General features: G+C 43.3%; 1 protein-coding gene across 4 annotated transcripts; it reads right to left on the reverse strand.

Annotated features, from left to right (window-relative positions):
- Positions 1 to 19816: 19816 nt before the first annotated feature.
- Positions 19817 to 51598, reverse strand: LOC110505636 (protein jagged-2). 4 transcript variants are annotated; one of them, XM_036962825.1, is made up of 25 exons: positions 51250 to 51598; positions 50333 to 50653; positions 41707 to 41767; positions 35478 to 35732; positions 35279 to 35339; positions 32574 to 32704; positions 32072 to 32191; positions 31249 to 31362; positions 31044 to 31157; positions 29824 to 29937; positions 29359 to 29405; positions 29052 to 29225; positions 28787 to 28937; positions 28401 to 28565; positions 28115 to 28228; positions 27794 to 28021; positions 27523 to 27639; positions 27404 to 27431; positions 26608 to 26693; positions 26136 to 26249; positions 25861 to 25976; positions 25514 to 25771; positions 25227 to 25358; positions 20953 to 21112; positions 19818 to 20836 (listed from the first exon to the last, which is right to left on the reverse strand). In XM_036962825.1, exons 1-25 carry the CDS (start codon positions 51313 to 51315, stop codon positions 20346 to 20348), a joined length of 3738 nt encoding a protein of 1245 aa, XP_036818720.1. In that variant the 5' UTR covers positions 51316 to 51598; the 3' UTR covers positions 19818 to 20345. The 4 variants fall into 4 exon arrangements, with proteins under 4 accessions (XP_036818723.1, XP_036818722.1, XP_036818720.1 ...); XM_036962826.1 differs by lacking the exon at positions 29824 to 29937; XM_036962828.1 differs by lacking the exons at positions 41707 to 41767; positions 51250 to 51598 and having other exon boundaries at positions 19817 to 20836; positions 50333 to 50459.
- Between the last annotated feature and the right edge of the window lie 20491 nt (positions 51599 to 72089).

A 72089-nucleotide genomic window follows, 5' to 3' on the forward strand; every position in this document is an offset into this window, starting at 1 on the left:
GCGTACCAAAGTATGTTCATCTCTAGGAGACAGAGAACATCTCCTTCCTGAGCGGTATGACGGCTGCGTGGTCCCATGGTATTTATACTTGCGTACTATTGTTTGTACAGATGATCGTGGTACCTTCAGGCGTTTGGAAATATATTTAAAAAAATATATTTATGTTTTTTTTTGCTAGAAATGTGGGGCCCAAAACAGGTGCCCCACCTCCCCTGAATGAGGGTGTCACGGATTCCCCCGGTACTGCTCATTTCGTTCACCAGCTCCAGGTCTACGTCACCGGCCTAGAGGTCTACGTCTACGTCACTGAAATGGATCATTACCATCAACCCCGAACTGTCTTGTCTCATTACGCACACCAGGTTCCCATTCTCACTGTTTAGTATGTTTATATATGTGCCCTCTGTTCCATGCCCGTTGGTCATGTGAGTACATGTGCTCTGTTGTGTCGGCTTGCGTGTTATACCGTGTTAGTGTGCACTTGTTTTTACGCATCTCGTATTATCACAGGTCTCATCCAGTGTATTTATTAGAGGTTAACATCTCACACTTTGTTTGGGTTACAGCCCTGTGTTATATATACTGCTCAAAAAAATAAAGGGAACACTAAAATAACACATCCTAGATCTGAATGAACTCTTTACATAGTTGAATGTGCTGACAACAAAATCACACAAAAATGATCAATAGAAATCAAATTTATCAACCCATGGAGGTCTGGATTTGGAGTCACACTCAAAATTAAAGTGGAAAACCACACTACAGGCTGATCCAACTTTGATGTAATGTCCTTAAAACAAGTCAAAATGAGGCTGAGTAGTGTGTGTGGCCTCCTCGTGCCTGTATGACCTCCCTACAATGCCTGGGCATGCTCCTGATGAGGTGGCTGATGGTCTCCTGAGGGATCTCCTCCCAGACCTGGACTAAATCATCCGCCAACTCCTGGACAGTCTGTGGTGCAACGTGGCGTTGGTGGATGGAGCGAGACATGATGTCCCAGATGTGCTCAATTGGATTAAGGTCTGGGGAACAGGCGGGCCAGTCCATAGCATCAATACCTTCCTCTTGCAGGAACTGCTGACACACTCCAGTCACATGATGTCTAATATTGTCTTGCATTAGGAGGAACCCAGGGCCATCCGCACCAGCATATGGTCTCACAAGGGGTCTGAGGATCTCATCTCGGTACCTAATGGCAGTCAGGCTACCTCTGGCGAGCACATGGAAGGCTGTGCGGCCCCCCCAAAGAAATGCCACCCCACACCATGACTGACCCACCGCCAAACCGGTCATGCTGGAGGATGTTGCAGGCAGCAGAACGTTCTCCACGGCGTCTCCACACTCTGTCATGTCTGTCACGTGCTCAGTGTGAACCTGCTTTCATCTGTGAAGAGCACAGGGTGCCAGTGGCGAATTTGCCAATCTTGATGTTCTCTGGCAAATGCCAAACGTCCTGCACGGTGTTGGGCTGTAAGCACAACCCCCACCTGTGGACGTCGGGCCCTCATACCACCCTCATGGAGTCTGTTTCTGACCGTTTGAGCAGACACATGCACATTTGTGACCTGCTAAAGGTCATTTTGCAGGGCTCTGGCAGTGCTCCTCCTGCTCCTCCTTGCACAAAGGCGGAGGTAGCGGTCCTGCTGCTGGGTTGTTGCCCTCCTACGGCCTCCTCCACGTCTCCTGATGTACTGGCCTGTCTCCTGGTAGCGCCTCCATGCTCTGGACACTACGCTGACAGACACAGCAAACCTTCTTGCCACAGCTCGCATTGATGTACCATCTTGGATGAGCTGCACTACCTGAGCCACTTGTGTGGATTGTAGACTCCGTCTTATGCTACCACTAGAGTGAAAGCACCGCCAGCATTCAAAAGTGACCAAAACATCAGCCAGGAAGCATAGGAACTGAGAAGTGGTCTGGTCACCACCTGCAGAACCACTCCTTTATTGGGGGTGTCTTGCTAATTGCCTATAATTTCCACCTGTTGTCTATTCCATTTGCACAACAGCATGTGCAATTTATTGTCAATCAGTGTTGCTTCCTAAGTGGACAGTTTGATTTCACAGAAGTGTGATTGACTTGGAGTTACATTGTGTTGTTTAAGTGCTCCCTTTATTTTTTTGAGCAGTGTATATACACGTGTTTGTTTTGGGCTTCATCCCCGTCATGTTCATGACATACGCTGTTTTGGGTAGTGAAATTTAAAAAACTATTTCGTATTCCTGTGGCTGTCTCCTATACAACGTGACAGATGTGTCGCCACTGGGTGGGGTTGTGGGGTTGACTCACTCCATACTGTTGCGGTGCTGACAAAGAATCAGGGACACACTGCATTTATTGTATTAGCCTGTTGGTTCAGTGCTGGAGTGTGTTGGTAATAAGAGGGATGAAAGGGAGTGTGTGAGTGTGCGCTAATGACAATGAAATGTGTGTGTGGTTTATTTAAGGCCTTGCTGAGGAGACTGGCTCCTTTGCTAAGGCTGGGAGTCTGAGTGGGGGAGAGAGTCTGGCCCTGGCCTCCTTGCCTGCCACTCCCACAGACAATCTGGAGCTATACCCCCACTCCCCCTCTACAAAACCCACACCCCCTACAATGCCACACCCAAAGCTTTCCCAAGCTGCTACTGCTTTACAATCAACTGAAACACACAAAGGTATGCACACACAAAAACACACCTCCCACCCATCCTACACTCAAAAAGCTCAACATGTAAGTACTGAGTCCCTTGTGGGGTACAGTAAAGTCACAGTCTGAGAGGTGAGTACCTCAGATGTCCACCATTGTTTCTGTACCCTAGACAGCGAAGGAAACTGAACTAAATTACTATCACCCCATAGCACTCACTTCTGTCATCATCAAGTGATTTGATAGGCTAGTTAAGAATCATATCACCTCCATCTTACCCAAAACCCTAGACCCACTGCAATTTGCATACCGCCCCAAATTTTCCCCATCTGGGAAAGAGGATATAAGAATGCTGTTGATTGACTACAACTCAGCCTTCAGCCATAGTACTCTCCAAGTTCATCATTAAGCTTGGGGCCCTGGGTCTGAATCCCACCCTGTGCAACTGGGTCTTGAACTTCCTGATGGGCTGCCCCCAGGCGGTGAAGGTAGACAACAACACCTCCACTACACTGATCCACAAAAAAGGGGCCCCACTAGGGTGCGTGCTCAGCCCCCTCCTGTACTCCCGGTTTGCCTTCTAGATGGTAGCGCGGTGAACTCGGGTGGCTCGGGTGGCTGAGGTCCTTGATAATTTTTTGGGCCTTCCTGTGACACCGGGTACTGTAGATGTCCTGGAGAGCAGGCACTGTGCCCCGGGTGATGCGTTGGGTTAACCGCACCACCCACTGGAGAGCCCTGCGTTTGAGGATGTTTTTTAAAATGTATTTTATTTAACCTTTATTTAACCAGGTAGGCCAGTTGAGAACAAGTTCTCATTTACAACTACGACCTGGCCAAGATAAAGCAAAGCAGTGCGACAAAAATAACACAGAGTTACACATGGGATAAACAAATGTACAGTTAATAACACAATACAAAAATCTTTATACAGTGTGTGCAAATGGAGTAAGGAGGTATGGCAATAAATAGGCCAGAGTAGTGAAGTAATTACAATTTAGCAAATTAACACGAGTGTAGATGTGCAGATGATGATGTGCAAGTAGAAATACGGGTGTGCAAAAAAAGTAAATTAAACAATGTGGGGATGCGGTAGGTAGTTGAATGGGCTACTTACAGATGGGCTATGTACAGCTGCAGCGATCGGTAAACTGCTCCGATAGCTGATGCTTAAAGTTAGTGAGGGAGATATAAGTCTCCAACTTCAGGGATTTTTGCAATTCGTTCCAGTCATTGGCAGCAGAGAACTGGAAGGAAAGGTGGCCAAATTAGGTGTTGGCTTTGGGGATATTGTGAGTGAGATATTTCTGCTGGAGCGCGTACTACGGGTGGGTATTGTTATGGTGACCAGTGAGCTGAGATAAGGCAGAGGTTCAGTTGCTGTGCAAGGCGGTGATACAGCCCAACAGAATGCTCTCAATGGTGCATCTGTACACGTTTGTGAGTGTGTGTGTGTGAGATCCACAGTGTCTCATTATTTCCACTGTTGAAGGCCCCTGATACAACGACTTTGATTCCATGACACACCACAGAATTGTAGTACACAATGCAAAAGTATTTCATCCATCAACGCAAACTATCTATCTATATACGATTGACCCGGGCTCTCCTGTTTGCCTAAACAAGCACAGGTAGGTACATACTGTAGACGAATGTTTAGGCAGAAAGCGGCTTAGCATTGACAGTAATGTGTGAGAGGGAAACAAAGGAGAATTTACCCCTCCATGTATTAATGGTTCAATAGCATCTTATAGTTTCTCAAATGATGTCCTCCTCTCTTTTAAGTAATGGCAAATTCTTTAGGCCCAGGCTGGAGATGAGAAGAGATGTGTTTGTGTTGGCAGGGACAAGCTGAGCTGGGTAATCACCAAGAGTGGAGAGACCCGGATGTACAGTAGAGACAGGCACTCAATACCAACCAGCTCCAATCTCCTGTCTGCATATCCTGACACCATCAGCTCATGTTTCACAGCATGATAATACATGGCCCCATGTCGCAAGGATCTGTTCACAATTCCTGGAAGCTGAAAAGGTCAGAGTTCTTCCATGGTCTGCATACTCACCAAACAATTCACCCGTTGAGCTTGTTAGGAATGCTCTGGATCGACATCTACAATAGCGTGTTCCAGTTCCCGCAATTATCCAGCAACTCAAATCAAATCACATTTTATTAGTCACATGCGCCGAATACAACAGGTGTATTCACCTTACAGTGAAATGCTTACTTACAAGCCCCGAACCAACAATGCAGTTTAGAAAATAAGAATAAGAAATAAAAGGAACAAGTAATTAAAGAGCAGCAGTAAAATAACCATTGTGAGACTATATGCAAGGAGTACCTGTACAGAGTTGATGTTTGGGGGCACCAGTTAGTCAAGGTAATTGAGGTAATATGTACATGTAGGTAGAGTTATTAAAGTGACTATGTATAGATAATAACAGACAGTAATGGCGTAAAAGAGGGGGTGGGCAATGCAAATAGTCTGGGTAGCCATTTGATTAGATGTTCAGTAGTCTTAAGGCTTGGGGGTAGAAGCTGTTCAGAAGCCTCTTGGACCTAGACTTGGAGCTCCGGTCCTGCTTGCAGTGCGGCAGCAGAGAAAAAAGTATATGATTATTGTGACTGGAGTCTTTTACAATTTGTAGGGCCTTCCTCTGACACCACATGGTATAGAGGTCCTGGATGGCAGGAAGCTTGGCCCCAGTGATGTACTGGGCCATACGCACTACCCTCTGTAGTGCCTTGTGGTCGGAGGCCGAGTAGTTACCATACTAGGCAGTGATGCAACCGGTCAGGATGCTCTCAATGGTGCAGCTGTAGAACCTTCTGAGGATCTGAGGACCCATGCCAAATCTTTTCAGTCTCCTGAGTGGGAATAGGTTTTGTTGTGCCCTCTTCACGATTGTCTTGGTGAGCTTGGACCATGTTAGTTTGTTGGTGATGTGGACACCAAGGAACTTGAAGCTCTCAACCTGCTCTACTACAGCCCCGTCGATGAGAATGGGGGCTTCCTCAGTCCTCCTTTTCGTGTAGTCCACAATCATCTCCTTTGTCTTGATGATGTTGCAGGAGAGGTTGTTGTCCTAACATCACACGGCCAGGTCTCTGACCTCCTTCCCATAGGCTGTCACCCATAGGCTCTCGATCATTGTCTGTGATCAGGCCTACCACTGTTGTGTCATCGGCAAACTTAATGATGGTGTTGGAGTCGTGCCTGACTGTGTAGTCATGAGTGAATAGGGAGTACAGGAGGGGACTGAGCATGCACCCCTGAGGGGGCCCCGTGTTGAGTATCAGTGTGGCGGATGTGTTGTTACCTACACTTACCACCTGGGGTGGCCTGTCAGGAAGTCCAGGATCCAGTTGCAGAGGGAGGTGTTAGGTCCCAGGGTCCTTAGATTATTGAGCTTATCAATTATGTTGTTACGTCCGTCGTCGGAATGAGACCAAAGCGCAGCATGGAAAGTGTACATCTTCTTTATTTAAAATGAACAACAAAAAAACAACAAAAGATAAACGAACGTAAAGTTCTGCAGAGCAAAACAGCTACTGTGCAAAAACAAGATCCCACAAACTCAGGTGGAAAACAGGCTGCCTAAGTATGATTCCCAATCAGAGACAACGATAGACAGCTGCCTCTGATTGGGAACCATACCCGGCCAACAAAGAAATAGAAAACTAGAATGCCCACCCAAATCATACCCTGACCTATAAAATAAACAGGTTCTCTAAGGTCAGGGCGTGACATATGTCATACCCTGATACCGCAGCAGCTATATACACTGTGTTTGACTTAATAATCATAATGCATTGTTCCTTCTTAATGGCCCACTCCTTAATTTAAATTATACAAAACTTCTGTAAGTATCACAGTGGGCCTAATGTAAAAAAAATGCCTGTATGAACTGTATGAGCATGAGTCTTTTTCTGAACCACCTAAAACATGTCATAATGACTGTGAATATACTGTGTCGTCTATATGGATCTTCTGGCTATGTTCACTTTTTGATTTAGTAGATGTTAATGCTGTCATGGTGTTGGAATTCTCTGACTTTTCTGGGTTATAGAAACAAATGGGCAGATCAGAACACCATTGATTAAAATACCAAACCAGATGCTCAACATGTGGGGGTGGATTTTAATAATTGACTCAGAGAAAAAACAGATTTGTATCATCCCTTTAGTAAATATCTTCTTCCTTTGATGCTGTCAGTTATGACCTTTCAGCTGCTACCTGTGGTTGTGGGTTTGGATTAAATTCCTTCTCTAACATAGTCCAGAATGTACAGAAATGTACTCTGACAGTAGCAATATGGATTCCACACCTTACTGCAGTGAAAGTAATGTGTTGAAAGAGAGAGAGACAGAGCAGTGAGATAAAGAGAGGCACAGCGAGAGAAGCCCAGAGAAAAAGACACAAGATGAGCTGTAGAGCAGAGTGCAGTTTGTAAGAGCCTCACCATTCTCATGCTTGACTAGCTCTCCCATAATGACAAGCAATATGGGACTTAATCACGCATTAAACCTTATTGTTGCACCTCCGGCCAACTGGTGACACAGAGCTCAGTCAATCCGGTGGTCCTGAGCCAACCTCTCAGGCACTGGCCACTCCGGCCATCGTGCATGCAATTAGCATGATGTAAGGCCATCCTATCTCTGTGAGAGAGAGAGGAGGGTGAGCGAGAGAGGCAGATACAGACAATGAGAAGGAGAGAGAGAGAGAGGTCAGAAAGTCAACACGTTCGTGCGACTGGGTGGCTGTCTGTGCAGCGTTCACTGAACTGGCGCTGACTAAAAGCTTGCTATGTCTGGACTGAAGCAGTTTAGTGCCATGACACATTGCTGGGCTTTTTAGGAAATGGATACAATATTGTTACCCTAATTCTTACTAAAATGTTAACAGCTAAATGTATAAATGTACTGACAAAACACTGTAAAACATATATGAGTATGTCATTTACATAATTAATGCTCAAACACTTGTATCACTTTGTGTCACATCTGCATCAGTATATTATACATTCACATATGTCGTGACGTTGTATTAGTTAATGTGACGACTGTTGCTCATCGAATGATTACAAGTTTCTAATTGTGTGATTAACTGAATCAAGCAATTATTAACTCATTAACCTGGGGCACCATGGGAAAACTAGTTTTTATTGAGTTTCTATTTCCCAAATTAACTCAAAGAATATCAGAATATCGATTTTACAACAGCCGCTAATTAACCAGTTACCTCTTACAATCTCGTTCTGAACAATCTCGTTCTGAACGTATAACCCGTGAATCTGCACGAACCCGGGTCTCACCAATGAGTTCGTACCACACCAATCTTAGTTGAATATTTATTTTCTAAAAAGCTAAAATTATGATAAAAGATACATATAGACAAAACACATTATAGGCTATTGATTAGAACGGACCAACACACTATGGCGCGTTACCCAAGATGTGGATTTCAAAGAGAGAGAGAAAAAAGAAAGTACACAAGAGAAATATACATTTGGGTGAATTTGTCAGCTATGCTTATTCTAACCCTAGCCTTGCCCCAAACTGCCGCACTTATGGGTCAGAATAAAATGATGTAATTACGTGGGGATGATCTCCGAGGATTCTCTGCGTGGACCATTCAGAGTAACGTTCAGGCTGCTCGATGACGCACTACTCCGGCGCACCTCTCTGATCGTCCTCCCGATGTCAGTGTCTTTTTGGCTTAGGAGTCTGTTCCCTCACCCTTGCTATGGAAAGGGTCTTCTGAGGACAGACAGCTCTGTATCTCAGAGCTCACAGCATAGGAATGAAACCTTTTAGATACCACGATTCACTGGGATTGGATGCTAAGGGGGTCCGGCTTGAATTCACCCGCTGAGACACAGCTACTCATCCGTAGCTTGGGTAGAAAAGGATTTCTTTGTCTTCAAACTTGTGCTGCGTTCTTGGTTCGTTTACTTTTTAGACCTTGGCTGCAGCTTGGGTCACGTAGTCTTCTCTGTAAATTCTATACTCACAGGTTTTATACCCTTGGGTCAGAAGTGAGCATAACTGCCTTTAGGGCAGTTCTCTGGGCGTACCAAGTTAATGAGGCAAGGTCTAGATTTTACTCAAACCCCATTTTAGACTAACTTAACATTTCATCTTTCCCAAAGCCTTCTCTTTGATTTGGATATTTTCCATACAACGTAGAATGAATAAACATCAAACATATACTAGGAAAACTCTTCACGTTACAATGTTTTCGTAATAATGTCATCTATTAACCTTTAATAACGAAACAAAAATGACATACATTTTCATATTCCATCTATTGTTGTGACCACCATTGTGGCTGACGGAAACCATTGTTCCAAAGCCCCTTTATTTCATGTTTAATGTTCTGAGGCTGGTTCTTCATAGTAATAGGACAAAGGAATTTGTCTGTGGCCTGAGATTTACCAGGGGCGTGAGGGGTCATAAAACCCCCACATCTTCCCCTAATCTGTAGGGTTGTGGTCTCCTGTAACCTGACCTGATCAGGACAGTCATGACAGTCATGGCACATAATAGCTATACTTTCCCCCTTGGTAAAATACCCTAATATATCTTCTCCCAGTCGCAGTAAAACGTTTACATAAAGAAGATCCAGTCCATTTGTAATGAGGGATGAAGAAAGATATTGAGTTATGGCATTCCTCTATTGGTTGGGGCTTGTCTGTAATGATGTAGCCCAGGGCATAATGTGCATGTATGAGTGGTAGGCCACATTATATACACTTAGATCATGATTTTATAAAGTTAACAAGTGGCTGGAACCGTCTGCTGAACCAGGACCAGCAGGATTTTTTGAAAACATACTTTTTTATTTAACTTTTTTTTACTGTTTACTGTGCTTGAAGTAAACTAGCCAGTTGATCACTTATAGTAGTCAGTGAGAGCTGCATGTTTTCCAATGAAGAAATTCTAAACCCTAGCACTGCTCTCAGACTGGGCTTTGTTATAGAGAAGTGACTGGCTGCTTCACCAGGTAGATGTTGTGTTGTTTAATACAGATGTTTTTCTAACAGGACGGGGGACTGACTGACATCTCTGACATAGATAATTACATTATTAGGAGGGGGATGCCTTATGTACCGTAATGTACTGTTACTTTTCCTCCTGCCTAAAACTGCATACTCACAGGACAAATTAATCAACGTCAACTATTCTGATGTAGGACCCTACCCTCTTATTACTGTACTAAATCACCGAGGTTTTTCTCAGCATGAAAAGCCTGGAGCTGCAGGAGGACGGTGCTCATCGTTTTGAGTCCTCCTCCCCAGACTTTGATGTGAAAGGTCTGGCAGAAGCTCCCTCGTTGCATTTCACGGGAGAATATTCAGTGTCAGGAACATCTGGGATTGCACTAAGTAGGGCTTACTTGGCAGGCGGTCATATTGACACCATCCTAACAACGCCTTTCATCTCTGTTTGAACCTGTGGATTCAACTCGAACCCTCCCTGGGCCATAACGGGAGGAGTCGTGGACCTGCTGCAAGCACAGACAAAGGTGTGGCAGCAGCTCCCTCTGAGATGAGGAGGAATCTCACTAAACCCAGCCTCTTTCCCTTTCCCACTATCCTTGAGAATCAGGCCTACACATTTTTCTCTCTACGTACACGCTATCCAGGATCCTCCCTCCACTTTGAATTCCTACCATTATCACTCTTCCCAAGGCTAAATCTGGTGGTGCCATTGAGAAATCCCTCCAATAAAAATGTAGTGATCAGTTCATTAAGCAATAACCAGTTGTTTTGTGGTAATAAGGTGATGTTATTTGAGACTGTGTTTATTAGGATTGACAGTGAGAGGACCTTGTCCAACAGTAGCTCTGTTTCACCATCCCGTGCCTGACCAGGAAGTCTGGTCTTCCTGTGTCTGACTGTGATCTGTGCCAATGATCTGGGCAAAAATAGTTGTGTAGAGAGGGACTACTACGAGGAGTATCGTCGGGTAAAGTCATTAAGGCCTGGGTGGGTTCACGTCCGTGTATCTGGGTCAGACTAAAAGCAGCAACAGCAGGTTAGCAGATGAGAGAATACCTTGGCTACTCTGGTGCTGCATGAGATACACTGGAACTGGGCTAGCCCTCACTACGCTACCCTGGGTTAGTCTATTACTGACCCAGTCCCATGTGTTTACCTGATGTGGTCACTACATTACCCTGGATCATTCTATTACAGACCTGGGTTTGCTATTCAAAGGGAAGAGTGTGCCATTTCGAGAAGAGGGTGTCATTTTGGACACACTACTGTTCCACTGACTCACCACCACTGTGTTTACCTCATGTGGATACCCCTCACTCGTGGGATCCTAGGAGATCCTGGAATGGGCAGTCCTTTTTCCACCAGATGCATCATCCTCCTTAACAGATTATCCAACAGAGTGACACTGTGAGGAGGTTAGGAGGCTGGTTAAACTTTGAACAGACCAGATAATCCATCACATTTTGGCTACAGCTTTGTGATAATGATTGAAGTAACTGACATCAGAACACAATTACAGGCCAGTCATCTGATGCTCTGTTTTTGTGAGAAAGGATGTAGCTCAGCTGCAGTCTTCACATTTGAAAAGTCAGATAATCATCACATACACCTGAATTGGAATGACATAGAGAAATTATCAATTCAAATTTGATTGGTTGCATACACATATTTAGCAGATGTTATTGCGGGTGTAGCTTGTGTTCCTAGCTCCAACTGTGCAATAATATCTAACAATACACAACAATACACACTAATCTAAAAGTAAAATAATGGAAATAAGAAATATATAAATATTTGGACAAGCAATGTCGGAGTCCGGAGTATAGATATAGCCGTATAGCCATTACGGACAGCATGTGGATAGAATTTATAGTATATCCAAAGAATACGTAGGATAGAATAGTATACTGTATGTACAGCAATAGTTTAATAAATAAATATGAATAAATATGAAATGGGTAAAACAGTATGTAAACATTATTGAAGTGATCAGTGTTCCATTATTAAAGTGACCAGTGTTCCATGTCAATGTACATAGGGCAGCAGCCTCTAATGTACAGGGATGAGTAACCAAGTGGTAACCAAGATAGTGAAGATGTTCAGGTCAGGGTACTGATGGCTATTTAACAGTCTGATGGCCTTGAGATCGAAGCTGTTTTTAAGTCTCTTGGTCCAAGTTTTGATGCACCTGTACTTACCTCGCCTTCTGGATGATAGCGGTGTGAACAGGCCCATGGCTCGGGTGGCTGAGGTCTTTGATGATCTTCATGGCCTTCCTGTGACACCGGGTGCTGTAGATGTCCTGAAGCGCAGGCAGTGTACTCCCGGTGATGCGTTGGGCTGACCGCACCACCCTCTGGAGAGCCCTGCGTTCGGAGATGATACAGCCCAACAGGATGCTCTCAATGGCGCTTCTGTAAAACTTTGTGAGGGTCTTAGTGGCCAAACAGAAGTTCTACAGCCTCCTGAGGTTAAAGAGGCTCTGTTGTGCCTTCTTTACCACACTGTCTGCGAGGGTGGTCCATTTCGGATCGTCAGTGATGTATACACAGTGAAACTTAAAGCATTTCACCTTCTCCACTGTGGACCCGTCGATGTGGATGGGGTCGTGCTCCCTTTGCTGCCACCTGAAGTCCACGATCAGCTCTTTCATTTAGTTGACGTTGGCTGAGAGGTCATTTTCCTGGCACCACTTTGCGTTTAATGCAAATTTCTCTGTCAGTTCACATATTCTTCTCTCACACAACCGGCTCCTAAAACCCTAGACCATTATTATTCTAACTTTGGAAAAACTGACCACGACTCCATTTTGTTGCTCCCAGCCCATAGACAGAAACTAAAACAGGAAGCTCCCGCGTTCAGGTCTGTTCAACGCTGGTCAGACCAATCGGATTCCACGCTTCAAGATTGCTTCGATCACAAGGACTGGGATATGTTCTGCATTGCGGCGAACAACAACATTGACGGATACGCTGATTCAGTGAGTGAGTTTATCGGTGATGTTGTACCCACAGTGTCTATTAAAACATTACCCAGCCATAAACCGTGGATTGATGGCAGCATTCGCGCAAACTGAACCAAAACCCGAACCACTGCTTTTAATAAGGGCAAGGTGGCCGGAAACATGACCGAATACAAACAGTATAGCTATTTCCTCCTCAATCAAGCAAGCTAAGCGTCAGTATAGAGACAAAGTGGAGGCGCAATTCAACGGCTCAGACACTAGAGGTATGTGGCAGGGTCTACAGTCAATCATGGACTACAAGAGAAAAACCAGCCCCGTCGCGGACCACAATGTCTTGCTCCCAGACAGACTAAACAACTTTTTTGCTCGCTTTGAGGACAATAAAGTGTCACTGACACGGCCCACTACCAAAACCTGTGGACTCTCCTTCACTGTAGTCAACATGAGTAAAACATTTACACGTGTTAACCCTCGTAAGGCTGCAGGCCCAGACGGCATTCCCGACCGCGTCCTCAGAACATGCGCAGACCAGCTGGCTGTTGTGTTTACAGACATATTCAATCAATCCTTATCCCAGTCTGCTGTTCCCACATGCTTCAAGAGGGTCACCAAAGGACTACCGCCCCGTAGCACTCACATCCGTCATCATGAAGTGCTTTGAGAGACTGGTCAAGAACCATATCACCTCCACTCTACCTGACCCCCTTGACCCACTCCTATTTCCTTACCGCCCCAATAGATCCACAGACGATGCAATCGCCATCACACTGCACACTGCCCTAACCCATCTGGACAAGAGGAATACCTATGTTACAGCTCAGCATTTAACACCAAAGTACCCTCCAAACTTGTCATTAAGCTCGACCCTTTCGCTTTCAATGTGTGGGACCCAGAAGCATATAAGAAATCCCACTATGCCCTCAGACAAACCATCAAACATGCATGTTTGATGGTTTGTCTGAGGGCATAGTGGGATTTCTGGCTTCATCAATAAACATGCATGTTTGATGGTTTGTCTGAGGGCATAGTGGGATTTCTGGCTTCATCAATAAACATGCATGTTTGATGGTTTGTCTGAGGGCATAGTGGGATTTCTTATATGCTTCTGGGTCAGAGTCCCACACATTGAAAGTGACAGCTCTACCCTTTATCTCAGTGCGGATGTTGCCTGTTATCCATGGTTTCTGAATGGGGAACATACGGTCACAACGTGCACTTATTGATGAAGCCAGTGACTGATGTGGTGTACTCCTCAATGCCATTGGAAGAATCCCGGAAGATATTCCAGTCTGTGCTAGCAAAACAGTCCTGTAACTTAGCATCTGCATCATCTGACCACTTTTTATTGACTGAGTCACTGATGCTTCCTGCTTTAGGTTTGCTTGTAAGCAGGAGTCAGGAGGATATAATTATGGTCAGATTTGCCAAATGGAGGGCGAGGGAGAGCTTTGTACATGTCTCTGTGTGTGGATTAAAGGTGGTCTAGAGTTTTTTCCCTCTGGTTGCACATTTAACATGCTGGTAGAAATTAAGTAAAACAGATTTGAGTGCATTAAAGTCCACGGCCACTAGGAGCGTCGCCTCTGGATGAGAATTTTCCCGTTTGCTTATGGCCGTATACAGCTCATTGAGTGCGGTCTTAATGCCAGCATTGGTTTAGACAGCTACGAAAAATACAGATGAAAACTCTCTTGGTAAATAGTGTGGTCTACAGCTTATCATGAGATACTCTACATCAGGCAAGCAAAACCTTGAGACTTCCTTAGATTTTGTGCACCAGCTGTTGTTTACAAATATACATAGACTGCGACCCCTTGTCTTACAGTACCAGAGGCCGCTTTTCTATCCTGCCAAAAAAGCTTAAACCCCACAGCTGTATGTTATTCATGTTGTCGTTCAGCCACGACTCGGTGAAACATAAGATATTACAGTTTTTAATGTCCCATTGGTAGGATGTATGTTATCATAGTTCGTCTATTTTATTATCGATTGATTGTACATTGGCTAATAGGACCGATGGTAAAGGTAGATTACCCTCTCGGCGACGATTCCTTTCAAGGTACCAGGACCTTCGTCCCCGATACCTCTTTCTCCTGCGCATTACTGGGATGAGGGCCTTGTCGGGCATCTGAAGTAAATCCTTCCTGTCCGACTCGTTGAAGAAAAAGTGTTCCTCCAGTACGGGGTAAGTAATCGCTGTCCTGATATCTAGAAGCGCTTCATGGTTATAAGACCGCTTTACGGTTATAAAACATACACAATAGGACAATTGGTTACGGGATCGTAAAACGGCAGACATCTCCTTCGGTGCCATTCTTGGGGTTGCAATCACAGCTAAAACAGTGTGATACTATGTGGAGTGGATGAGGGTAACCTGTCTTGGACAGATACCCTTGACCGAAGCCAGTATCTCGTGGAATCTGGTGTTGACTTACATAATGAATGCTAGGAACACATACTGTACAGTGACATATACTGTAATGGGTGCCATTGGCTCCTTCTCTCCTCCCCCCTCTCCTCTCTCTCTCCTTTATTGTACGACCAAGTAGGTAAGTAAATCCTGTGCTGTACACACGTGACTTAACTGATATCTGATCCTGGATTCCAGACATGTTTCCCATCCTTCCCAGACGACTGATGGGTTTACCATCAAACCATGGAGCATTGCAGAGTCCCTATGCAGCTGCATTACTGCCGTCATGTAGTTAATATGTTACTAATGTAAAGCATTTAGGGCAGATGAATGCACGCAAGGGACTTACCTTATCGGTGGTTCTGAATGGGCGTCTGTAGATAGATAGCCAATCAGCTACAGAAAGATGAATCCTATAGAAACAGCAGATTCAGCTCCATTGATAAAGTGAAAACACGTCAAATCAAATTCAGTTGAGTACAGGCTTAACTGAATGACAACAGAGACATAATGAAATATGGATTTTTATTGAATAGTTTTGGGTAGACCTTGTCTCTGAGGTATGCTCCTCTGAGCCAGATGCTGATGACAGATTGCTCTATGTGGGGCAGCTGGTGGTGGTGGGGCCTTCAGTTGGTGGTGGTGGAAAGGTGGAAAGTTGTTAGAAGACTGTCGCTGCAAAACAGCAAGTGAGAGACACAAGGTTTAAGTTGACATATGGATACTCCAATAGATTTATGCCCATTAGTTGAAAGAAAGAAAAGTGATTATTTCACGAGTGAGCCCATAGGTTAATCATCAAGCATGGTGGAATTGCCTTAGTGTGCCATGCTCATAGGCTGAAGTTAATAGATGAATGACATTCCGCACGCTTGCTAATAGTAAAGTAAAAGGAGAGACGTGACCCTATGCTGGCGAGGTAACATTATGGCACTACCATATACAGTAAATACCTGCAATGCTGATGAGGTAAGACAAGCGATGTGAATTATATTGTGTTTGCTAGATTAATTAAATGTGACAAGCCATTCAGACCAGCCTTCCTGATTGAACTTTCGTAAACTACATTTCAACACATTTCAATTTGTTTTCCAGTGCTAGAGCTTGTCACGTTGGCAAGAAGGATCGGGAGACAGAAGCTGGAATGCATAATAGAGTTTTTATTACACCCAAAATGATGGCGTGCCGTGTAAAGGCACGGGGACGAAGACCAAACAAACGCTATACACAAAACAAAGGGTTGAAACGCAAAAAAAGGAGCGAGGAGTACCTCGAATAAATAACACGCGCACAATGATTAACACAAAGCCCAAAACACACAGCACAGGTTCTCACACGCACCAATGGACATTGTAACAATAATCGACAGCCCAATGGAAACCAAAGGGCACATATATACAAATACTAATCAGTGGAAATAGGGGACAGGTGTGCGTGCGTAATGATTGTTCCGGAGGAATCCGTGACAGGCTAATGGTGATAAAATTGAAAAACTGAAACAGAAGTTCAAATTCCAATGCTATAAACAGTACAAAACAAAGATATTGGTATAAAATACTTTAATAAATAATTGGATTGTTCTAAAAACAAACAAAAAATCCACTAACAAACCAAGACGCAACTGCTCTTTTGTACAAAATAATTACAATGTTCTGCACATTCAGCCCATTCTCTGGGGCTAGTGGGATTCTGCTGACTGGATATGGGTAATGATTTGAATTATTTTATTGTTGCATCATCAAGAAATAGAAAACACAATTCTTGTCAGAGAATTACAATATTAAACTGTAAAGAACAACAAAAATAATTTTCACTACCACCACTGAGGTAATGCTCAACAGATTAACTTCCTCTTTCTTAGTGCAGAAGCAGAACACAATACAAACACTGGACAACAACCACAACTACAACAACAATAATAAAACTTGTTCCCTTCATTAGTATTGAAAGCAGAAACCCAATGCACCACTGTAGGGCTGGGTAACTGAGTGATCCTGCCCAGACAAAGATTAAACCACTGGATTGCTCTGATCATGAATTTAATGGCCTTGATATTTAATTGTAGTTACTCCTGATTCTGACCCAAATCACGATGATTAAGAGCATGCTAGCACTGCTTCTGTATCAGATCAACACAAACCATCCATTCACTGGTACACCCGATGCCAGAGGAGGCTGGTGGGAGGAGCTATAGGAGGACGGGGTCATTGTAATGGCTCGAATGGAATAATGGGACAGAGTCAAACATGGTTTCCATATGTTTGATACCGTTCTATTAATTCCAATCCAGCCATTACAATGAGCCCGTCCTCCTATAGCTCCTCCCACCAGCCTCCTCTGACCCCTGCATTATAATAGGACATTTTAACATTCACATACAGTAGCATAGCTAATGGGAGATGGTGAGCCAGCATTCACAAGGGAAACTCCCAATCGATAGCTCTGACTTAAGCAGCAGACAAGGACAAGCCTAGAACTAGAACTAACATCTGTGCTTACTGACAATTTTAAGTGTTGGAACATAATCAAATCAGAAAGCAAAACAAACAAGCACTTAGAATAATGTGTTTCTGTCAATGCTTTTGTGATTATGTGGGACCCTGGATATTGTCCATAAATCTGTATAAAACCTGGCCTGTGTCAACAGACACTAATAAAACATAATAAAAAACGAACAAAACATAAACAACCTTATTCTTTAGAATAACTATAATAAAAAGGATTACTTAAGTTACTAAATTCAAATATACACAGACATGTTTATATTTACATATATACATTGTTCAAAGAAACACTTTTATGGTAATATGAAGAGTTGTGAAAGGACATCTTTTCCCTTTATATGAATTGTTAAGTTCTGGATCAATTCTTTGAATCAGATGAAATAATAAAAGAATGGCTGAAGGAACTTTCTACCAAAGCAAATAGTGAAATAATAAAGCATAGGCCTGCAGGAAGTGATAGAGCAAAAGGCATGTTATAGGGATATACACACGGTCTTTAGAAGCATTGACATGTCATGGAAAATATGTTTATGTTTCTAAACTAATGCTGATGTCAGGTGTTATACTGCTTATAGCTTTCCAAAGGTCTTATACATATACATATATACATATACATATATATATATATATATATATATATATATATATATATATATATATATATATATATATATATATATATATATATATATATATGCACTACCAGTCAAAATATTTACAACACCTACTCATTCAAGAGTTTTTTGTTATCATCAAAATATGAAACAACACATATGGAATCATATAGTAACCAAAAAAGTGTTAAACAAATCAAAATATATTTGAGATTCTTCAAATAGCCACCCTTTGCCTTGATGACAGTGTTGCAAACTCTTGGCATTCTCTCAACCAGCTTCACCTGGAATGCTTTTCCAACAGTCTTGAAGTAGAAGTTCCCACATATGCTGAGCACTTGTTGGCTGCTTTTCCTTCCCTCTACGGTCCGACTCATCACAAACCATCTCAATTTGTTTGAGGTCATCTGATGCAGCACTCCATCGCTCTCCTTCTGGTCAAATAGCCCTTACACAGCCTGGAATTGTGTTGGGTCATTGTCCTGTTGAAAAACACATGATAGTGTGTTTAAGGCCTAACCAGATGGGATGGCGCTTCGCTGCAGAATGCTGTGGTAGCTATGCTGGTAAAGTGTGCCTTGAATTCTAAAGAAATCACAGACAGTGTCAAGCAAAGCACCCACACACCACGACACCTCCTCCTCCATGCTTTATGGTGGGAAATACACATGCGGATATCATCCGTTCACCCACATCGAGTCTCACAAAGACAAGACGGTTGGAATCAAAAATCTCCAATTTGGACTCCAGACCAAAGGACAAATTTCCACCGGTCTAATGTCCATTGCTCGTGTTTCTTGGCCCAAGCAAGTCTCTTCTTCTTATCGGTGTCATTTAGTAGTGGTTTCTTTGCAGCAATTCAACCATGAAGGCCTGATTCACAGTCTCCTCTGAACAGTTGATGTTGAGATGTGTCTGTTACTTGAACTCTGTGAAGCATTTATTTGGGCTGCAATTCCTGAGGCTGGTAACTCTAATGAACTTATCCTCTGCAGCAGAGGTAACTCTGGTTCTTCCATTCCTGTGGCGGTCATCATGAGAGCCAGTTTCATCATAGCGCTTGATGGTTCTTGAAATGTTCCGTGTTGACTGACCTTCATGTCTTAAAGTAATGATGGACTGCCGTTTCTCTTTGCTTATTTGAGCTGTTCTTGCCATAATATGGACTTGGTCTTTCACCAAATAGGGCTATCTTATGTATACCACCCCTACCTTGTCACAACACAACTGATTGCCTCAAACACATTCAATTCCACAAATTAACTTTTAAGAAGGCACACTTGTTAATTGAAATGCATTCCAGGTGACTACCTCATGAAGCTGGATGAGAGAATGCCAAGTGTGTGCAAAGCTGTCATCAAGGCAAAGGGTGGCTATTTGAAGAATCTCAAATAAAACATATATTTTGATTTGTTTAACCCTTTTTTGGTTACTACATGATTCCATATGTGTTATTTCATAGTTTTGATGTCATCACTATTATTCTACAATGTAGAAATTAGTAAAAATAAAGAAAAACCCTTGAATGAGAAGATGTTCTAAAACTTTTGACCGGTAAGTGTGTGTGTGTGTGTGTGTGTATATAAATATATATATATATATATATATATATATATATATATAAATATATATATATATATATATATACACACACACACACACACACACACACAACCGGTCAAAAGTTTTAGAACATTACTCATTCAAGGGTTTTTCTTTATTTTTACTATTTTCTACATTGTCGAATAATAGTGATGACATCAATTATATAAACCTTTTACATAATTTTACTTATACAAATAACATTATTATACCAAGAGAACAAAGTAAATGCCCACAGTGCGGGTTAAGGCAGATAAGGACTAAATGCATTAGTAGTAATGTAGTAGTGCAACGCCTGCCTCCAATGGCAGTGCTCTCGCCAAAGTCACATGATACACAATCTTCTCAGTGACACAATGTGAAAAAAAGGTCTCTCCTTTAAAAGAAGCAACAATTTGTAAACCAAAAAAAAGAAAGGAAAAAATGAAGGTCTCTTTTGGTTACTGAAATGTGAATTTGCAATGTTTTAAGTAAATAAGAAGGCTCCATGTTGCAGACAGAGAATAAAGTCAAATGAAATGCAAAACATGTCTTAAATCTTTACTATTGGTGCTTGTCTTTTTCTATTACATAGAGACATCATCTTTAGTTTGAGAAGTCCCACCTCTAGCCGTGCTCATACATAATGATCTTTGACATCTTCACTGAAGTTGGCAGCGCTGAGGTTTTTACACCGGTTGTCTTTGGAACTGTGCACTGTCCGGTGGGGGGTTTTCACAGGGGCGCTACGCATCGTACAGATCACCCCCCCTTTGCACATCACTCTGTCCTGCACTCCTGCCAATGAGCACTTTTGTGTGGAGCACTTGTCTAGCTTCATCCCTCCCCTCCTCAGCTCCTCTTCCTCCTCTCCCTCAGCCCCGTCACACGTCCGGTCTGGAGGGCTCATGAGTTTCTTGCATTCGTACTGAATGTCTTTGTCTAGGTTGTCTATGCGCTGTGGCAAGATGACCCTCAGCGGCTCCAGAAGGTTATTGACAGTGCTGTCCTCCACTGCAGACTCTCTCTCACGCTCTTTTTTCCTCTTACGGGTCCACCACACACACACCACGATGCAGAAGATCCACAGCACACTGAACACCACGCACAGCACTGGCACCAGGTGGTCTGGAGACAGAAAGACCATAAAATTATACTTTACTATCATGTACTGTAATGCTACCTAATCGAAGCACAGTATCAAAACATGCAAAAGTTAAACCAAGTCGAGTCCAGTCACTCACCCACAGACTGGGGCATGACCTGCGTCTCCACTTTGACCTCCACCACAGCCAGCATGACGGTGCTGTTGTGTCGTTTGGACAGGGCACTGATGATGGCACTGGCAGCCTCCTGAATCTGATCACGGTTTCCATCCCGCTCCTGACCATCCTGATCATAAGACTGGAGGAGAGGGAGAGAGTAGGATAAATGGTGAGTCAACACAATAGGTGAGAGAGATTCACTCCTAGATTCACTCCTAGTCCTAACTTCTCACATGCACCCCTGTAGAGCACAAAGCAGGTCTAGTTAATTGCCTAATAAGTGGACCAGAGAGTCCAGGGGGAGCAGAGGGAGATTAGCTGGATGCTGTGCACTTTAATTAGGATGAACAATGGAGAACAGGCCAGCTGTGGCTCCCAGGCCAGCCAGACAGTCAGTGTGAAGAATGATAAGAGAGTCAGTCAGTCAGCAAGACTCCTCTTTCTTCTCTCTGGGAAAGCAGCTGCTCATTCAAACACTCACAAACACACACACAACCCCTCACCCCATTCTGACATCTAACAGCCTCTAGGCTTTAGAGAGGACTAAACCAAAATGGTGCCGGAAGAAATGGCAGCAGTTTTACGAGCGCCCAACCAATTGTGCTATTATGTGGGGGTTTTTGGCGTTATTTGTAACTTATTTTGTACATAATGTTTCTGCAACCGTATCTTACGGCAAAAAAGAGCTTCTGGATATCAGGACAGCAATCACTCACCTCGGATTAGACTAAGATTTTTTCTACAACAAGCAGGACGCACAGGACATTCTCGAAACACCCGACACGGCCGACATCCCCGTTATTTGCAAGAGGAAGCGAAGCAGGTACAGAGGACAAAGAGCCGAATGCCTCGTGAGAACCCGCAGAAGGCGAGTGGGAAAGCTGCCGTTACCGTCAATACTACTCGCCAACGTGCAATCATTGGACAATAAATTAGACGAGGTACGATCGCGAATATCCTACCAACGGGACATCAAAAACTGTAATATCTTATGTTTCACGGAATCGTGGCTGAATGAAGACATGGATATTCAGTTAGCGGGATATACGCTGCAACAGCAAGATAGAACAGCACACGCACACTCCGGTAAGACGAGGGGGGGCAGTCTGTGCATATTTGTAAACAGCAGCTGTGCACAAAGTCTCGAGATTTTTCTCACCTGAAGTAGAGTATATTGTGATAAATTGCAGGCCACACTACTTGCCTAGATATTTTCCAGCTATACTTTTCGTGGCTGTTTATTTATCACCACAGACAGATGCTGGCACTAATACCACACTGTATAAGGAAATAAGCAAACAGGAAACCACTCACCCAGAGACGGCACTCCTAGTGGCCGGACACTTTAATGCAGGGAAACTTAAATCTGTTCTACCAAATTTCTATCAACATGTTAAATGTGCAACCAGAGGGAAAGAAATTCTAGATCACCTGTACTCCACACACAGAGACGCGTACAAGGCTCTCCCTCGCCCTCCATTTGGTAAATCCGACCTCAACTCTATCCACCTGATACCTGCTTACAAGCAAAAATTAAAGCAGGAAGCACCAGTGACTCGGTCTATAAAAAAGTGGTCAGATGAAGCAGATGCTAAACTACAGGACTGTTTTGCTATCACAGACTGGAACATGTTCCAGGATTCTTCCGATGGCATTGAGGAGTACACCACATCAGTCATCAGCTTCATCAATAAGTGCATCGAGGATGTTGTCCCCACAGTGACTGTACATACATACCCCAACCAGAAGCCATGGATTACAGGCAACATTCGCACTGAGCTAAAGGGTAGAGCTGCCTCTTTCAAGGTGCGTGACTAACCCGGAAGCTTACAAGAAATCCTGCTATGCCCTGCGACGAACCATCAAACAGGCAAAGCAGCAACACAGCGCTAAGATTGAATCATACTACACCGGCTCCGACGCTCGTCTATGTGGCAGGGTTTGCAAACTATTACAGACTACAAAGGGAAGCACAGCCGCGAGCTGCCCAGTGACACGAGCCTACCAGACGAGCTAAATCACTTCTATGCTCGCTTCAAGGCAAGCAACACTGAGGCATGCATGAGAGCATCAGCTTTTCCGGGTGACTGTGTGATCACGCTCTCCGTAGCCGACATGAGTAAGACCTTTAAACAGGTCAACATACACAAGGCTGCGGGGCCAGATGGATTACCAGGACCTGTGCTCCGGGCATGTGCTCACCAACTGGCAGGTGTCTTCACTGACATTTTCAACATGTCCCTGATGAGTCTGTAAAACCAACATGTTTCAAGCAGACCACCATAGTCCCCGTGCCCAAGAACACAAAGGCAACCTGCCTAAATGACTACAGACCCGTAGCACTCACGTCCATAGCTATGAAGTGCTTTGAAAGGTTGGTCATGGCTCACAACACCATTATCCCAGAAACCCTAGACCCACTCCAATTTGCATACCGCCCAAACAGATCCAAAGATGATTCAATCTCTATTGCACTCTACACAGACCTTTCCCAACTGGACAAAAGGAACACTTACGTGAGAACGCTATTCATTGACTGCAGCTCAGCGTTCAACGCCATAGTAACCTCAAAGCTCATTACTAAGCTAAGGATCCTGGGAGTAAATACCTCCCTCTGCAACTGGATCCTGGACTTCCTGACGGGCTGCTCCCAGGTGGTGAGGGTAGGTAGCAACACATCTGCCATGCTGATCCTCAACACTGGAGCTCCCCACGGGTGCATGCTCAGTCCCTTTCTGTACTCCCTGTTCACCCACGACTGCATGGCCAGGCACGACTCCAACACCATCATTAAGTTCGCAGACGACACAACAGTGGTAGGCCTAATCACCGACAACGACGAGACAGCCTATAGGGAGGAGGTCAGAGACCTGGCCAGAATAACAGCCTGTCCCTCAATGTAACCAAGAGGACAGAGCACGCCCCCATTCTCATCGACGGGACTGTAGTGGAGCAGGATGAGAGCTTCAAGTTCCTTGGTGTCCATATCAACAACAACCTTATTTTCCACCATAATTTGCAAATTAATTAATTAAAAATCCTACAATGTGATTTTCTGGATTTTACTTTTTTGCCCCACTGTATGTGTATATACTGTACTCTATATCATCTACTGCATCTTTATGTAATACATGTATCACTAGCCACTTTAAACTATGCCACTTTGTTTACATACCCTACATTACTCATCTCATATGTATATACTGTACACCATCTACTGCATCTTGCCTTTCTGTATCATCACTCTTAATGTGCATATTCTCTTAATGTACATCTTCTTTATCCCTTTACACTTGTGTGTATAAGGTAGTAGTTGTGGAATTGTTAGGTTAGATTACTCGTTGGTTATTACTGCATTGTTGGAACTAGAAGCATAAGCATTTCGCTACACTCGCATTAACATCTGCTAACAGTGTGTATGTGACAAATAACATTTTATTTGAATACCTTTTTTGCACTATTGGTTAGAGCCTGTAAGTAAGCATTTCACTGTAAGGTCTACTACACCTGTTGTATTCGGCGCACGTGACAAATACACTTTGATTTGATTTGTGGGCTCTTACTGAGAACACACCGTTTCTGGGTCTCCATAAAACCTCTGTACTGATACAGATACATAGAGTCAGCTGGATGGGACTACTCTGCCAAACTCAGATCCAGAACACAAGACTCAAATTAGGCTGAAATAAAACGACATCACGATCATGTTGAGTTTAGACTTTTCCATAATGGTCTAACAAAGCACAACTAACATCACTGTAAGCCTTTAGAGGGTCTATTATTAATACCAGTACTAAGCTATGAGGACATCAGACACAACACCCTCCATTAAGGGCTTAGTGCCGTGTAGAGTCTGATTTCACGTGTCTTACTGGAAAGGAGAGCCTGGGTGGCCACACCAGTCCGAGAGAGAGAGAAACAGTAAGGTGTTCCAAAGTAAAGCTAAATGTCATCCAGATGTTCAGGCGAAGGGCGTCGTGCTTCAAAATGCTCTCCACACTTACAAAGAGGAAAAGAAAAGCTTCCAATTTTACAAGTGTACTCTGGAACCCATTTATAATGACAAATTAAGTATGTGATTTAATAAAGTGAAAGAGAGAACAAAATGGGTCAAGGCCCTCGTGGCTAACTGAAAAAGAGGAGAGAGTGCCTGTTCTGGCGGGTGACAGAGGTGAGGAGGAGGTAAGAGGGGATCATTGGCAGATGGCAACAGTTCATAGTCTTGAGGTGGGGGGCTGAGGTGAGGCACTCACCATGGCAACCTCCACGGCATCACTGTTGGAGTAGGACAGGTCACAGAGAATGAGGAGCGTACGTTCCTTAGCCAGGGTCTGGGTGATGGGAAGGTACCTCAGCTCCAAACAGATGTTCTCCACAATGGTACCCTTTGATCAGCGCACACACACACACACACACACACACACACACACACTTTAATTCTCTGGCAGAGGATGTGGTCGGAGATTCAGGTCTAGTAAAACTAAGTCAATAATCGTATATCTTATTTAATGTTAGTCAGGTAATGATGTCGTGCACTCACCTGTGGAACTTTGTCTCTATTGAAGATGAGTGTGATGCGGGCACAGCTGTTGTCCAAATAACCACAGTTGGGTTCACACTGAGTGTGGAGGGCCGGTGGAGGGTCAGGGGTAGAACACACGCCCCACTGGTGGCATGGCGGGGTGAAGCAGGTGAGGAATTTGTGCTCTACACACTCCTGTCTTCTAGGACAGGGGGCAATGCTGTCTGGACCGGAAGCAACTCTATGGAGCAGACAGGGCCGTCGGCCACACTGCACCTATACACACACACATACACAAACAGAGGTCAGAAAGGCAGCTCACACACACACCTTCACTGTGTGTAACAAAACCATGCAAGTCTCACCTTAGAACAGCGCACACTGCCGTTGACACACTGGCAGGTATTACACTCCTCCTCCCATTGACTGCCATGAGGGAACTGCAGGCCGGAGTAACGACAGGCCTTCCCGATCCCTATGACTGCAGAGGGGCGAGAGAGGAGCAGGTTTAGGACTAAGGCAATATCAGGCTCAATCCTTAGAAACTCTTCCTACCACACATGGGTTCAATGGAAGAAAGTTCCCCTACTCCATGGATACAGTAATTAAGGCATTTTCTCTATTGCTGCAGTGTACTCACACTCTTGGCAGCGAGGCCCAGCCCAGCCCAGGGGACACACACAGCGGAAGCTGTTGATCTCATCCACACAGGTAGAACCATAGGCACAGGGAGACGTCTGGCACTCATCTATGTCTGATGGGGAAACGAGAACATTACTACACACATATCTCTAGTCTACTGCAAGGCACCTAGCTATAATATCATCACAACAGGGTAGGGGCTGGTTGGTTCTCATATCTGGCATCCCCACGTGAAAAATAGACCCTCTCTGAAAAGGGGAAAAGGATAGAGGATTGTGTCTGAGAATGTCAGACTGAACTGACCTGTTTGCAGAATACAGCTGACCTGTCCTCACAAGAGAGGTTGGAGGTTAAGATAGGCTTCCTAATCTGTCCCTCACAAACAATCAGCTCAAAATTCCACCGTCTCCTTTCACCCCTGAACCCTCCAACCTGACCCCACCACACCCCTCTGGTTCCCAGGGACTCACTGATCCGGCAGTCTGGTCCGGCGAATCCCGGGGCACACTCACAGCGGAACCAGTTCACACCATCCACACAGACACCACTGTTATAGCTGGAGGAAGGAAACAGAACCACACATCAATACATCAGCCCATACCATTGGCGTGTAGCAGCATACAAAAGGCTGAAGACTCAGACTACAAAGAGAAGAAAGCCTTCACAATCTCAGGTCTCGATCCCAGCAGCAGAATCCCAAGGTAGGAGACTAGAGACAGAGACTGTGGTCACTAAAGCTGATCCCTTATCAATGTCCATCTTCAGATGCAAATCCCAAAATGACCCCATACTGTGCTGGCCATATATGCTGCTCCCCCCCCCCCCCCCCCATTGCCTACACCACCCCATGCTCAGGGGTAAGTAGTGAAGAATTGGGTGAGGGGTGAGGGGCGTCCCCCCACCCACTGTGCTCATCCTCCTGTCAGTCTTTGTGGTGGCAGGAGCCTTTGTCCACTCAGTCCCTCTGATCTAATGGATCCTGGAATACCCAGCTGTCAGGCCCTGCACTGTTCTGAAGAGGTGTCAGGGATACACACACTTCCCCTTTCACACATACACCTCCACGGAACAAACTTTAACAGGAAATCTCTAAGCGTTAAATTAAATTTGCGAGATGAGCGGTGTGTGGGAGTCATTTGTTCCTGTTTTAAAACCAGAACGCTGAGAGATTATGCTCTGATATCAGTGCATGTGGGTCTGTGAAGAGATGGGATAGCCTTAAAAGATATTAAAAGTATTTTGGTTTATTCAATATGTTCAACTTACCAGGGGGTAGGGTTGCAGTCATTAGTATCTGTGAAGAGAGGGGATGACAGAATAAAAATCAGACCTATGTTTTAGTTTATGATTATAACCTGAAAATAATTCAGTAAATTGTGCTTTACTCTGAGCACATGTGGGCCCCTCCCAGCCATCCTTGCAGATGCAGGTGTAGGCATCACCCCCTCCGACACAGGTCCCTCTGTTCTCACATGGGTTAGAGTCACACGTGCTGTTCTTGCCTGACAAGAGAAATCAAATAGGATGAGTTTAGAACCTATATTCATGTTTCAGCAACTACAACAAAATTACTCCTATGGAGCGTATATGGACCAGAGATCTATTGGACTTTCCCCTGAATGACATAGCTAAAACCAAGCAGTAATAGATTCTTACCCGTGTTGCAGGTGCTGCCGCCCCACCCTGACAAACAGGTACAGCGAAAGGTGTCCCCGTGGTCAAAGCACGTCCCCCCATTACTACAGGTACTGGAGTCACACTGGCTCTCACGTGAGTGGCAGGTCTTGCCCTTCCAGTTGTCCTGGCATTGACAGTAGAAGTCATTGACCAGGTCCACACAGCGACCTCCGTTCTTACAGGGGTTCCTACTGCACTCATTCACATCTGGAACACCACCACCACGGATCAGTTAGAGAAACACACACACCATGGAGAGATAGAGTAAAACCACCCAGGGACACACACACACACACATACCCATGACACACAGCATGCCCTCCCAGCCGTCAGGGCAAAAGCACTGGAAAGAGCTGATCCCGTCGATGCAAGTTCCTCCGTTCTTACAGGGAGACGACACACAGTCGTTTACATCTGGGAGGGAGAGGGGAGAGACTATGAATGAGGATGGGAATGATGAGGAAGACAATAATGAGACTGATGAAATCAGTGGTGTGTTACAGTAAGGAATGGGATGTTTAGTCTCATGGTATGATGATGGTGATGATTATGATGTGTGATGATAATGGTGTGTGTGTCTACTCACTCTCGTGACAGTATGTTCCAGTGAAGCCCGGTTCACAGGAACAGGTGAAGTTCCCAGCAGGTTGGCTGATGCAGCGTCCGTGGGGGCCGCATACATTGGACGAGATGTACCTCACCCCTTCCTGTGTGTCGTTGGTGGCCACAGCGACAGTACAACTGTCAATCACTGGGATCAAAACAGAAGGAACAACAAGAGACTGTTAGTGAGATACACCTGAGAGGATTGGGTTGAAATGAGGGTTGATCTTGAGGTTGACCTGAGGAATAAGCATCTTAAGATCAGGTTTCAGTTTAGGCTAGAAAGATTACTGCCTGGTTAGTACTTTTACAGGGGTTTGAATTATTTTAGTTGAGATGACATCAATAGGTTTATAGATTGGTTTGTACCTTCACAGGGATTGGTCTTGCAGTGGTCCTTGAGCTCAGAGCAGGTTTTGCCCTCATAGTCATCAGGACAGGCACAGTAGAAGTCTTCCATCAGACTGTGGCACTGGGCCTTGTTCTGGCAAGGGTTAGGGCTGCACGGGTTACTCTGCACCTACGAATGCACAGATGGAAAGATGAGTGGATGAATGGATGGATAAATAGATCATTGTTATGTATAAAAGACAAGATCAGATTTGTCAAAGGTCTGGACTGGACCATAGCTCACCTCACAGGTAGTGCCAGTGTATCCATGTGGGCACTCACACATGAAGCCGTCCAGCAGGGTGTGGCACCTGCCCCCGTTTCTACACGGGCCGCTGACACAGCTGTTCCTCTGGACCTCACAGTGCCGGCCCACAAACCCCGGTGAGCAGGCACACACGTAGCCTCTACGCCCCTCCTGTACAAAGCGTAAGGGAACAAGTTGTCACTCAGAGGCTCCTGTACCCAGAATAATGCTAACCATAGATGTAATATGAAAGGAGGGCATCAAACATGGTGGCTAGATTGCCTTATTGAATACAATTTCCTACCTTGCAAGTCGCTCCATTCTGACACAGTCCATGGCAGCTGTTGACATCTGCAGAGTGTAAAAGAGAGAACTTACTAATACAGGTCTACAGATAGGACAGGGGAACATGCAGGTGTTGCATGCATGTGATACACAAACAAAACATAGAATGTGCAACTTGATTAATGCTTAATGCTTCAAAGAAACTCAAAATAAGATTTTTCTCAAGGTGCAGGAAGACATGAGGCTGTTGGTTAGTGCATGCCGTGAAAGCCAGTGAGGTCAACTACACAACCGTCAACAATATCTACAGGATGTGCTTCTCATAGTAATGTAAAAACACTATCCATGGATCTCGATAAGTATTTGGGCCATAATAAAGCAGAAAGCCTGAGATAGGAACAGAACAGTAGGCCAGTGGCCCAGGTAAATGTCAGAGCTAGCTGCAGGCAAAGGGGACAGAGGCAAATGATTAACGGATACTGACTGATGTCACAGTTCTGGCCGGCCCATCCTCGAAAGCAGGCACAGTGATATCCACCAATCAAGTTTTTACAAGAGTAAGCATTGAGGCATGGGTTCCCCATACACTCATTAGCGTCTGCGGAGTGAAAACAGAGAGATGAGAGAGATCTAAGAACCAGCCTCCAAGCCCCACCACCAAGCAAATCTCTACAGTGCAAGGCTACACAGAAACTAAAGCCCCTGATAAGAATTCTAACCTTAAACCTGTCTTTAGAAAACTTTCTAAACTCTATTAAATGAAATGTAATGTCTTTGCCATCTTTGCCATCTATTTAGCTGGCTCTGCCTCCTACCCTAAACATTTATTTCAGTTGCCTACCCTATTTCTGAACTGATCTATTCTCTGACATCCAGAGCTTCCCAGAGGTCAGTTCACAAGGCAATGGTCACTAACACCCTCTCCCTAGACAGACCAGAACACAACCGCTTTTCCCCAGAGGTGAGGAGCACCTGTTGGGCTGCGGACATCCGACACCCCTCTCTCAGGTACCGCCCGCTCACTGAAAGGGGAACCACCTGCGCACTGAGAATAGCGGACCACGTAACACAAGACCCGGAGCTTGGGTTCCTCCCTGAGCATGTTTACAGGTTATAAAGTGTTTCCTTTCCTTTGCTACTCCAGGGAGCTAAATAGTGGTTTTGGGGTGAGGCCCTACTCTTGGTGGAGACTAGTATACATACCCCTTTTATCCCAGTCTATAGCCAAAGATAACCCACTGTCAGGCTACATCAGGCCCCAAGGTTAGCAGTTGCCAGGCTAAGTGTTATTTATAGTTTTACTCAAGAAACCTAGCTCAGGTTGCACATAATATCCAGCTTTCTCCATGGACATGCATGCATCCATTTTAAATTAGTATCCACACCATAGTAATAGGACTGGCTCAACAGGGTGAGACACAAAAAAACAGATACTGGACGAGCACGGAGATTCCTGGCATAAGATCCAACAAGGCGAGATTCAATAACACTTCAAGTCACATCACATCACATTCAATTCAAATCAAACACAATTTAATTTAGCATGCAAATAGTCTCAAGTTATGCTCCCCAGGACATAATATTCATCTTTAGCCATTTGGACATGCTTTGCTCCAGTTTCCCAGGCAGAGACTGTGCCCTCAGAATTCTCTAGTGTGAATGATAAACTACAGACCCGCCGCCACCTCTCCTTCCCAGGCTTACCTATCTGGCAGGTCTTCCCAGCCCACTGTGGGGGGCAGAGGCACTCAAATCCGTTCTCCATGTTGATGCAGGTCCCACCCTGAGCACAGGGGTTAGACGCACACTCGTCCATGTCTGGAACACACACACGATGTAAGGGTTCAACTTTGGAAAAACATGGGGGCACACACACACCTTGGGAGGGGCGAGATCGTGACTCACTCACCTTTAGCGCAGGTGGGCCCTGACCAGCCTGCAGGACAGTGGCACTCAAACCCAGACGGGATCTCATGGCAGGTGCCCCCGTTAGCACAAGGGTTGGACACACATGAGTGTTCCACTGAAGATAACAGGGTGACATGGGGAGACAAATGTGCCACGAGTCAGAGTGACAGATTACATAAATAGCACAACAAAATACACAAGCAAATGATAAACTATTAAACATTGGGTACGTTTACATGCACATTAACACTTGTGGCAGTAGGCCGAGTATGGAAATAGTAATGTAAACACCTCACTCTGCTTATTTTGATCGGCGTAAGGTCAAAATCGAAGTAAGCATTCACCGATTAAAACACCTGGTTTTCAGAGCAATGTTTCAAATGATTAGAAAACCTTAATCAGCGTTCCAGCTGTGTGTTTGATCTGCGCATGTGCTAGCACCATCTGAGCGAGCCTCCCTCTTATTACAAGTGAAGTGAGTTTGGAAAAACTGAAAGTATGCATCTTAGAAAAAGTATTCACATACAAACTTTATTGGTCTGAACTCAGAATCAAAAAGGTTTCGCAAAAATAACATGGTCACTGTGGTAGAATATTTATGTTTATTGGCGATTTTCTGCAATTTATCTAAAGTCCCATCAGTAGCCTGATTTCAGATGTGTCCATAAAAACATAATTATTAGGGAAATTGTTCTACTTGCAAAGCATGTGAACATTTTAAATTAACTATTATATTAATCTGATTATCCACAATAATCGTATTATTGTGTGCATGTAACCGTGCTCATTGGCACAAACAGAATTTAATTTCTTGACTGACTCACCTATCTCACAGTTCTTGCCCGAGTAGCTGTCAGAACAGGCACAGTTGTATTCATCTGGCTCTGAGTTCATACACGTTCCTCCGTTCTTACACGGCTTGTTCGTCCCACAGTAGTTCAGATCTGGAGAGAATCATACAGGAATGGTTACATTTACACACTTTAATGGTCTCATATGAACACATCTAAAGGACTAGGATGGTAAATGATATGTTACAGATTAAATCAATTGTCATCACATGACTTCATAGGATCAGACATGAAAGCACACTGTTACATATTGCTAAATGTAGCCTCTCCATCCACCTCTCCATCTTGTTACTCTGAAGTGATCTCCTGTTTCTAGCAGTCACTCTTCAGTGACCTCTGTTGACCACCTGATGCTGAGGGGAACTCAGAGGTGACCTTGTGTTGTGTGACACTACAGGGAGGTCAAAGGTCACTGTAGAGGATGTGTTAATAGTACAGTGGGCCAGGTCTGGTCTGGTTTGCTCTAATGTCTCACCTTTGTCACACAGCAGGCCTCCCCAGTTCTTCTCACAGCTGCACAGCCAGGGCTTGACGCAGGTCCCATGGACACAGCCTGGGTAGGGCAGGCAGTCGTCACAGAACGGACCCTGCCAACCGTATTTACACCTGCAAGTCATATCAGAGACATCCATTAAAGACACATAGGGAATGGACCCATTGTGTGGTCATACTGTATGTGAAATACTTTAAAAACATCAGTCCCATGAAGAGATGGCTCATAAATAAGCCAGGACTCATGTAATAGGACAAGGCCTTCTACAATACGTCAACCACATGACAGACCTATGTGTCCATGTAAAAGTCAAGGTGATCTCGATCAGGAGCCAGGCAGACACAACGTCTTCATCAAGGTGACCAGTGACATCCCTTCCCTTCTGGGGCTCCTAATCTTTAGACAGAGCACCAGGGACATTCCAGGGCAGTGATGGGGTCAAGCCTGTTCCCATGGCGTGTGGGATAGGGATGGGGATAGAGGAAGTCTAGGAGTGGGGGCCTCCTGAAGCCCCTAGGCAAGCAGCTTTGCGAGCGGAGGCAGCCGGCGAACGGTTAGCTAATCTGTTGGTTTATAGCTGCGCTCTGTTATTCCAAGGCCAGCGGTAACCTTGCCCCACCTGTGCTGTCACTTCTCGCCCTGGGTTATTTAAAGACCACTCTCCTGTAAATAGATGCCAACCAAACCCTACACTACTAGTTGATATACTGTACTGGAGTGAGTGAGTGAGTGTACTGCTGTGTGCTAACATTTTCGCTAGTAAGCAGCACTGCAGTCAAACACAACACACAGTGCAGTACAACTTTGTATTGTAGTCTACTAATGTACAGGTATAAAAGTACTGAAGTGTGCAGTGGTGTGCTACTGTATACCAAACTGTATGTTAACATGCTGAGGTTAAGTCTAAAGGTTAATTAGCAGCATTAGCAGCATTGAGAGGCCCTGTCCACAGTAGAAACAGGGAGAGACCAAGGTGGCCAAGGTGGCATTACCATCACCAAACAAACACCTCACCACAGCCCCACAATGGAGGACTCTTTCAGCCCAGCCAGCAACACTGTAAATATCCCCGGCCCAGCCCAGCACAGACAGGCCCAACTCTGTTAGACCCACACTGTGGAAATAGCCCTTTGAAGCCACACCATCCAGATCACAGGAGGCTGATGAGGGGAGGACGGCTCGTAATAATGGCCGGGTCGGAGCTAATGGAACGCTGCAGCCATTACCACGAGACCGTCCTCCCCAATTAAGTTGCCACCAACCTGTGCTCCAGATCCCTATCACGGTCTGGCTCAGGGGCTCAACCTGCCTGCACATCACCTGCAGCCGCAGTAGCTTACTATCTCGCTCTCTTTCGCGCTCTCTGCCTCTAAGAATTATTTACAGAAAGACTCTGGGAAATTAACATGCAGATTGCATGCAGATTGAGGTCCCTTAAAAAAACTTTAAAAACTATGTGAAAATCGCATTTTAACACATGAAATCACATTTTCACATGTGAAATAGCTGTTTTCACATGTTGAGCTGTGAAACCATATTATTTAGAGTGTGAATATTTAGAGGTCACAATATCAAAACGGCAATATTCTTGTAATTGTATAAAAAAAAATCTAAAATGACAGGTCAATTTGAGCAATTGTGGATTTGGAGGATTTTGACATGGATAAATTAAATTGTGATTAATCACAGCAAATCCTTTGATACACTCAATTACAATTTGAATTTGAATTGTTTGACAGCCCTAGTTGACATTAAAATGTGAAATGTTACATGTGTCCGAAAACCATTTTTAGTTTACATTTTTTTTGTAAGGGGGTAGGTTGTGAATGCTCTGTGTGTAAGGAAACCAGATACTGTACCACCAACACATTTTTTGTTTTCCTTCGCAGACACCAGGCATGGAATGTTACTCCAGGAGAAGGCGTGTTGTTTGTTCACGGTCGGGATACACACAGCCTCCTCCTGAGCTTCAAATCACATGTCGAGGCACATTCCAGTCTTTTCTTGTCTTCCAGCCATGAAAAGTCTTTATTTTATGAGATGAGAACTAAATCTATCCCGTCTCACTCACGGCTATCCCTATTGAACAGATCCATAGGTGTGTTACAGAATGCACCTCAGAGAGTTGCACAAGAAGGTGGTCTTGCAAGAGGATTTGACATGGAATACTTGGTTGGTTCAGCCGTGCAGAATAACATGTACGTGACTAAGGCTGCTGGATGGGCTCCATACTCCCATGAGGGGTATGACAGCCAAAACAGGCCCAGGATAGGAAGAGGCGAATGGGGCTGCAGAGTAGAAATGGGCAGAGGGGCCCTGACACACCACTGGAGGAGGGGAGGAAACGCTGTGTGAAAAACAGGCTACAGCTACAGGCCAGGTCTGGGACAGGAAAAAGAACAATGGCTCCTGAATCAGACTGGGGGGGGGGGGGCTAATACACTGTACGTTCCATAGAGAGGGGGGACAGGGAGGGGGGAATGTGGGGGTCGAGCTCTGGTATGCGATCATCAATGTCATCATTATCATCCTCATTGAACACAAAAAGAGCTACTGCCCATTAACCAGCCAATACAACCAGACACAATTCTCAGTCAAAGGGGATTTCAATTGAAAAGGGAGTAATATTTCAGTATCTTATTAACATAGACACGATGGTACAAAGAAGAAAGTTAACCCAGACTCACATGCATTCTCCTGGGGCATTGCAGAATCCTTGCAGCAGGTTACAGCCCTGCTTGCAGATAGCTGTGAAACAAAGACAAAAGGATTCACCCATTAATTTCTAGTATCATCAGAGCGATATCTAAACATTAGTTTCAATGTGTGTATTTTGACTCTGAAGTGTCTTGTACATGGATTGTGTCAGCCTGCTCCCCTACTCACCAGCTGTACAGTAAGGCCCCATCCAGCCCTCCAAACAGCCTCTGTTCCCAAACTGGTCACACACGTAGTGGCCATAGTCATCATTGCGTGGCCGGCACTGCTTGTTGCACTTGTTGCCATAGTAGTTCTCGTCACAGCGCACACGGATGTTATACTCAAAGTTGGCTGTAGGACCGTTGTGTTGGATAGTCTGCCTGTCATCGCCAGGGTTGATCATTCCTTTACGGACGCTCCGTTCAATTAACAGATCCTCACCTGCATCAACAAACAAAAACCAAGACATTTCTTCACCATTATATAATGGACACTTGACATGCATACAACTAAACAGTCAAAGAGGTAGTTCAGGCTAACTAGCCACTTATTCAATGTTAGAACCAGTATGCCTCAGTACAAGTTCTAGTAGTGTCGAGAAGCAGGAGAAAGTCATCTGAGAGAACACTGGTGTTTATCTGCTGCTGGAGATCAGAGAGGGCAACCCAAAGTCAAACACCACTCTGTTTCCAAGAGCATGAAATAAAAAATAAGGACAATAAACCAAACACAAATCCAGGGTGTAGGGCCAGGGCTGCAGGAGTTTGATAACCAAATCCTTTTTCAGTTTTCCTGCTTTGTGAAATGCTTTTTGTGGCACTCCCTCCCTCTCTCCCCTCTCCTCCGGAGCCAGGACGGAAATAATAAGAGACGGGAACAGACGAGGAAGGGCGACATAGGAAAGGGCCTTTAGCTTTTTCTCAAGGAACAGAAACACCATGACCCAACTGGCTTGGCTGCTGCAGCCACATACACAGCCCAGGACTGAGCACTGAGGAGGGGCCAAACCACAGGCCCTCTCCCCTAGTTGGATGGTGGCCTGTTATTGGACAGGTAGCCAGGAGGAAATCTAGGCCTTTTCATGAGAAGGATTCTGTATAACCTACCTTCAGTTGTCCAGGTATTACTATTTTATTATTTCTTAAAATGTCTATCCTATTTACTGTACAGTCCAGTTTACTTCCAACTGTTACCCATTATAAAGGAGTTCAAAAACACAGAAAATGTTTTTACTTGCTGTCCTGATTTTCTCAATTTAACTGCGAGTTAATTTAAACTCAGGCACTCACTCTGCTCATTTCCAACAATTAGATATAAAAATACAGACCAATCATTGTCTCTCTCAGTGCTGAAGGAGACACTCAGAGAGAGGCCGCTGTTACTAGGGAGAGCAGGCGGAGGGGTGTGTGTGTGGTGACTACGACACGGGCTTACACAAACAATGAGGAGGCTTCAACACCGAGCAGTTGACTAAGTCAAGAGCGACATCATTTTCTGTGCTTTCAAACAGCCACATCATTTAGTAGCGCGTGACTAGTGGCATTGTTGTCATAAGCCAATGTCTGTTGTCAGGCTGTTTTCAGCATGCTAAACTTGGATATGGACACAACATTAGTAGTCAAGTAATATTAGATCACTCATTGACTGATTTAAAAAATACTCCACAAGACAACCTTTTCTAAACTTAATTTACCGGTACTCCTGATAGCAGCTCACAATTTCCTCTAATCCCTTCATATTAATTTGATTTCTCCATCCCCTCTATTGTTCTCTGATTATAATGTTAAACTGTGTGTTAAGAAACACTAACACTAATATCCATGCTACCACCTAAGAGAGAAACAATGGTGCAGCCTGTCTGTTTAGTGTTTAAACACAGAACCAGTCGCTAGGGCATCCTGGAGGATAAACAGCCCTACCAGAGACTATTTTTCTGAGCCCTATCCAACCCCCTGCCCCCACTACCCTATGCATTCCACTGCCCTATCTAACTCCTTGCCCCCCTGCCCTATCTGACCCCCTGCCCCTACTGCCCTATTCATTCCACTGCCCTATCTAACTCCTTGCCCCCATGCCCTATCTGACCCCCTGCCCCCACTACCCTATTCATTCCACTGCTCTATCTAACTCCTTGCCCCCCTGCTCTATCTAACCCCCTGCCCCCACTGCCCTATTCATTCCACTGCCCTATCTAACTCCTTGCCCCCCTGCCCTATCTGACCCCCTGCCCCCACTACCCTATTCATTCCACTGCCCTATCTAACTCCTTGCCCCCCTGCCCTATCTAACCCCCTGCCCCCACTGCCCTATTCAACCTACTGCACCCCTTGCCCTATCTAACTCCACGCCCTCCTGCCCTATACAACCCCATGCCCCCCTGCCCCCACTGCCCTATCCAACCCCATTCCCCCTGCCCTATCCAACCCCATGTCCCCCTGCACTATCCAACCCCCACTGCCCTATCCAACCTCATGTCCCCCCTGCCCTATCCAATTCTTACAATATGTTACGAATTGCAAAATGTATGATATGTTACGAATTCCAATTTGGTTTGGCTAACTTTAGCCAGGTAGCTAACACAAACGTTAGCCAGGCTAGGAGTTAGGGTTAGGGGTTAGGGTTAGGAGTTAGACAAAATTGTTAACTTTACGCTTAGGAGAAGGGCTTGCTAACATGCTAAGTAGTTGCAAAAGAGCTAAAAAGTAGTAAGTAGTTGCAAAGTTGCTTATTAGCTTAAATGCTAAAGTTGTCCGTGAGGAGATTCGAACACGCAACCTTCGGTCATGTTATACGTCTACCCATCCATCCCGACCAACCACACTACTTTAGTTTTTTGCCTTAAGTAACTTTGTCTTATGTAACCATAGCAAAAGTGACATATCATACAATTTGATTGTCCCGGATTTACATGCACTATGTTACATCTAGTCTATGAGACCAGGCTGAAGCAGCAGTTCAGGCTGTCCAGTCAGAGTGTCCAGGCTGGGATATTGAAGTGACATGCAGTAGCACAGCAACTGCTGGGACAGTAATTAGCAGAAAGACATCAGTGGAAAGAAAAAGGGCTGTGGTCCATAATGAATGGCTTAACTAGGTGATGTGCTCACAGGCTTTATATAGAGACATGGACATGGAGCACAAACAGTCTCCCAGTGAGTCAGTCCCTCAGGCCAGCCAGGCGGGAACTAACCTCGCCATGCTAACCATCACACTGGCAATATGAACGGCCAGGCAGCTTGGTGCATAGGAATGTACAGCATCCCAGAGAATGACTGTGTAGATCAACAGGTTAAACATGTGTTATACATCCTTGTGACTTTTAGAGGGACAGAGGTTTGGTACTATCACTTACCACCACTAAAAGTTAGCCAAGTTAAAAGTGGAGGGGTTACAGCTGACATACTGACCTGAGATGGGGTCAAACACTGAGACAGAGAGGTGAGCTATACGGTGGCAAAAAAAAGTATGTGAACCCTTTGGAATTACCTGGATATCTGCATAAATTGGTAATCAAATTTGATTTGATATCCATCTAAGTCACAACAATAGACAAACACAGTGTGTTTCAATTAATAACACACACATTATTGGATTTTTATTGTCTAGATTGAATACATCATTTAAACATTCACAGTGTAGGCTGGAAAAAAGTATGGGAACCCCTAGGCTAATGACTTCTCCAAAAGATAATTGGAGTCTGGAGTTACCTAACCTGGTGTCCAATCAATGAGATGATATTTGAGATGTTGGTTAGAGCTGCCCTGCCCAATAAAAAAACATTTTTGAGATTTCTATTCACAAGAAGCATTGCCTGATGTGAACCATGCCTCGAACAAAAGAGATCTCAGAAGACCCAAGATTAAGAATTGTTGACTTGATTAAAGCTGGAAAGGGTAACAAAAGTATCTCTAAAATCCTTGATGTTCATCAGTCCATGGTAAGACCAAATGTCTATAAATGGAGAAAGTTCAGCATTGTTGCTACTCTCCCTAGGAGTGGTCGTCCTGCAAAAGATGACTGCAAGAGCACAGCGCAGAATCCTCAATGAGGTTAAGAAGAATCTTTGAGTGTAAGCTAAAGACTTACAGAAATCTCTGGAACATGCTAACATCTCTGTTGACGAGTCTACGATATGTAAAACAATAGACAAGAATGGTTTATTGGATGGGAGGACAGCACGGAAGAAGCCACTGCTGTCCAAAAAAACCATTGCTGCACATCTGAAGTTCGCAAAAGAGCACCTGGATGTTCCACAGCGCTACTGGCAAAATATTCTGTGGACAAATGAAACTACAGTTGAGTTGTTTGGAAGGAACACACAACACTATGTGTGGAGAAAACAAGGCACAGCACACCAACATCAAAACATCATCCCAGCTGTAAAGTATGGTGGAGGAAGCATCATGGTTTGGGGCTGCTTTGCTGCCTCAGGGTCTGGACAGCTTGCTATCATCGACGGAAAAATGAATTTCCAAGTTTATCAAGACATTTTGCAGGAGAATGTAAGGCTCTCTGTCCGCCAATTGAAGCTCAACAGAAATTGGGTGATGCAACAGGACAACGAACGGAAACAGAAGTAAATCAACAAAAGAATGACTTCAACAGAAGAAAATACCCCTTCTTGAGTGGCCCAGTCAGAGTCCTGACCTAAACCCGATTTGAGAAGCTGTGGCATGACCTTGAGAGCGGTTCACACCAGACATCCCAAGAATATTGCTGAACTGAAACAGTTTTGTAAAGAGGAATTGTCTAAAATTCCTCCTGACCGTTGTGCAGGTCTGGTCCACAACTACAGAAAACGTTTGGTTGAGGTTATTGCTGCCAAAGGAGGGTCAACCAGTTATAAATCCAAGGGTTCACATACTTTATCCACCCTGCACTGTGAATGTTTACACAGTGTGTTCAATAAATACATGAACACGTCTAATTGTTGTGTGTTATTAGTTTAAGCAAGTCTATTGTTGGGACTTAGATGAAAATCAGAACAAATGTTATGACCAATTTATGCAGAAATCCAGGAAATTCCAAAGGGTTCACATACTTTTTCTTGCCACTGTAGTTGTTGTATGGATCTGTTTGCTGTGGTTGGTATATGGCAGCTCAACTTGACAGTCCATTTCAATCATCTGGAGTCTGGGCTTTTTCTATTGGGGACTTTTCTTCCTCTTGTGCTGCTAAGAAGCTGCTTTGTGTGAAGCTGCATTGTTCCTGGGAATATATAGAGCTGACTCTCTAAGAGTTATGCAGCAGTGAAAACAGGACAGCTTGTTATAGAAGCTTGGATTGGTGTGTATCGCCTGTTCACCGGAGAGAAAAACACAACAACCTTGTCAGGTTAGGTCAGCCATTGATCTCGCCTGAGGTTCAATGTTGCCCTAAATCTAACACACTTGACTTGAGTGACATAGATTACATTCCACATTCCACAATTAACCTTTCTTCCTCTGAGCAGAGCTTCCAGAACAAAGCCAAACAGGACTGAAATGAGAGAAGCAAGTAAAAACAGGATACAGCTGTGTTCCAAATAGCAGTGACTAGGCATCCCGCGTCCAAACTGGGCCTGACGTGGAAGGAGCTCCCTGTTCCCCCTTGAGACAATTAGTCACCTTTAATGAAGCTCTTCTCACAGAGACACACATCTTCACTTGCCCCATCCCTGCAGTGACTAGGGCTGAGAATTGCCGGGAACCTCAGGATATTATCACGATAGGTGCTGATACGATATGTATTGAGATTCTCACAATTCTCACAATTATTTTTGTATTGCTATTCAATACTGCGATTTTATTGAGATTTGATGTTCCAAACATGCTCACGATACGGTATGTCTGCTAAAGAGAGACTAGAAAAAGCATGAGAAAATTAGTTTTAATCAGTCATGGAAATAAGTGTTGAAAACATTTTGGTTCGCTATTTAAAAAGAAGATTGAGGCCAAGCTATTGGATGAAAAATCCCAGAGTTTTGGCGCAGGTACAGCCGACTTGCTGACGCTACCTAGCAAATTTTTTGAAATATATTTTTCAAAAAATGTTCAAATCGATACTTGCGGATAAAGTATCGATATAATATTGTCCAAAATTATTTTGCGATATGTAACTGTATAGATTTTTTTCCTCAATAACAACAGCTACTAATGAGAGAGGAAAGGTCCTTGGTCTAAATTAGAGTAGATAAATCACATAAATCACGCAAATCTCCTTTTTGACATCACCTGTAACCTTGGTTCTGAGATGCTGCCATGGACCTCCCCGTCTTTTTATGTCAAAGTAAATACCCCTGTCACTTCAAAATAAACACTACACACATCCTTCACCCCTCACCTAATGACTTATTTGATGGGAGACACTGAGGCCTGGCTGACTCTCCTTTCATGTGGTAGTAAATACCTGGAAAGGTGAAGTATACTGTACATACCACTGCTGCTGTGTGTACCATTGTCCCAGTCCCACGCTTCCACAATCAGAGTGTACGCCCGCTGGAAGAGAGACACAGACGGGATCATTAGGGGGTTGTAAGAATTCTTACTCCCCAGTCCCACACACTGACAGACACACACACACACACACACACACACTGACAAACACACACACACTGACAGACACACACACTGACAAACACACACACACACTGACAAACACACACACACACACACACACACACACACAGAATGTGGAATGCATTACACAAGGAATACATGATGATAACACACACACACACCAGAAAAGTCTGGTGGGAGGAGCTATAGGAGGAATAGTACCAAAACTATCAAACCCATAGAAACAACGGGTTTGACTCCATTCCATTTATTCCATTCCAGCTATTACAATGAGCCTGTCCTCCTATAGCTCTTCCCACCAGCCTCCTCTGACACACACACACACACACACACACACACACACACACACACAGATACACCGTTTGTGGATGCTGCTGGTGAGAAAATAGCTCTTGGTTCCCACACTGCTGTCACTGATTAGCTGGATATAAGCCCGAGGGAAGTTAACAAGTGCAACTACTACTGTAGGGATAACAAATTGAAGTTGAACCACCGGCACTGAACACATTCTAATACAAAACAGGTGATTAAGCTGTTAGCTCAAGTCTCGCTGCTGTACTTACTGTACAGTGATATCATTCCCCTGAAGTGGCACACACATACTGAAACAATTCAAAATCTAACAGCAGCAGGTTTCTGAAACTGAAATTCCTGGGGAGTTATTTGGGTACCAGTACACCAAAGCCAGAAAGGAGCTGGCTTTCTGTCAGGTGATTGTGGCCAGTACAGCCCATTCCACCAAAAGAAGGTCGGCGAGGTAGATTACACAGTACTGGTCAGATTAGAGAGAAGGGGTGAAAAAGGAGCCAAACATTTCTGTCATTTAGATTCTTGGATGCTCAAAGCTGTTGGAGGAAACTGCATATTTCACAAATATGACTTCTAATAATGCTAAACTGCTGAGTATATGGAAGGCAGAGAAGTCTCGTTCTTTGATCTCCCGTCCCCCAGTAGTGACTTATACCACAGTCCCCCTTTATCACTTCTATTTAAACAAACCCTGTATATAACTGAAGTCTGCATTAATCTAGCTAGTATGGCCTCTCTCCAGATTGATCCGAAAACACATGCCACTAACTCTGGCCGTTTCCGAATGCAAATAATTAACTCTTTAAAGGTCCAAGGACATACAGCTGGCTTTATCTTCACCTTCCCCCAAAAGTAAACCTTCCATTGCATCATCAGCTGTCCCAGTAATGGGCCCTCAGTCAGTCCCCCAGGAGACAGATAGGAGGAGGAGACAATCTGACCACAGACATCTCTTTTACACAGCCACAGATAACTCAAAGGTCCAGACCTGAGTCACATAAACTAGTTCATCACCACAGTGTGTGATGTAATACTCCATCTACTTTTATCACATCTACAATACATATTTTTACATCACACAATGAGCATTCTTCATGAAAAGCTCAGTGGAGGGCATGGCACAGTGAGAGGCTGCCTCCCTGCCCCTCTGCTGTCCTCCCGTGTCTCCCCACTACTACTGGCCTTTGAGTGATCAGACTACTGCTTCCCATTCTCCTTCCTGCCCTGTCAGTCAAATATGACTGGCTATGATTTATGAGGCTGGGGAGCCCAAGGCGTCATCTATGATATGGAGTGATAATAACAGTGTGATATCTTATTCAATCTTCCTTAAATCATAAATGTCTCAAAGACTGACTTCCAATCAGCCAGTAGTCTCTCCGGGCTCTGACTCACTGGTGGGCTTCCTGTGTGTATGTGTCATTGCATTGAGGAGAGACTGGAGGCTGGGAGAGGCTGGTGCAAAGTGTGTGGTTGTGGGGTGCATGTCTGACTGTAGTACAACCTGATGGACCAGGCCAGGGCAGCAGTCACAGTAGTCGTCACTTGACACCTTCCAGACCATTTTACATGAGTCAGAGGGATATGCATTTTCATTAGCTGTAGAAAAATGAGCCCACTCCTCACTGTCTTCACCTGTTCAATGAATAAATTACTGTACCCCTTCCATCGCCTGTGTCTCAACCCACTACAGATACAGTAGTACTGCTTTAACTAGGGGTTTTCTACATTAAAATCAAGATGACTCAACTCAGCATTATCTTTTAAAGGCCCAGTGCAGTCAAAAATGTGATTTACCTGTGTTTAATATACACAGAGTGTACAAAATATTAGGAACACCTTCCTAATATTCAATTGCACCCCCTTTTGCCCTCAGAACAGCTTCAATTCGTTGGGGCATGGACTACAAGGTGTCGAAAGCGTTCCACAGGGATGCTGGCCTATGTTGACTCCAATGCTTCCCACAATTGTGTGAAGTTGGTTGGATGTCCTTTGGTTGGTGGAGCATTCTTGATACACACGGGAAACTGTTGAGTGTGAAAAACCCAGCAGTGTTACAGTTCTTGACACACTCAAACCAGTGCACCTGGCACCTACTACCATACCCCGTTCAAAGGCACTTAAATATTTTGTCTTGCCCATCCACCTTCTGAATGTACATAATCCATGTTTCAATTGTCTCAAGGCTTAAAAATGATTCTTTAACCGGTCTCCTCCAATTCATCTACACTGATTGAAGTCGATTTAACAGATGACATCAATAAGGGATCATAGCTTTCAACTGGATTCACCTGGTCAGTCTGTCATGGAATTATTTTTATTTTATTTAACTAGGCAAGTCAGTTAAGAACAAATTCTTATTTACAATGACGGCCTACACCGGCCAAACACGGACGACGCTGGGCCAATTGAGCGCCGACCTATGGGACTCTCAATCACGGCCAGTTGTGATACAGGAAAGAGCAGTTGTTCCTAATGGTTTGTAAACTCAGTGTATATTTTCACACTATGAGGTTGGAATAAAACTGTGAAGATGGGAAAATTATGATAATGATCTTTTAGTTTAAGAGCTGTTTTAAAAGACAGCCTGAAATTTCTGCCTGTTAAGGTGGGATGGAGCTTTGGCATAAATGAGTTAATAGACCAATAAGAAAGGGTTCCAAACCTTTTTGAAAACAACAGGAAATGTTCAGTTTTCCCCTCCACACTCAGACCACTTCCAAATAGTCCTAGCAAAATATTGCTTGAGAAACTGCCCTTTGTTTATTTTTGACCCTTTTAATTGAAAACAATCACAGTAAGGTACTTAATTGTTTCTCATAAATGAATTGATTTTGAGATAAAAACCGCTGCATTGGACCTTTAACACTAATAGCAATAGGGTCTCACAGAAAGTATGCCTGACATCATTCTAACACCCAATTAACAACTTTAGTAAAATATTGAGATGAGAGGGGGAAAAACAGCAACACCTGTCATCTCACACCTGTTAAGACATTGAAATGAATAAAACATGTGGGTCCCAGTAGGGTACAGTGAGGCTGGCTAATTTAGCATGTTATTAACAAAAAAGCCCCACTCTAAATAAGGCATCTCCTACACAGGATCCTCATTCTACAAATTACATCAAAACAAATAAAATAAAAATATGCTAAATGACCCAGCATATTTTTATTAGCCAAGCTGTTGAAACTATTTCTCATTTTTATTAGCCAAGCTGTTGAAACTTTCCTTCAGTCACATAATTGAGCTTTCCACATGGTGCAGTAGGTCTTGCATCATCTTTTCCAATTTAGTAACAAGAAAAACTAAACTTTTTTTTTTATCCTCAGTGGTTAACACTTTTCATGATTAACATCTCAGATTATTCTGACACCAAGATTACAAGCAATGACAACTTTTGGAGAATGACAGCATGCTCAAATTCTACATATATGCACCAAGTAGTGAGTCCCCTTGATGATATCCTGATAAAGACAGCCTGACACACCCTCTACCATCCCTGTCTATAGAGCAGCATTGTCTTTAGTTTTCCCAGGACATCAATGCAGCCATAAATCAGCCTCCTCTGCCAACAGCCCATCACTTCAGACAGGAAACCCAACACCATCTTCTTTCTCCATCCCTCCAGTTGTTTTTATAACACCATAAATGCAGATAAAAAAACATAGGTATAAACTCATTGTTTGGCCTGAAAGGCTCAGTGACAAAAGGGAAGCATCCTGTTCTCCAAGGGCTTGGAAAACTGATAACCCAGGTTGGGAAAACCCCAATCACTCAGCACAGCAGAGCAAACTCAGCTGGGTTTAAGACCCCAATCACATTGGAATCACTATCAAACCATGTATTCTTGCACATGTATTAATGTGCACCCACTGGACTGGCAAACTGTGAGGCTCTCAAGCAATTAAAAAAAATATATATTTAACCTTTATTTAACCAGGTAGGCCAGTTGAGAACAAGTTCTTATTTACAACTGTGACCTGCCCAAGATAAGGCAAAGCAGTGTGACAAAAACAACAACACAGAGTTACACATAATAAGCAAGCGTACAGTCAATAACACAATATAAAATCTGTAGAAAATAAGCACACACACACACAAACGGCCTGATAACTGCTGGATGATAAATTGGAGTTAAATCCTGGCTTTACAGAGGTTCCCTGCAACAACAAGAATTGAGTAACTAGGCTACCAACAATTGAGAAACCCTAATGTGGATGAACCCTCACCCCCTTCACCCCAGAGGAGAGAGCAGAGTTACAACAGCATTCCTGAGTTCCTGTGACACACAGACAAGCTCACTGAACCACTCAACTGGGTCATTCCACCAATTCGATGCCTTTTGAAAAGTGGAACTTGGTCAAATTTTTACATTCTGTCATAAAGAGCACATGTTCAACTTCATTAAATAAAAACATATTTTCCCATTTCATTTTTTTTTTTTTTACATACAAAGTAATAAGTGCCTATCAAGTGCCAAATAAAGTAACATGGTTGACAATTTCATCTTAAATCAGCCATAAATCCCCTTGTGACAGGAGGAATGGAAGCTTGTTGTGTGCAACAGGGAGTGACATTGTTCAAACATTTCTATCCTGCCTGTCTAGGGTAAGAGGGTTGACGTGTTATGCCAGACCCACTCAGTTTTCCACCACAAAACACCAGAAAATGGCCAAAGAGAATAGAATCAGCTCACTTGCTTTAACACTATGATGTGACTATTAGATGTTCAATGTTTCTTTTGTAAAAAAAAAAATACTTAAAAAGGAATATTTTCACCATATTAAAATGAGAATTCAGTTCAGGTAACAGGGTTGACCTTAAAATGAATAAATAAATAATAAATAATAATCTTCAGAAATAACTTTATCAAAGCAACAAAATAACCAGGGCTTTACACTGATGGTGAAACTTGGAGAAATGTTGGGGTTAAGGGGGTTAAAATCTTCCTAGAGGTGACCCAGGGTTGATGGAGGGATAAGTCAACATGCTGAATTTCAGCACTTTAGCAAGTCTTTATTCCCATGAAAAATATGATTTATTGAATTCTCCATATGGTCTAAATTAAAGGGCACTTCATTTAATATGACAGGCTTTTAAAATGCTATATTGGTGCACAATTTGTACTCAAAATATCAAAGGGATGCAAAAGGTACTCATTTCTTGGAAAGACCCCACTACAGTCAATTATGACCTAACCATTTCACGATCAAAAATACAACCTGATGACAAATTATCAGAATATTTCACCACCAAAGTATAAGACAGACATGCATACAAAATGCCAATACAATGCTCTTACAGTGGGCATCTGCTGAGGTATTGGGATAGAGAGATGTGGTGTGTAAAGGGAGGTCTCAGTTAATGATATACATAAAGTCTAGGATTTAATTAGCCCTGAACACAAAGCAGCAGAGGGCGAGCGAGGGAGGGAGGGAGGCTTTGCTGTAGTCCTCCTGGCCTGGTGGGCTGGCTGGCTCCAGCAGAGCTCCAACAGCCATGTGAACAGGTACTGAGGGCAAGTGGAAATGACACTTACTGGCTGTGAAATAACATGCTTTAATCACAGCTGCACTGAGCTCAGCAGCACTTGGCTGCAATACATGCATTCCATTAGCATTTATCACACACATGCACACGCAAATGGGTGCAAAAGTGCATACACACAAACACACGGAAGGGGAAGCAAGCACACACACCCAAGCACACATACAAGCACGCGCACACACACACACGAAAACAGGCACGCATGCACACACATCCACAGAATAAAACACACAAACAAATAAGAAATTCATCAATCTGCTATCCCTTATCCCAACCTCATAACAGTGTCTCCAAAACATTAAACATGCAGCCAGTAATCAGACATTTTACACGGCTGGGCTACAGGCAAAATCAGGTCATCTAAAGTGGAACCAGAGGAAGTCACTCGAGTCGGGTCATGGCGGCAGCAGAAAGATGAGCAGACCTTTCCTGACCACAATTAAAGGAGCACAGGGCTTTAAACAACACTATCCCTCACCTTTCCTTACCTCACACACACTCACGTAATGTAGCCCAGCCTCTCCCAACTAGAGAAGCGCTACCAATGCTTTTAGGCTTATTAAAGTGACCTAGAGACAGAGAGGAGGGGTAGGAGGCAGGGACAGAGGATTAGATGCTGTGAAGCACGTCAACCCAACAACAACACCCCAATACTGTATGGCCTCTGACTGACATCAGACCTCTGACGAGATTCGCTTCAGCCACCATGGTCATTCAAACTAAACCCTATCACAAGAAGTGACTTTGTTGACAGGGCTGGTATCATATAACCGTTTAACCGACGGTTGCGGAAACAACCACAAAAATGGAGAGTAACTGCCCCTCATTCCTATGATTTACTCCCATGGGGGGATGGAAGGACAGACTGCCTCTAAATATACCACAAATAAGAGAATAAGGAGGAACAGGGAGCAAATGAAATTGATGTTTTTCTTGTGGAGTCAAACACAGAGTCTTAAGTGACTGAGCCGGATCCTAAAAATATCTCTCCCTCATGAGTCGTGACTGAATTCTCACAGAGGAAAGAGAAGAGGCAGCCTTTCTCTCTTTACCGGCATCCCTCCCCCCTCCATTTCATGAGAAAGATTTCACTAAAAACACAGACAGGGTGAGAGGTTAACCATGAGGAAATGATCGAGTGGCAGAAAAAAGGCATTTTTCTCTTTAATTCATGTCAGGAGCTAGTGGCCCAGAAATTCTGATCATACTGTCATAGGCTACAAGGCATGCCTTGATAATATGAACTCTATTAGGGTTATCAGTCAACAACATACCAGTATGCTGTATATGTTGTTTACTACAGAGGTCTGTAATTTGCTTTGAAAGCAAACTGGGTAGCTTTTCTTTTTCATGTAAAAATAAATGTGGAAAGAGGGGGTATACTAAGACTATTAGGGGTCTCCTAGCAACTGACAGCAAGCCTCAAATCAAATTTAAACTGCAGCTGTCATGTAGTGTTCGGAGTGTGAGGTTGCTGGCCAGCTTAGCACACCCTGATGGTTTCAGGTCCAACACTAAAAGTACACAACACCTAGACATGCTGCTACAATAAACCAACAGTTACAGTTATTAATGGGAGAAAACATTATTTACCATCTTCTGGACTTTTAAAAACAATTTCGAGATCAATGTCTGGACATTGAAAAGCACATCCACTAATATGCCCTTGACTGCCCATCACAACAATGGAAAACTTGAAAGGGTTATCCCGGCACTACAATCCTCTCTTTTGTCCTGTCTACATTGAGGATAATACTGACCCGACTCAGTGAACCTGAGAGGCCAGAGGTAAAGGCATCCCCTAGCACAGATCTATAGGGATCTTCTAGGATCTCACTTGTTTGAGTATAGTGGTGACACCGATATCCACTCCCTATGTCACACACAACTTAGTGGTAACCGTATCTGCCCAGGGCCCAAGTTACTACTTCCATCTTTCCCTCCCCTGACAGCTGACCACAAGGACTGATGAATGGATAGGTCACACAGCCAACCAAGCAGCGAGATGTTGTTCATGGGGAGAGGTATTTGTTCAATATCACTCTTGATGACTTGAGAGCTTCCATGTCTATGTGCTGGACTGTAGGCCTATCTTTGTTTGGTAGAAGCAGCCAAATATAGGAATTGCAGATTAGTACTATGTTACTATGATGATGTACAAATGAATGATTGCAACCACCATGTGCACAATTGTACTTTGTCAGCAATTTCGATTTTCAGACCTTAGGAGAAAGGCACAGTAGCCAGTGATTTATGGAATCAAAGCAAAAGCAAATGTAATGTAATGTAATTTGAAAAGATACGAGTAAAAGTGTATGTGTTCTTGACATTTGTGCTGTGTAAAATAGGCACACAAAAAAAATAGTTTTTGTGGAATTCACTAAGCCAGAAACCATGTATTCCATGAGAAAACGTTTTATATGTTATTATTTACAGACAAGTCTCATAAACTGAGGTGTTCTCCAAAGTTGCCAAGTGGCCACTGGCAATGAAGATGGCACACTCACAACCTCATCCGGTTTGGACTTGACTAGTGACTATATTTGACTATTAATGAGTAAATGAATAAAAGCAGGACATATGCAGTGGATCAACAGATGTAATAATGACTTGTCGTCAACTTACCGGCCAAGCGAACTGGAATGGGATGACAATCTTTCCACCGTCGTTGATTCGGTTTTGGTTGTTTTTGGTGCTCTTAAATTGAAAAGTATTCCCACCGATAACGTTAGTAGATCCAGTTCCATAGATGCACAAGCCTGTGGTCGTGACCTCCGTTTGGTATTCCTTTAGACACACTCTGAAGTACGTATCACACTCATCCCTGCTACAGTGGAGATCCTGCGCGTTCCTTTCTCCGTCGCAGCAGTCCCCGTCCGACAACTGACCGTTAGCGTTCTGTACAGCAATCAACTGCAGCTCAAAAGAGCCCGAAGACTGGGACACCTATGAATAGCATTTTAATATAAAATAAATACATGAAGCGCGTACCATTTTTAAGTAGGCTACAGAAGGTTATGCATGTTGTACACCTGAACTTTTATTTTTTCAAAATGTTTAGATGTTTCAGTCTGAATGCTTTTCTACACATCATTTTATGTGATGCTAGTGGTGTTAGACCTACTTGCACATTATATTTATAGTAATGGCAGAGGTTTTGGGCAATTGTTTGTTTTTCATTTATAATTATTTGATATGATTAATGCTGCTTTATACAACAAATTTATGTTTTTTTAAACATCCGATTTTTACCCACGGAAATAGATACCTTGATTAGCCTATAACACAGGCATGTAATAACACACTGTCTATACATTGCGCTGATTGCCTTGATCCAAGAAGAATGCAAAACGAATTCATCCATAGGGAAGCTCCAAAGTAGAATTCCAAGATCACATGATTTAACTACGTAATTTCATTAGGAATGGAATTCTAAAAATTAAATTCACAAACTGAATGAGACCTCGTTGTGTGCACGATAAACTCGCGCAACTGCGGATCAATTCGTTTGATCTGTCAATATAAAATAAAAAAGTTCTTACCTCAGTCCACACCAACAGAAGACACACTATTGACAGACACTTCGAAATCCCCATACAATTCCACATGTCTCCGTTTGATTAGTGTATGATACCATTAGGAAAATGTCTTTATTTCTAAGAATCTGCCGTTGACCGGTGATTGTATCCTCTTCTCCTCGCATGCACAATGAGAAAGCGTGATCTATTCCCCTACTATCTATCCGAATGAAGCAGAAACATAAGATGCGTACTACTAAGGACAGCCGAGGCAGCGCACTGCTGGTCCAGACCAGAAACACGGTCGAATCACTCGACAGCAAGGCCAGCGGTCGGTTTCACTCATGGTTTCACTGTTGAAGCCAAGCCCGGGTATGGCTCTTTGATTGACAGCTAAACAAACCATTTGCACACTCTTGGCTTAAACAGTTGAGGAACCGCCACGAGCCAACCATAGAGGCGGGGGGCGGAGTGCCATGCAAATTACGCCTGAGTTTGGTACGATTTTGATAAGAAACAAATATATGTTTAGACAAACTATGTTATGTTTTTCCTTTTCAAGATCAGTCCACAGTTTTTATACCTGACTATTTCTTACAAACAATGCTTGCTTATGTTACTACAGAATAAAGGTTGAAGTTACCATGATTGTTGCAAAAATAGCCTGGAATGATATGTGGCTTGAATCAATTGTCAGTATTTACAATTACAAGACATTGATGTCCAAAGTATGTGGAGAGTGGTCCAAGATACAGATACAGGACACCTGAGAAGGCATCTTCTCTTACATGTAAGTAGAGAAACATATCTATCAGCCCCCTCTACTGTTTATGTTGCAGGACCACTGGGCTTAGCTCTATGCCCACAATGAATTCATATTCTTTATTATGTCTTATTAGGAGGACACACTAAGTAGCCTGAATATAAGTCAAGAGTAAGACCATACACACACTTGGGACTCAGAAGACACTTATAGTATTGTTGTACAAATAATGACACATCCTGTACACACTTGAAAATAGAGACTGGAAATAACCCACCAAAAATATTACTCATTCAAATTTCCATTAGGTACCCATGAACTCTATTATGTGCCTTAGGTACATTTCTCAGTTATCTCTTAATGAAATTGTTCAAGCTTGCCAAATAATAGCCAGGGAGAGCATTTTTGACCCCCGTTCACACATACTCTGCATGCATTCTTGATGTGCAATGACTTAAATGAAAGGCAACAAATGTTATTTTGCTTTCTCCCCTTTCAAATCAAATCACATTTTATTTGTCACATGCACCAAATGCACATGCACCAAATACAACCTTACTGTGAAATGCTTACTTCCAAGCCCTTAACCAACAATGCATTTTTAAGAAACTGAGAGTTAAGAAAATATTTACTAAATAAACGAAAGTTAAAAAATAACACAATAAAATAACAATAACGAGGCTATATGCAGGGAGTACCGGTACTGAGACAATGTGTGGGGGAAAAGGTGAGTCGAGGTAATTAAAGTGATATGCACATGTACAGTAGGTAGGGGTAGTGACTATGCATAGATAAACAGCGAGTAGCAGCAATGTAAAAAAGAAAGGGGGGGACATAGGAAATAGTCCGGGTAGCCATTTGATTCATTGTTCAGCAGTCTTTTGGCTTGGGGGGAGAAGCTGTTAAGTAGCCTTTTGGACCTATACTTGGCGCTCCGGTACCGCTTGCCATGCGGTAGCAGAGAGAACAGTCTATGACTTGAGTGGCTGGAGCCTTTTGCAAAATTTCTTAAAACCTGTTTTTGCTTTGTCATTATTGTATGTAGATTAATTAGGGGGGGGGAACAATTTGATCCATTTTAGAATAAGGCTGTAAACGTAACACAATGTGGAAAAAGTCATTTTATGTACTTATGTACGTATGTATGTATGTATGTATGTATGTACAGTGGGGCAAACAAAATGACAGACAAAATGAGAAAAAAAATCCAGAAAATCACATTGTAGGATTTTTTATGAATTTATTTGCAAATTATGGTGGAAAATAAGTATTTGATCACCTACAAACAAGCAAGATTTCTCGCTCTCACAGACCTGTAACTTCTTCTTTAAGAGGCTCCTCTGTCCTCCACTCGTTACCTGTATTAATGGCACCTGTTTGAACTTGTTATCAGTATAAAAGACACCTGTCTACAACCTCAAACAGTCACACTCCAAACTCCACTATGGCCAAGACCAAAGAGCTGTCAAAGGACACCAGAAACAAAATTGTAGACCTGCACCAGGCTGGGAAGACTGAATCTGCAATAGGTAAGCAGATTGGTTTAAAGAAATCAACTGTGGGAGCAATTATTAGGAAATGGAAGACATACAAGACCACTGATAATCTCCCTCGATCTGGGGCTCCACGCAAGATCTCACCCTGTGGGGTCAAAATGATCACAAGAACGGTGAGCAAAAATCCCAGAACCACACGGGGGGACCTAGTGAATGACCTGCAGAGAGCTGGGACCAAAGTAACAAAGCCTACCATCAGAAACACACTACGCTGCCAGGGACTCAAATTCTGCAGTGCCAGACGTGTCCCCCTGCTTAAGCCAGTACATGTCAAGGCCCGTCTGAAGTTTGCTAGAGAGCATTTGGATGATCCAGAAGAAGATTGGGAGAATGTCATATGGTCAGATGGTAAAAACTCAACTCGTCGTGTTTGGAGGACAAAGAATGCTGAGTTGCATCCAAAGAACACCATACCTACTTTGAAGCATGGGGGTGGAAACATCATGCTTTGGGGCTGTTTTTCTGCAAAGGGACCAGGACGACTGATCCGTGTAAAGGAAAGAATGAATGGGGTCATGTATCGTGAGATTTTGAGTGAAAACCTCCTTCCATCAGCAAGGGCATTGAAGATGAAACGTGGTTGGGTCTTTCAGCATGACAATGATCCCAAACACACCGCCAGGGCAATGAAGGAGTGGCTTCGTAAGAAGCATTTCAAGGTCCTGGAGTGGCCTAGCCAGTCTCCAGATCTCAACCCCATAGAAAATCTTTGGAGGGAGTTGAAAGTCAGTTTTGCCCAGCAACAGCCCCAAAACATCACTGCTCTAGAGGAGATCTGCATGGAGGAATGGGCCAAAATTCCAGCAACAGTGTGTGAAAACCTTGTGAAGACTTACAGAAAATGTTTGACTTCTGTCATTGCCAACAAACGGTATATAACAAAGTATTGAGATAAACTTTTGTTATTGACCAAATACTTATTTTCCACCATAAGCAGCTTGGTGAGAAAGCAACAACTGTTGGTGCAATTATTAGAAAATGGAAGAAGTTCAAGATGACGGTCAATCACCCTCGGTCTGGGGCTCCATGCAAGATCTCACATCGTGGGGCATAAATGATCATGAGGAAGGTGAGGGATCAGCCCAGAACTACACGGCAGGACCTGGTCAATGACCTGAAGAGCGTTGGGACCACAGTCTCAAAGAAAACCATTAGTAACACACTACGCCGTCATGGATTAAAATCCTGCAGCGCACGCAAGGTCTCCCTGCTCAAGCCAGCGCATGTCCAGGCCCGTCGGAAGTTTGCCAATGACCATCTGGATGATCCAGAGGAGGAATGAGAGAAGGTCATGTGGTCTGATGAGACAAAAATAGAGCTTTTTGGTCTAAACTCCACTCGCCATGTTTGGAGGAAGAAGAAGGATGAGTACAACCCCAAGAACACCATCCCAACCGTGAAGCATGGAGATGGAAACATCATTCTTTGGGGATGCTTTTCTGCAAAGGGGACAGGACGACTGAAACGTATTGAGGGGAGGATGGATGGGGCCATGTATCGCGAGATCTTTGCCAACAACCTCCTTCCCTCAGTAAGAGCATTGAAGATGGGTCGTGGCTGGGTCTTCCAGCATGACAATGACCCGAAACACACAGCCAGGGCAACTAAGTGGCCTAGCCAGTCTCCAGACCTGAACCCAATAGAAAATCTTTGGAGGGAGCTGAAAGTCTGTATTGCCCAGCGACAGCCACGAAACCTGAAGGATCTGGAGAAGGTCTGTATGGTGGAGTGGGCCAAAATCCCTGCTGCAGTGTGTGCAAACCTGGTCAAGAACTACAGGAAATGTATGATCTCTGTAATTGCAAATAAAGGTTTCTGTACCAAATATTAAGTTCTGCTTTTCTGATGTATGAAATACTTATGTAATGCAATATAATGCAAATTAATTACTTAAAAATCATACAATGTGATTTACTGGATTTTTGTTTTAGATTCCGTTTCTTACAGTTGAAGTGTACCTATGGTAAAAATTACAGACCTCTACAGGCTTTGTAAGTAGGAAAACCTGCAAAAATCGGCAGTGTATCAAATACTTGTTCTCCCCACTGTATGTATGTGTTGGGCTTTAGCTGAGAGTATATTTGTCTAGGCCTCAATTGTTCCTTGACTAGCACTATTCAGTCTCGCTGTTGATAATTCTAATGTTATAACTTCATATAGTAACCGTATCCATTGTCGGATTGAGAGTGGGGTGATTTCAACCTAAGAGTCAACATCCTTTTCGCAGTACCGCTGCCTGCCAGTAGTATTTGAGAGATTCAAGGAGCTATCATCGTTAAGTAACATAGCAGATGCAACGCATTCAATATTTCCTTCATGCATTTAACTGCAGGGCACTCCCACATCATATGATGGAATGTGCCTACCTGATTTAGGGGACACTGAACAGTTGGGGGTTGGGGCCAGTTGCATCATAAAAAATGTATTGATGTTAAATACAGCATGTGAACAAATTTCAAATGTTTTAATTTATGGTTCGGATTACAGGATGCCAAGGTAATATTTTTCCATATTCTGTTCCAGTTAAAGGGTTGTTCAGATTCACTTAGATCTGTGGACCATACTTGTTTAATGGCTAACTCAGAATATGAGCTTTCCAAAAGTTGTTTTTATATTATAGAGATCAGTCCTTTTGGGAGCTCAGATAATGTATTTATAAATCCCATCAAGGGACTCCATAGGCCAGCATACAGAGTAGCTATTGTAAATATTTAAAAAGGAGTTGCCTGGGGATGTGTACAGTATGTCTTTCACATCTTGGAATGTTCTCAAACCATTACTGCCCATGATATCTTTAAGGGTACAGATTCCACATTTAGACAATTGGGGGGATGCAAAAGGCTGCCCTCCAGACTGCAAGGCATTATTGTGAAATATTGGAGTATGGGTATGCAATTTTGATTCCCAGTTACAATGTTTTAAAATGTTGCACCAAACAGAAATTGTGTGAGCAATAATAGGACCAAAGCATAGTGAACTCCATGTGCACTACATGGCCAAAAGTAGGTGGACACCTCTTCAAATTAGTGGATTTGTTTATTTCAGCCACACCCATTGCTGACAGGTGTATACAATCAAGCACACAGCCATGCAATCTCCATAGACAAACATTGACAGTAGAATGGTCCATACGGAAGAGTTCAGTGACTTTCAGTGTGGCACCGTCATAGGTTGCCACCTTTACAACATGTCAGCATCAAACGTCTGCACTGCTAGAGCTGCCCAGTCAACTGTAAATGCTGTTATTGTGAAGTGGAAACGTTTAGGAGCAATAACGGCTCAGCCGCGAAGTGGTAGACCACACAAGCTCACAGAGTGGGATCACCGAGTGCTGAAGCGTGTAGCGCGCAAAAATTGTCTGTCCTCGGTGGAAAAACCCAGCTCATGAAATGGGTTTCCATGGCCGAGCAGCCGCACACAAGTCTAAGATCACCATATGTAATGCCAAACGTTGGCTGGAGTGATGCAAATCCCGCCGCCATTGGACTCTGGAGCAGTTGAAACACGCTCTCTGGAGTGATGAATATTGCCTCACCATCTGGCAGCCCGATGGACTAATCTGGGTTTGGCGGATGCTACCTGCACTTTCCTGTTTCAGCATGACAATACCCCCGTGCACAAAGCGAGGCTCATACAGAAATGGTTTGTTGAGATCGGTGTGTCGGGCAATGTTGAGTGCAATAGAGATTACATCATCTGTTGGGGCGGTATGCAAATTGGAGTGGCTGTAGGGTTTCTGGGATAATGGTGTTGATGTGAGCCATGACCAGCCTTTCAAAGCACTTCATGGATAAACATGTGAGTGCTACGGGTCGGTAGTCATTTAGGCAGGTTGGGGTTTTTGAGCACAGGGACTATGGTAGTCTGCTTCAAACATGTAAGTATTACAGACTCTGCCAGGGACAGTTTGAAAATGTCAGTGAAGACACTTCCCAGTTGGTCAGCACATGCTCGGAATACACGTCCTGGTAATCCGTCTGGCCCTGCAGCCTTCTGGACCTGTTACAAGGTCTTACTAACATCAGCTACGGCGAGCATGATCACACGGTCATCCAGAACAGCTGGTGCTCTCATGCATGCTTCAGTGTTGCTTGCCTCAAAGCATGCATAGAAGTAATTTTGCTCATCCTGTAGGCTTGTGTCACGGGGCAGCTCGCGGCTGGGCTTCCCTTTGTATTCCATAATAGTTTGCAAGCCCTGCCACATCTGACAAGGGTCGGAGCCAGTGTAGTATGATTCAATCTTAGTCATGTATTTGCTCTTTGCCTGTTTGATGGTTCGACTGAGGGCCTAGCAGGACTTTTTATAAGCGTCCGGGTTACAGTCCCGCTCCTTGAAAGCGGTAGCTCTACTCTTTAGCTTAGTGTGGATGTTGCCTGTAATCCATGGCTTCTGGTTGGGGTATGTACATACTAGACGTCGACCGATTAATTGGAATGGCAGATTAATTAGAGCCGATTTCAAGTTTTCATAACAATCAGAAATCGGTATTTTTGGGCGCCGATTTGCCGATTTTTTTTTTTTTTACACCTTTATTTAACTAGGCAAGTCAGTTAAAAACACATTCTTATTTTCAATGATGGCCTAGGAACGGTGGGTTTACTGCCTCGTTCAGGGGCAGAAAGACAGATTTTCACCTTGTCAGCTCGGGGGATACAAACTTGCAACCTTACAGTTAACTAGTCCAACGCAATAACGACCTGCCTCTCTCTCGTTACACTCCACAAGGAGACTGCCTGTTACACAAATGCAGTAAGCCAAGGTAAGTTGCTAGCTAGCATTAAACATATCTTATAAAAAAAGCAATCAATCATAATCACTACACATGGTTGATGATATTACTAGATATTATCTAGCGTGTCCTGTGTTGCATATAATCTGACTGAGCATACAAGCATCTAAGTATCTGACTGAGCGGTGGTAGGCAGAAGCAGGTGCGTAAACATTAATTCAAACAGCACTTTCATGCGTTTTGATAACTTCAAACCTATCAACTCCCGAGATGAGGCTGGTGTGACCAAGTGAAATGGCTGGCTAGTTAACGCGCGCTAATAGCGTTTCAAAACTCGCTCTGAGCCTTGGGGTGGTTGTTTCCCTTGCTCTGCATGGATAACGCTTCTTCGATGTGGTGGCTGTTGTTGTTGTGTTGCTGGTTTGAGCCCAGGGAGGAGCGAGGAGAGGGACAGAAGCTATACTGTTACACTGGCAATACTAAAGTGCCTATAAGAACATCCAATAGTCAAAGGTTAATGAAATACAAACGGTATAGAGGGAAATAGTCACTACAACTACAACCTAAAACTTCTTACCTGGGACTCAAGACTCATGTTAAAAGGAACCACCAGCTTTCATATGTTCTCATGTTCTGAGCAAGGAACTGAAACATTAGCTCATATTGCACTTTTACGTTCTTCTCCAACACTTTGTTTTTGCATTATTTAAACCAAATTGAACATGTTTCATTATCTACTTGAGGCTAAATTGATTTTATTGATGTATTATATTAAGTTAAAATAAGTGTTAATTCAGTATTGTTGTAATTGTCATTATTACAAATACATTAATTTTTTTTTAAATGTCAGATTAATTGGTATCAGCTTTTTTGGTCCTCCAATAATCGGTATCGGTGTTGAAAAATCATAATCGGTCGACCTCTAGTACATACAGTCACCGTGGGGACAACATCTTCAATGCACTTATTGATGAAGCCAGTGCCTGATATGGTATACTCCTCATTTCCATCGGATGAGTCCCGGAACATATTCTAGTCTGTGCTAGCAAAACAGTTCTGTATCTTAGCATGTTAGTCATCTGGCCACTTCCATACTGAGCGAGTCACTGGTACTTCCTGCTTTAGTTTTTGCTTGTAGTGTAACGGATGTGAAACGGCTAGCTTAGTTAGCAGTGTTCGCGCTAAATAGCGTTTCAATCGGTGACATCACTTGCTCTGAGACCTTGAAGTAGTAGTTCCCCTTGCTCTGCAAGGGCCGCGGCTTTTGTGGAGCGATGGGTAACGATGCTTTGTGGGTGTCAGTTGTTGATGTGTGCAGAGGGTCCCTGGTTCGCGCCCGGGTATGGGCGAGGGGACGGTCTAAAGTTATACTGTTACATAAGCAGGAATCAGGGGGATAGAATAATGGTCAGATTTGACAAATGGAGGGCGAGGGAGTGCTTTGTACGCATTTCTGTTTGTGGAGAAAAGGTGGTTTAGAGTTTTTTCCTCTTGTTGCATATGCTGGTTGAAATTAGGTCAAACAGAGATAAGTTTCCCTGCATTAAAGTCCCCGGCCACTAGAAGCACCACCTCTGGATTAGCATTTTCTTGTTTGCTTATACCTCTATACGGCTGGTTGTGTGTGGTCTTAGTGCCAGCTATCAGACCTCAGGATAAGACCCAGATGAAGACAGTTCAAAATAACAAATGTTTATTCACGAAACAGGGGGCAGGCAAATGACAGGTCAAGGGCAGGCAGAGATCAGTAATCCAGGGCAGAGTCCGCAAGGTACAGAACGGCAGGCTCAGGATCAGGGCAGGCAAGGGTCAGTAATACAGGGCAGTGTCAAGAGGTACAGAACGGCAGGCAGACTCAGGGTCAGGGCAAGCAGAATGGTCAAAAACCGGGAGAACTAGAAAACAGGAACTAACAAGAAACAGGAGTACAGGGAAAACCGCTGGTATGCTTGATGAGACAAGACAAAACTGGCAACAGACAAACAGAACACAGGTATAAATGGACTGGGGATAATGGGGCAGATGGGCAACACGTGGAGGGGGGTGGAGACAAGCACAAAGACAGGTGAAACAGATCAGGGTGTGACAGCCAGCATCGGTTTGTGGTGGTAAATAGGCAGCTACGAAAAATACAGATGGAAACTCTCTTGGTAAATAGTGTGGTCTACAGCTTATCATGAGAAACTCTACCTTAGGCGAGCAAAACCTTGAGACTTCATTAATATTTGATTTTGCGAACCAGCAGTTATTGACAAATAGACACAGACCGACACTCCTTGTCTTAACGGAGGCAGCTGTTCTATCTGGCTGATGCACGGAAAAAACAGACAACTGTATATTATCCATGTCGTCGTTCAGCCACAACTCAGTGAAACATCAAATATTACAGTTTTTAAATGTCCCGTTGGTAGGATAGTCTTGATCGGAGCTCATCCAGTTTATTCTCCAATGATTGCAGTTTGGCCAATAGGACGGATGGTAGAGGCGGGTTACCCACTCGCCGATGAATTCTCACAGCGTCCCCTGTATCAACGTCTTCTCTTCATGCAAATGGCAGGGATTTGGGCCTGGTCGGGTATCTGGAGTAAATCCTTCGCCTCCGACTCGTTAAAGAAAAAATCACTGTCAAGTTGGAGGTGAGTAATGGCTGTTCTGATATCCAGAAGCTCTTTTGGTCATAAGAGACGGTGGCAGAAACATTATGTACAAAATAAGTTACAAACAATGCGAAAAAACACACAAAATAGCACAATTGGTTAGGAGCCGGTAAAATGGCAACCATCTCCTCCAGCGCCATGCTTTATGTTTCCTCTCTTCCGGCCAGGGAAGCAGGTGCAGACAGCTGCCTTGTGTCTCCTCTCTTCTTCCCACACCCCTATACTCTCCCCATACCCCTCTCCCTACACCCCTCTCCTCTCCTTGGATCTCCCCTGTTCAGCCCTTTATAATGGCTCTTATCACACATGATAAAGAACCATGGGAAACACTGGTGGTCCTGACAAACTGGATAAAGGAATGAGGTCCATTTGTTTGACAAAGTTACACAACTTTACTCCTCTTGTAGGATTTGTGATGGTAAATTACAACGTTAAGTAACACTTATGGTATGCACAACTACAGCTATCCTGACAATCCATGTGCAGTGCTGTTTGTTATACAGACAAGTATCTGTCTAAGTTGCTAAGGAAACCTGGGGAGAGTGTCCTCAAAACCTACCCTTCATGACCAACTGTTGAAAATGTGTTTTGTGGACCTGATTGTCTGAGGGATCAAGAAATATAGAACAATATAAAGTCCCCTTTACATTTCTGGCCTGCTCTAATGCGGAACAAAGACAAAGGAACATAAATATCTGTCCACTAAAGTCTGCACAGATAGGCCCAGTAATGTGCTGCTCTTTCAGTGTTAAAGATCTGAGATGTTGTGCAATGCAGACACAATACTATCTATTTGTTCAAGCAGTGAAATAGTACTAATTTGTCATCAATGTGAAACACTTTGTGTTTACTGCATTGCTCAAGGGTGAGTGGCCGTCTCTAACCACTTTGGTCAGTTTTGCAAATCCCTAAATCAGATATCTGAGTATATACTGCTACACATGCCTGGCGTGTATGTACCTGCACAGGAGGAGTCACCTTTCTCCTTCTCTCTCCCTCACTCTTTTCTTTTTTGTATTGCCATGTTGATTTCTTCATGCATCCGGTCGTTAAAGGTCCAATGTAAAAAAATATATGTCAATATCAAGTCATTTCTGGGTAACAATTAAGTATCTTACTGTGTTTTAAATTAAAATGGTCAAAAATAAACAAAAATAGCTTCTTAGCAAAGTTTAATTTCTCAAGCAAGAATTTTGTTAGGACTGTCTGGGAGTGGTCTGAGTGGAAAACTGAAAACTGTTATTGACAGAGAAGTTTAGAACTCTTTCTTATTGGTCTATTGATGTCACCAGGCAGGTCAGAACTCAATCCCATCAAAATGCATTATTTTCTAACAGCTCTTACACTAAAAGGACATTATCATAATTTTCACAATATTATTCCAACCTCAGTGTGGATATATAAAGTACAGGAAAATCACATTTTTTGACTGCACGTGCCTGTATCACACCTGTTTTCTTATGATCTACCCTTTCACTGGTGTCCCTCTCCCTCTGTGTTCATATCTTGCATAGCCTTACAAATGCAGGGTCTTAATTTCCTTACTCTGTTGTGTTTGAGGTTGAAAAAGGCTCCTAAAGTTTAATTTCCACTTTGATTTACCATACTAAAAAATGTATAAACCCCAACAAAATGTCTGTTCATTATTATCAACATAATTGTAACGTCCGTTGTTTGAAGGAGACCAAGGCGCAACGTAATTTGTGGTCATCATATTTATTAAATGAGAACCAGGAACAAAATAACTTGAAACCAAAACGACTGTAATGTTCCGTAGGCTACAAGAGCTGTACAAAAACAAGATCCCACAACACAGGTGGGAAAAAGGCTAAGTATGATTCCCAATCAGAGAACGATAGACAGCTGCCTCTTATTGGGAACCACACTCGGCCAAATACAAAGAAATACAAAACATAGAATGCCCACCCCACATAACACCCTGACCTCACCAAATAGAGAAATAAAACGTCTCTCTACGGTCAGTGCGTGACAATAATAATTTATATTTCCTGTTGCTGCATAATTATTTTCCTGCTGTAGCAAACTAGCTCAAATTAAGATCCTACATCTGTATAGTGGCTTGAAGAAAATGAGAAAGAATGAGTGCCTTGTCACGAGAATTTTCAATCCCAATGATGACAATAATCACTATAGCTTTGACCAATTCCCCCGAGGTTGTAAAGCTAGGGTTAATAACAATTAGGCAAAGACTCAGATTCTGCAAAAGGTTCATAGTTGTTTATTAATGATAGCTCTAAAAATCATAATGCGCATAGCCGTTTGTATAACTCCTACAAGTCTAGAAGTGCATCTGTTCCTCCCTGGGTGGAGGAACTTTATCTCCTGTCCTTGGTCTCACAGTACCAAAGCATGTCTGTTGTCAGTTCCTCTTTATCACACACACAAACACAATGTTCCCACTGTCTCACAATGTTCTAGTATTATGTCTAAACACATTGTCTAAGCTTCTGTAACTATTAGGGTGAAATACTTTAGTCATTACTCTTAATGTCATTCAGATTCTCTTATTATTACTTTAAACATATACATTTCCTTATCATGTCTGCAAATATACAGTACTGTACACAGTCACCTTTAACGTATGCACACCATACAGCACATGAACACACACAGAGTGGTGTCGTATGAACGTTTACAAATCCTACAGACATAGGATCTTTATTTGATCAGGAGAACTTTACTGCAATGCAGGAAATGTAAAACATGTAGTGTATTTTATGTTTAAAAAAGCATCTGAAGTTTCCACTTTGACATTTCAGACTTCATCTTCCCTTCTAAAAATGTATCAACCCCTACAAAAATGTAAATTAATAATAATAATTCACCTTTCCTGTTGGTGCACAATTATTTTCCTGCTGTAGGAAACTGTCTTAAATCCTGAAGAATACAAACCAAGGTCTCATCTTTAATAAATAGTCAATGTTAGTCAGTCTTGTTGTAGCTTGCCTTTGTTGTCTTTCCTACAGGTGGTGTGGAGATCATATAAAATAGCCATAAAAACAGTGACTGGAGCCTGACAATAACAGACCATTCCCCCACGGGTAAGAGGAGAGGAGAAGGGGAAGAGAGGAAAGAGGGAGCATTTTTCTCACGGGCATCTTTATCTCACCTCTGCTCAAGAGGGCAGAAGCCTTTGGAGGACCTGAGTGTTTGATCACCTGACAGCCCGCTGACCAAGCTGAGCCATGCCACCTAAACTACTTGACCTCAACCTCACCCCACAAGTCTGATAAATAGGAGCACTCACAACACTTTACACACACACGCCCACGCACAGCAGGTGTGTGGCTGGCAGACCACCGGCAGTCCTACAGGTTCAGTGTGTGAACAGCAGCAGGTGCACCTGCACAAAGGTGTGTGAAATAGCCCATTATGGCTTTATTTCCTTTATAGCCCCACAACATAGTTTAGAACTGATAAGAGCAGCGTTTTCGCCTGTCTCTCTTGCTATGCTGGAATCCATCGTCTTTCTCTAGTCTACTGGAATCTGGGCTGAACCTAATCTGTGACATTAAGGATGATTATTATCATGGTGATTGTTGCATTAACGTTTGTTTGGACTGGTATGTAAATGTAGTGTGGCCATCAAAGACTTCCAGGACTCCAATATGCACTGCTCTCATTCAAACCTACTTTTTCTTTTGATACTTCCATCATGTAATCCATAGAATACATTCTCATAATGATGACATTTGGTGAATTGGAGTGAAACAGAGTTCCACCATCTAGGATGGAAAAGACAGAATTTTATAAATATGTACAACAAATTCAAAGGCGACCCAAAGGGATCCGTTACCCCATACATTTCAATATATTTAATGCCACGTAAAATGTATTTTAAATAGATGAATGTAGATACATTTGCATCTTTGCTCAAATGCATGTAATGCCTGACAGTATTCCAGAAATGCATGGCTATGTCATCTACTCTACAGTGTGACCAAAGTGGTTCCTAATTCGACATAAATGACTCTTTACGCATTGATCAATGTAGACAAATGTTTTGTCTACCAAGCCAAAACTTTGGCAGTGACATTTAAATTGTGATGGTGAGTAAAAAAAAAAAAAAAAAAAATGGACCAAATATTTTGTCATAAAAAGTACACGTTCAAAAAGTACATGTTCCCATTGTTTAGCAAAATAAGTGCCTCTCTTCAGCTAAATTAAATAATGAAACAAATAAAGTGTCCGAGAACAGTTTCAAACAAAAGCTGTACATCGTATAACGCTCCACAACTATGTCACAGTGAAGGTGTAGGTCTTGTGCTTCCATTGAGTGGTATTAACCAAGTGGGAAGTGGGAAAAATTCACTTGGAATGACCCTCCAACTGGTAATTACTATTTAAATCAGCCATGAACCCTTGTGACAGGGGAAATTGAAGCTTTTTGTGTTTAACAGGGAGGGGCAATTGAATGCAAGATTTACAACAAAAATATATAATTGTTAAACGATTTCTAGGCTGTCTATGGGTAACACTTTTTCACCTCAAAACACCAGAAAATTGCAAAAAAATTTTTTTAAAAAAGAGTAGAATGAGCTCACCTGCTTTTACACTATGATGTGACTATTAGATGTTCAATGTTTCTTTTGAAATAAATGTTTTAAAATGAATAGTTTCACCGTATTAAAACAAGCGTTCAGTTCACGTAACAAGGTTGACCTTAAAATGAGGGACAGGCATAAATGAATCACTAATCACATGAAATAAATAATCATCTTCAGGAATAACTTTGTCAAAGCAACTAAATAACTAGGGCTTTTCAATGATGGTGAAAACGTTGAGTATTTTGGTAGGTTAGTGGGTTAAAATCTTCCTAGAAGTCACAGAGGGTGCACCAAGGGACATGTCAAAATGCTGAATTTTTGCACTTTAGCAAGAGTTTATTCATATTGAAAATCAGATTAATTTAATTCTCCATGTGTTCTATATTAAAGGGCACTCGATTCCATATATCAGGCTTTTAAATAATAAGCATAGTTTCTACTTAACATATCAAAAGGGGCGCAAAATACCCAGTACATGTTAAGTTCTACTCGTTGGACGTTGGTTGCAATGCTCTCGTCAAGTTTATTTGTCATATTCCCATGAAAGTGTATCACCATAATGTATCATGTTTGCAGTCATTTTAGTAGTCATTTGAATGCATTTAAATACATGTTAGTGCTTTTGGTATGTGTTAAGTACCATAAAAATGCATTCTGACAAAATATATTGTAACAGCAGCAGCCGATAAGACTTGGATGCATGGCTTATTGGGGGCGTGTCTTTGTCTCAGTTGTCTGCATTTTGGCCTCCCATGAGATTGATTATCATGCCAGTTGTGTTATATTGTGTTCTATAATTTAAAGATTAAACTTCTACACTGCCAGTTCTGCAGTCTTAATGAGACTGACAAAACTGCATGTGATATCAAAGTGTACTAAAGATCTATTGATTAGAGTTACCATTGTTACAATTTGATTTGCCATACATTTAAATTTATATATTTAAATGCATATTGAAATATATTTTATGAAGCATTTCCAAATACTTAAAAATAAGACCAAATACATTGATAAATTAATGTGATAATATATTCTAAAATACATTATTTTCCCATGTATTAAACATATTGTAATATACATTTTACATGCATTACTTAATTTCAAATCAAATGTTATTAGTCACATACAAGTGTTTAGCAGATGTTATTGCGGGTGTAGCAAAATGCTTGTGTTTCTAGCTCTAACAGTACAGTAATATCTAACAATTTCACAACAATACACACAAATTTAAGAAAAGGAATGGAATTAAGAATATATCAATATTTGGGCGAGCAATGTCAGAGCTGCATAGACGAAGAGACAGTAGAATAGGATAGAATACTGTTACGAATCCCTTTTGGCCCGACAGTCTAGGGGGGGATGATAATGAGACGCGTAACATAACTCAAATTATAATTGTGACAAAGTAAAACTGAACGAAATAACCAGGACAACTGAAATCTACCATCAAACTCAAGGTTTATTTATAAACACACAGTAATGGGGGGAGCAGGAAAAGGGGCTGAGCTGGACCCAAGGAAAGAAACAATAAGTATGCAAAAACACCCCTAAGCTAGACTAGCCTACTTTAACAACAGCTAACTAACCAAAAATACAGTGGGTGGTCCACCCAGTTTTAACTAGTGTATTTAACAAAGTTCACCTACGGGTAGTGTATGCCCATGGGCGACTTGTCTTGGTTTCCCCTTTTCCCACCAGCAAACACCATAAGCAAAAACAATACTCACAGGAGATGACAAAGTGATTTGGAGGTGCTCAAACAAAAGAGAGGTTAAGACACAAAGAGAGCGTGAAACACAGAGATCTACATACATGGCATTTACAGAGAGATTAAGCTCTAGAGCAAACAACTGATGGGGTTTTTAAACCAAGGGAAAGGAACTGTGATAGGGTAGGAAACAGGAGGAGGTGTGTCTTCTGATTGATGGGTTGATTGTTGACTGATTGAGGAGTAATGATTTTCACCTGTGAGGGGAGAAGGAGAGAAAAGAAACACACACAGGATACACACAGACACAGGATACCTGTATCCGTAACAATACAGTATATACATATGAGATGAGTAATGCAAAATATGTAAACATTATTAAAGTGACTAGTGTTCCATTATTAAAGTGGCCAGTGATTCCAAGTCAATGTATATAGGGCAGCAGCCTTTAATGTGCTAGTGATGACTATTTAACAGTATTTAAACAGTCTGATGGCACTGAGATAGAAGCTGTATTTCAGTCTCTCGGTCCCAGCTTTGTGGCATCTGTACTCACCTCGCTTTCAGAATGATAGACGTTGTTGTCCTTGATGATCTATTTGGCCTTCCTGTGACATCACGTGCTGTAGGTGTCCTGGAGGGCAGGTAGTTTGCCCCCTGTGATGCGTTGGGCAAACTGCACCACCCTCTGGAGAGCCCTGCGGTTGCGGCCGGTGCAGTTTCCATACCAAGTGGTGATACAGCCCGACAGGATGCTCTTAATTAACTTCTTGACGCTACCCATCCCTGTCGCGGGATCATTTTCGTCAGCAACCGCTGAATAGCATAGCACCACAGTCAAATAATGTACAAAAAAAAAATCATATTCATGAAATCACAAGTGCAATATTGCAAAACACAGCTTAGCCTTTTGTTAATCCACCTGTCGTCTCAGATTTTGAAATGGTGCTTTACAGCGAAAGCAGTCCAAGCGTTTGTGTAAGTTTATCGATAGCCTAGCATAGCATTATGTACACTTAGCATCAGGAAGCTTGGTCACGAAAATCAGAAAAGCAATCAAATTAACCGTTTACCTTTGATGATCTTCGGATGTTTTCACTCACGAGACTCCCAGTTACACAACAAATATTCATTTTGTTCCATAAAGACTATTTTTATACCCAAAATATGTTTGTCACATTATGTTCAGAAATCCACAGGAAAGAGGTCACGACAACGCAGACGGAAATTCCAAATAGTCTCCATAATGTCCACAGAAACATGTCAAATGTTTTTTATAATCATTCCTCAGGTTGTTTTTAAAATATATATTCGATAATATATCAACCGAGTGTGTAGGTTTTTCAATAACACCGGGTGGAACAATGGCCGCTTTACTCTGTAGCGCAAAACTCACTCTGAGAGCCCCCACCGATCCACTTACGCAATGTGATCTTTCACGCTCATTTAAAAAAAAAAAAAAGCCTGAAAGTATGTCTAAAGATTCTTGACACATTAGGGAAGCCCTAGAAAAAGGAATCTGGTTGATATCCCTTTAAATGGAGGATAGGCAATGCATAGGAACAGAAGGGTTTCAAAATAAGAGGCACTTCCTGATTGGATTTTCCTCAACATCAGTATTCCTGCAATATCAGTTCTGTTATACTCACAGACAATATTTTTTACAGTTTTGGAAACTTTAGAGTGTTTTCTATCCTGATCTGTCAATTATATGCATATTCTAGCATCTGGTCCTGAGAAATAGGCTGTTTACTTTGGGAACGTTATTTTTCCAAACATAAAAATAGTGCCCCCTAGCTTCAAGAGGTTAATTGCGCATCTGTAAAGTTTGTGAGGGTTTTAGGTGCCAAGCCAAATTTCTTCAGCCTCCTGAGGTTGAATAGGCACTGTTGCGCCTTCTTCACCACACTGTCTGTGTGGGTGGACCATTTCAGTTTGTCAGTGATGTGTACAATGAGGAACTTGAAGCTTGCCACCTTCTCCACTGCGGTCCAGTTGCTGTGGATAGGGGGGTGCTCCCTCTGCTGTTTCCTGAAGTCCATGATCAGCTCCATTGTTTTGTTGACATTGGGTTAGAGGTTATTTTCCTGGCACCATACTCCCAGGGCCCTCACCTCCTCCCTGTAGACTGTCTCGTCATTGTTGGTAATCAGGCCTACTACTGTTGTGTCATCTGCAAACTTGATTAGTGAGTTGAAAAGTGCGTAGCCACGCGGTCATGGGTGAACAGGGAGTACAGGAGGGGACTGAGCATGCATCCTTGTGGAGCCAGTGTTGAGTATAAGCGAAGTGGAGGTGTTTCTTCCCACCTTCACCACCTGGGGGCGGCCCGTCAGGAAGTCCAGGACACAGTTGCACAGGGTGGGGTTCAGACCCAGGGCCTCAAGCTTAATGATGAGTTTGGAGGGTACGATGGTGTTGAATGCTGAGTTATAGTCATTGAACAGCATTCTTACATAGGTTTTCCTCTTGTACAGATGGGATAGGGCAGTGTACAGTGTGATGGTGATTGCATCATCTGTGGATCTATTGGGGCGGTAGGCAAATTGAAGTGGGTCTAGGGTGTCAGGTAAGGTAGAGGTGATATAGAGCTAAATTGTTATGGAATGGTCTGAATATCCATGTGAGAAATGCAGACTCGGTCTCGACCTTTAAGTCTTTATTGAAGAGTCATCTCTTCAGTAGGTCCTATGATTGAGTGTAGTCTGACACAGGGGTGTGAAGGTGAACGGAAAGGTACTGGAGCGACAAACCGCCCTTGCTGTCTCTGCCTGGCTGGTTCCCCTCTTTCCACCAGGATTCTCTGCCTCTAACCCTGTTCTGGGGGCTGAGTCCCTGGCTTACTTGTGCTCTTCCATCCCATCCCTAGGAGGGGTGCGTCACTGTATGGGTTTGTGCCGTGGGGGAGATCTTCGTGGGCTATACTCAGCCTTGTCTCAGGGTAGTATGTTGGTGGTTGAAGATATCCCTCTAGTGGTGTGGGCCTGTGCTTTGGCATAGTGGGTGGGGTTATATCCTGCCTGGTTGGCCCTGTCCGGGGCTATTGTCGGACGGGGCCACAGTGTCTCTTGATACCTCCTGTCTCAGCCAGTATTTATGCTGCAATAGTTTATGTGTCGGAGGGCTAGGGTCAGTCTATTATATCTAGAGTATTTCTCCTGTCTTATCCGGTGTCCTGTTTGAATTTAAGTATGCTCCCTCTAATTCTCTCTCTCTCCCTCCCGGAGGACCTGAGCCCTAGGACCATGCCTCAGGACTACCTGCCCTGATGACTCCTTGCTGTCCCCAGTCCACCTGGTCGTGCTGCTGCAGTTTCAACTGTTCTGCCTGCGGCTATGAAACCCTGACCTGTTCACCGGATGTGCTACCTTCTCCAGGACCTGTTGATTTCGACTCTCTCTCTAGGTTTCTTCCTAGGTTCCTGCCTTTCTAGGGAGTTTTTCTAGTCACTGTGCTTCTACATCTGCATTGCATGCGGTTTGGGGTTTTAGTCTGAGTTTATGCATAGCACTTTGTGACATGGGTTGATGTAAAAATGGCTTTGTAAATAAATTTGATTGATTGATTGATTGATGATCCTTGACTAGTCTCTCAAAGCACTTCAGGATGACAGAAGTGAGTGCTATGGGCGATAGTCATTTAGTTCAGTTACTCTTGCTTTCTTACCTTTGCTTTCCGACTCATGTCGGCCATGGAGAAAGATAGCCCACAGTCCTTGGTAGCAGGCCTCGTCGGTGGCACTGTGTTAACCTCAAAGCATTTTCCCTATTTTCCCTTTGTAGATCCTGCCACATACGTCTTGTGTCTGAGCCGTTGAATTGCGACTCCACTTTGTCTCTATACTGACGTTTTGCCTGTTTGATTGTCTTACGGAGGGAATAACTACACTGTTTGTATTCGACTGTATTCCCAGTCACCTTGCCATGGTTGAATGCGATGGTTCGCTCTTTCAGTTTTGCGCGGATGCTGCCATCTATCAACAGTTTCTAGTTAAGGTAGGTTTTAATAGTCACAGTGGGTACAACATCTCCTATACACTTCCTGACAAACTCAGTCACTGTATTTGTCGATATTATTCTCAGAGGCTACCAGGAACATATCCCATTCCGTGTGATTAAAACAATCTTGAAGCATGGATTCTGATTGGTTAGACCAGTGTATAATAGTCCTTAGCACGGGTACTTCCTGTTTGAGTTTCTGCCTATAGAAAGGGAGGAGCCAAATGGAGTCATGATGGAGTCAGATTTGCAGAAAGGAGGGCGTGGGAGGGCCTTGTAGGCATCTCGGAAGTTGGAGTAGCAGTGGTCAAGTGTTTTAGCAGCGCGAGTACTACAGTCAATGTGTTGATAAAACTTTGGCAGCCTTTTTCTCAAATTTGCTTTGTTAAAATCCCCAGTTACAATAAATACAGCCTCGGGATATGTGGTTTCCAGTTTGCATAAAGTCCAGTGAAGTTTTTTGAGGGCCGTCGTGGTGTTAGCTTGTGGGGGGATATACATGGCTGTGACTATAACCAAAGAGAATTGTCTTGGGAGATAATACGGTCGGCATTTGATTGTGAGGTATTCTAGGTTGGGTGAACAAAAGGGCTTGAGTTCCTGTATGTTATCACAATCACACCTTGAGTTGTTAATCATGAAACATACACCCCCGCCCTTCTTCTCCCGGAGAAATATTTATTCCTGTCTGCGCGATGAACTTGAGAAACCAACTGGCTGGACGGACTCAGACAGTATATCCCGAGCGAGCTATGTTTCTGTGAAACAGAGTATGGAAAGAAATCCTTGCCCTGAGCTCATTAACTTTATTATCCAGAGACTGAACATTAGCGAGTAATATACTCAGAAGCTGTGGGTGGTGTGTGCGCATCCTAAGTCGGA

The sequence above is a fragment of the Oncorhynchus mykiss genome, chromosome 25, assembly GCF_013265735.2.
Source record: "Oncorhynchus mykiss isolate Arlee chromosome 25, USDA_OmykA_1.1, whole genome shotgun sequence".
Taxonomy (NCBI): domain Eukaryota; kingdom Metazoa; phylum Chordata; class Actinopteri; order Salmoniformes; family Salmonidae; genus Oncorhynchus; species Oncorhynchus mykiss.

Excerpts from the sequence above, each read along its gene's own strand:
- LOC110505636 (XM_036962825.1), bottom strand. The coding sequence starts at position 51,315 with ATGTGGAATTGTATGGGGATTTCGAAGTGTCTGTCAATAGTGTGTCTT. Across the intron at positions 41,768-50,332 it reads CATTCCAGTTCGCTTGGCCG|CGGGCGTACACTCTGATTGT; the intron begins GTAAGTTGACGA and ends TCTCTCTTCCAG. Across the intron at positions 29,226-29,358 it reads AGAATGGAGCGACTTGCAAG|GAGGGGCGTAGAGGCTACGT; the intron begins GTAGGAAATTGT and ends CGCTTTGTACAG.